General features: G+C 40.6%; 2 protein-coding genes across 2 annotated transcripts; both read right to left on the reverse strand.

The window, feature by feature from the left end:
- Window positions 1–20,149: 20,149 nt before the first annotated feature.
- Window positions 20,150–21,113, reverse strand: LOC110931543 (protein FAR1-RELATED SEQUENCE 4-like). The gene is made up of 2 exons (XM_022174929.2): window positions 20,910–21,113; window positions 20,150–20,818 (listed from the first exon to the last, which is right to left on the reverse strand). Exons 1-2 carry the CDS (start codon window positions 21,111–21,113, stop codon window positions 20,150–20,152), a joined length of 873 nt encoding a protein of 290 aa, XP_022030621.2.
- Window positions 20,910–35,238, reverse strand: LOC118479400. The gene is made up of 10 exons (XM_035988016.1): window positions 35,017–35,238; window positions 34,789–34,947; window positions 33,894–34,251; window positions 33,679–33,781; window positions 33,184–33,319; window positions 23,048–23,134; window positions 22,861–22,962; window positions 21,967–22,756; window positions 21,594–21,852; window positions 20,910–21,481 (listed from the first exon to the last, which is right to left on the reverse strand). Exons 1-10 carry the CDS (start codon window positions 35,207–35,209, stop codon window positions 21,185–21,187), a joined length of 2,484 nt encoding a protein of 827 aa, XP_035843909.1. The 5' UTR covers window positions 35,210–35,238; the 3' UTR covers window positions 20,910–21,184.
- Window positions 35,239–72,089: the final 36,851 nt, after the last annotated feature.

Raw genomic sequence — 72,089 nt, forward strand, 5'->3', positions numbered from 1 at the left:
ACTTGAATGATTTTGTCAGTTGTTTCTTGTACTATCTCAGGTCCAGATAATTGTTTTTCCCCAATTTCTGCCCAACAGACTGGGGTTCTGCACTTTCGTCCATAAAGTGCTTCGAATGGTGCAGCATTGATACTTGTGTGATAACTGTTATTATAAGAAAATTCTATTAAAGGTAAGTGTTCGTCCCAATTACCTCCGAAATCAATTACACAAGCTCTAAGCATGTCTTCCATTGTCTGGATTGTCCTTTCACTTTGCCCGTCTGTTTGAGGATGATAAGCTGTGCTTAGATTTAACCTGGTTCCCATTGCTTTTTGGAAACTTGACCAAAAATGAGAGGTAAATCGGCTATCTCTATCAGAAACAATTGATAAAGGAATGCCATGTAAAGAAACGATTTCTTTTACATACAATTCGGCTAATCGTTCCATACTAAAGGTTTCCTTCATTGGTAAGAAATGAGCTGATTTGGTTAGCCTATCTACAACCACCCAGATTGTATCATTACCTTTTCTTGTTTTGGGTAATTTGGTAACAAAATCCATTGTTATCAATTCCCATTTCCAAACTGGCATTTCTAATTGTTGTAACAATCCTGAGGTTTTCTGATGTTCAGCTTTAACTTGTGAGCAAGTTAAACATTTAGAAACATAGGCTGCTACATCCTTTTTCATTCCTATCCACCAGAAATTTTTCCTTAAATCCTGGTACATTTTATCACTTCCTGGATGCATTGTATATTTAGACTTATGGGCTTCTTCTAATATCCGGTGACGTAAATTTCCTAATTTAGGCATCCACATTCTCTTTTTATGGAACCTCCAAATTCCATCTGTTCCTTGTTCTAATTCTTTAATGATTCCTTTTAATTTTTCAGTATCTTCCTTGATTACTGATTCTTGAACTTTCCTAATCTGATCATTTAAATCTACTTGAAGATTTAATTTAAGAGAACGTACCCTTTTTGGCTTTTCATGATACTTTCGACTTAAAGCATCTGCCACTACATTTGCTTTTCCTGCATGATACTGGATATCACAATCATAATCACTAAGTAATTCCATCCAGCGTCTTTGTCTCATATTCAACTCTTTTTGCCCAAAAACATACCTTAAACTCTTATGATCTGTGAATATGGTAAACTTACTACCATAAAGATAATGTCTCCAAATTTTAAGGGCAAAAATTATAGCTCCTAATTCCAAATCATGGGTTGAATAATTTTCTTCATGACTCTTAAGTTGTCTGGAGGCATAAGCTATAACCTTTTGACGTTGCATTAATACACATCCATATCCTAACTTAGAAGCGTCACAAAAGACTACAAAGTCTTCAGTTCCTTCTGGTAACGCTAGTATGGGTGTATGGGTTAATCTTTGCTTAAGAATTCTAAAGACTTCTTCTTGTTTTGGTCCCCATTCAAACTTAACAGATTTACAGGTTAACTTAGTTAAAGGAATGACTATTCTAGAAAAATCTCGAATAAATCTTCTATAATAACCGGCCAATCCTAAGAAACTTCTAACCTCAGTTGGTGACTCTGGGGTTTTCCATTGGGTAATTGCCTTGATCTTTGTTGGATCTACATGAATTCCTTCATGGTTAACTAAATGTCCGAGGAATTGCACCTGTTCTAACCAAAATTCGCACTTTGAAAACTTAGCATAAAGCTTTTCTTTTCTCAATAAACTTAAAAGTAATTGCAAATGCTTTGCATGCTCCTCTTTACTTTTAGAGTAAATTAGAATATCATCTATGAAGACAATTATGAATTTATCCAAATATGGCTTACATATTCGGTTCATCATGTCCATAAATGCGGCTGGGGCATTGGTTAAACCAAATGGCATGACAGTAAATTCATAATGACCATACCTCGTTCTGAATGCGGTTTTAGGAATGTCCTCTTCCTATACCTTTAATTGATGATACCCTGATCTTAACTCAATTTTAGAGAAAAATCAAGCTCCGTGAAGTTGATCGAACAAATCATCGATCCTCGGTAATGGATACCGATTCTTAATCGTGACTTTGTTTAATTCACGGTAGTCAATGCACATACGCATTGATCCGTCCTTCTTTTTAACGAATAAAATCGGCGCTCCCCATGTCGTTGAGCTTGGCTGTATGAATCCTTTCTCCAACAATTCATCTAGCTGTTTCTTCAGTTCTTGCATTTCCGCGGGTGCCAAACGGTACGGTGCTTTGGCAATCGGTGCTGTCCCTGGTAACAGGTGAATTCTGAATTCAACTTCCCTGTCTGGCGGTAGTCCTGGCAATTCTTCAGGAAAGACATCTGAAAACTGGGACACTACTGGAATGTCTTGTAACTCTTTTCTTTTAGTGTTAGTGATTATAGAAATCATATATACTATAGATCCTTTCCTTATATAACTTGCAGTTTTCATCACAGAGATGAATTTAGTGGATCTAGATGGTTTATCTCCTTTAATTGTGATATTTTCACCTCTTGGTGATTTTACTTGAATTGACTTTTGATCACATAAGATATTGGCTTTATTGGCTATTAACCAATCCATTCCTAACACGACATCAAATCCTACCAGATTCATTGGGTAAAGGTTTGCAATAAATTTTTGATTAAAAATTTCTATTCTTGCTCCTTGCAAGATTTCAGAAATCTTAACGGTTTCTCCATTTGCTGTCTCTACTAGACATTCTTGTGGTAGTTTAGTTAATGATTGATTTAGGAGTTTGCAAAGTGAAGTACTAATAAAACTTTGGTTTGCACGAGAGTCAAATAATACTTTAGCAAATATATCATTAACTAAAAATGTACCAGCAATGACGTCCGGAATTAGTCTAGCTTCGTCTGCAGTTAGAACGAATGCTCTAGCATTTTTAGTGTTCTTGTTGTTTGCAGCTGGGGCTAACTTTGGACAGTTTTTCTTAATATGACCTTTTTCTCCACAGTTGTAGCAGAATCCATTACTGGATTTCTTCTTGCAATTCTCTTCCTTGTGTCCTGGGGCCTTGCAAAAATTACAATAAATAGAGCATCTTCCAGAATGCTTTTTCTTGCAGTTTCTGCGGTATGGTGCAGAGGTAGAACCTATATTCCTACGGTTGGAATTCCCCGAACGGAATTCTTGAGTAAGCCTTTGGGTTAGGTTTCTCCTCTGGTCTTCTTCTCTAGTTCTCACTAGTTCATCAGTCAAGGTATTGGCTAGTTCTACAGCTTCCTCTATGGTTTGGGGTCTAGCTGCCTTGACTACATGTCTAATCTCTCTAATTAATCCCCAGATTTAACGGGAGATTAACACTGGTTCAGGTGATGCAAGGGTTGGTACTATCCTAGCATATTCAAAGAATGTGGTAGTGTAACCCTTACTATCTACCCCGACCATTCTAAGATTCAGAAATTTATTTGCTATTTGTTCCTTTTCATTAGGAGGGCATAATTTCCTTTCTACCATGTTCTTAAATTCCTCCCATTCCATGTTATAAATCTTATCACTTCCTCTTGACTGGAGGATAGTGTTCCACCATTCTAAGGCTGCGTTTTTAAATAGATTTGAAGCAAACATTATCTTATCTTCTTCAGCACATTTGCTTATTTTCAGAACAGCCTCAGTTTTCTCTATCCAGCGTTAGGCTGCAATGGGTCCTTCATTGCCCGAGAATTCTATTGGTTTACAGGACCAGAATTCTTTGTAAGAACAACCATATGGCATGGTTCTTCTTCTTTTGGGAATGGGCGCTTGAAGTATGGGTCCATTGTTCACGCTGTTTTCCAGTTCACTTGGTCGTTTACTGCTATGCTTACTTTTATTATTCGCTTCTTGAACTGTTTGAATAATAAATGGCATTGCATCTATAATTCCTTGTGCCACAATGTGTTGAACGGCACTATTATCCATTTGGTTTCCATTGTTATTGTTGTCCGGATTCTCATTAACCACGTTAATGTTACTCTGGTTATCGTTATTCAGATTATCCTGATTTTCCTCGTCGGCCATCTGAATTTTACACAATTACCAAATATTAATATCACAAATAATATTTGAATATAGCCAATCACATGACACGCACTTTTAACCAAAAGCGTCGAGCATTGCGACTTTTACTCTATTTATATAGTATGCATCATTACACACTAGTACTGAAATTTAAATTACAATATCGACTGAAATGTAAAGCTACAATACTAATAGTAGGCATCCGTAGTTTTTTTTTAACACATACACACATATATATTATTATATTATATTATTATTACTACTACCGTTCCTGCCATCGCATTCACTGATATGGATTCATCCAAAAATCCATATTACGCTCATCGTATTTCCATACGAGGCGTTCTCCCACCTGTCGCATTCTCTCACTGCTTTCTAAAATTTCCTCCCCAAAAGTCCTAAGTTCTTGGACATTTTCTACACTCATTGGGGGTGCAGGTTCTAGGACTGGGTTTGGAAACTGGGGTACGGGTTCCTGATACGGAGGCATAGGGGCCTGGTACGGGTATGGATTCTCTAAAATTTCCCTAGCATATGCATCACTAATGTTGTAGGGATCTTGAGGATCTAACCCTGGGTAAGCTCCTAAGTTGGGCATTGGCACATTTTCCTGTATTGGGTTCTGTTGCACGTAGTCCCTAACATCGTCCCACCAGGGGTCATAGTTGTTTGGGTCTAGGGGATCTGGTGCAGGTACCTTAGGTATCTCCTCCGGGTTGTAATCAGGCATTTCTATCTGATTTTCTACTTCCATTGGGTGGTCAGGATTTTGTAGTTGGGGTGCTAGCATTTGTTCCAGGTTTGGGTCAGCAGCAGTGGTTGCTAAAATATGGATATTAGCGATACCCCTATTGAGCATATCCTGATTATAAGCATCAGTCTCTCTTTTTGCTGCGGCTAACACTCGCTGCTCCTGCAACTTTTTCTTTCTTTTCCTACGCTCGTGCGCTCCCCTACTGAACCGTCCCCTCTTTTTCTGAGGAAATGGCTCTTCAGACTGAGCCTTAAACACAAAGACTCCTTCTTCCGTGTCAGCAGAATACCCTGAGAGGGCAGGCTGAGAAGAGGAGGTGCCTTCGCTCCTAGGTGAACCAGACAGTTGACGATAGGCGTCAGAAGGTCCTTGGTCGCTCATACTGTAAACAAACAAATAGTCAGATAACACATAGCAAGAAATACAATTATACACGTATTTCCATAATTTATTTCCTAACACTTTGAATTTTGATGTCAGCAGAACACTTCTGTGGCTGAATCAGTGGCATAGCTCTGATACCACCTTCTGTCACAACCCCGATCCCTAGTTCCCGGGAACGGGCGGCCGTGAGCCAGTTTTGGTGGTATCACGTTTATTTATTCAATTTGGCAGCGAAAATTTTCATCAGGACCGTAGTTAGGAAATGTTAAATCAGAGTAAACCACCTCGTTTGATAATATTAAACATATGGGTAAAACCCAAGTTTCCAGTACACACATTTTATAGGAATAAATCCTATTTATTTAATAAAAACATCCATTTTATTCTTAGGTACTTTATTGCCACTTTTCCAAGCCTTCAGTGCTGTCCAGCTGGCTTCTATTTGGCTTTCACATTTTGTTACCTGAAACGCGTTTTAAAAACATTTTGTAAGTGGGAAATACTGGTGAGTGAATCCCATTTTAATGAAATTTAAATAAAACCATTTTCACAGTGTACAGTTTTGAGGGCGCATCCGCAATTACATTTGTTTACAGGTAATACCAATTAACATCCATGGTACTGTCATCTGACTTATGGTCATGTTACTCCTCTCCCCAGGTGGTAACAAATTTTGTATACAAAACCCCAAATATACCATCATAATTGTACCCTTACAAATACTCAATAACTGTCTTTCACATGAAGAAATATTTAAGGTTTTGTAAAAACAGTTTCCAAAAAGGAGATTACTCACTTTGCTGTCTTAGGTTATTCTTTAGGGTTTCCTGGTGAATATCTATAATTTACACAAATGCACGGGTGTTAGTATAATAACCCATTTTAACATTAGTAATACCCTCCCCGAGACGGCATTCCAACGACTACGTCCGGCAGAACCACGATAGCCGTTACGGAACCCTAGATCAATCGGGCAGCCTATCTAATACGTCTCCAGGGGTTACAATACTTACATCGTAGCAGAACCTCGCTATTTTAGGGGTATAATGCCCGGGTATAATAACGCTACTACAGAAAATTTGAGAAAGAAAGAAAGAAATGAGCGAGACGGACTGAAGGCTGATGGCCTCTATTTATAGGGCTGTAATCGCGTCTTCACGCGGCCCGCGTTAAGTAAGGCTAACCCTTACGCGGCCCGCGTCAATCTCCGGTCAACGTATAGCTTGGCCCGGTCACCCTCTAGACTTGACACGGTGATGACACGTGTCATCACCGGGCTGCGCCACATTCTAGGTCGCTCGCGGCCCGCATGGACTTAAGCGAGATCATACGCGGCCCGCATGAACTTAAGGTTTTGGCGAAGTCTGGTTATATCCTGATGCGGCCCGCGTTAAGTTGAGGTGAGGTCTATGCGGCCCGCCTCAACTTAATAATTATTGTTTTTTTTTAATTTATTTTATATGTTATATTGTATATTGGGCTCGGTTTTCACATACGGGGTGCATATAAAGACATGTTGAGACATTTAAAGATATATTAGGGTGTCAGAACTATTATGAGGGTGTCGGTTTTACCAAGGGTTGTTATATCCTCCCCACCTTGTTTTAGAGCTCGTCCTCGAGATCTACTGGAACAAGTGTGGATATTTCTTTTGCATTTCTGATTCAAGCTCCCATGTGTATTCAGGTCGTCTTTTGGAGTCCCACTTCACTTTGACTAGAACTAATCTCTTATGCTTGAGATTCTTAATCTTCCTATCTTCAATCTGTAGAGGCCTCTCTACAAATTTGAGTTGTTCATTAACCTCTATATCCTTGAGAGGTACTACGAGTGATTCATCAGCTAGACACTTTTTGAGATTAGATACATGAAATACATCATATATTCCTGCCATTTCCTCTGGCAGTTGTAGCTGATAGGCTACAGGTCCTATTCTTTTAAGAATTTTGAAAGGTCCAATATACCTGGGACTAAGCTTTCCTCTCTTGATGAATCTTACCACTCCTTTCCAAGGAGAGACTTTTAATAATACTCTATCTCCTGCTTGAAATTCTAATGGTTTGCGTCTGTTATCAGCGTAGCTCTTTTGTCGATCACGTGCTGCTTTCAGTCGTTCCTTGACTTGAATGATTTTTTCAGTTGTTTCTTGTACTATCTCAGGTCCTGATAATTGTTTTTCCCCAATTTCTGCCCAACAGACTGGGGTTCTGCACTTTCGTCCATAAAGTGCTTCGAATGGTGCAGCATTGATACTTGTGTGATAACTGTTATTATAAGAAAATTCTATTAAAGGTAAGTGTTCGTCCCAATTACCTCCGAAATCAATTACACAAGCTCTAAGCATGTCTTCCATTGTCTGGATTGTCCTTTCACTTTGCCCGTCTATTTGAGGATGATAAGCTGTGCTTAGATTTAACCTGGTTCCCATTGCTTTTTGGAAACTTGACCAAAAATGAGAGGTAAATCGGCTATCTCTATCAGAAACAATTGATAAAGGAATGCCATGTAAAGAAACGATTTCTTTTACATACAATTTGGCTAATCGTTCCATACTAAAGGTTTCCTTCATTGGTAAGAAATGAGCTGATTTGGTTAGCCTATCTACAACCACCCAGATTGTATCATTACCTTTTCTTGTTTTGGGTAATTTGGTAACAAAATCCATTGTTATCAATTCCCATTTCCAAACTGGCATTTCTAATTGTTGTAACAATCCTGAGGGTTTCTGATGTTCAGCTTTAACTTGTGAGCAAGTTAAACATTTAGAAACATAGGCTGCTACATCCTTTTTCATTCCTATCCACCAGAAATTTTTCCTTAAATCCTGGTACATTTTATCACTTTCTGGATGCATTGTATATTTAGACTTATGGGCTTCTTCTAATATCCGGTGACGTAAATTTCCTAATTTAGGTATCCACATTCTCTTTTTATGGAACCTCCACATTCTCTTTTTGGCTTTTCATGATACTTTCGACTTAAAGCATCTGCCACTACATTTGCTTTTCCTGCATGATACTGGATATCATAATCATAATCACTAAGTAATTCCATCCAACGTCTTTGTCTCATATTCAACTCTTTTTGCCCAAAAACATACCTTAAACTCTTAGGATATGTGAATATGGTAAACTTACTACCATAAAGATAATGTCTCCAAATTTTAAGGGCAAAAATTATAGCTCCTAATTCCAAATCATGGGTTGAATAATTTTCTTCATGACTCTTAAGTTGTCTGGAGGCATAAGCTATAACCTTTTGACGTTGCATTAATACACATCCATATCCTAACTTAGAAGCGTCACAAAAGACTACAAAGTCTTCAGTTCCTTCTGGTAACGCTAGTATGGGTGTATGGGTTAATCTTTGCTTAAGAATTCTAAAGGCTTCTTCTTGTTTTGGTCCCCATTCAAACTTAACAGATTTACAGGTTAACTTAGTTAAAGGAATGGCTATTCTAGAAAAATCTCGAATAAATCTTCTATAATAACCGGCCAATCCTAAGAAACTTCTAACCTCAGTTGGTGACTCTGGGGTTTTCCATTGGGTAATTCCCTTGATCTTTGTTGGATCTACATGAATTCCTTCATGGTTAACTAAATGTCCGAGGAATTGCACCTGTTCTAACCAAAATTCGCACTTTGAAAACTTAGCATAAAGCTTTTCTTTTCTCAATAAACTTAAAAGTAATTGCAAATGCTTTGCATGCTCCTCTTTACTTTTAGAGTAAGTTAGAATATCATCTATGAAGACAATTATGAATTTATCCAAATATGGCTTACATATTCGGTTCATCATGTCCATAAATGCGGCTGGGGCATTGGTTAAACCAAATGGCATGACAGTAAATTCATAATGACCATACCTCGTTCTGAATGCGGTTTTAGGAATGTCCTCTTCCTGTACCTTTAATTGATGATACCCTGATCTTAAATCGATTTTAGAGAAAAATCGAGCTCCGTGAAGTTGATCGAACAAATCATCGATCCTCGGTAATGGATACCGATTCTTAATCGTGACTTTGTTTAATTCACGGTAGTCAATGCACATACGCATTGATCCGTCCTTCTTTTTAACGAATAAAATCGGCGCTCCCCATGGCGATGAGCTTGGCTGTATGAATCCTTTCTCCAACAATTCATCTAGCTGGTTCTTCAGTTCTTGCATTTCCGCGGGTGCCAAACGGTACGGTGCTTTGGCAATCGGTGCTGTCCCTGGTAACAGGTGAATTCTGAATTCAACTTCCCTGTCTGGCGGTAGTCCTGGCAATTCTTCAGGAAAGACATCTGAAAACTGGGACACTACTGGAATGTCTTGTAACTCTTTTCTTTTAGTGTTAGTGATTATAGAAATCATATATACTATAGATCCTTTCCTTATATAACTTGCAGTTTTCATCACAGAGATGAATTTAGTGGATCTAGATGGTTTATCTCCTTTAATTGTGATATTTTCACCTCTTGGTGATTTTACTTGAATTGACTTTTGATCACATAAGATATTGGCTTTATTGGCTATTAACCAATCCATTCCTAACACGACATCAAATCCTACCAGATTCATTGGGTAAAGGTTTGCAATAAATTTTTGATTAAAAATTTCTATTCTTGCTCCTTGCAAGATTTCAGAAATCTTAACAGTTTCTCCATTTGCGTTCTCTACTAGACATTCTTGTGGTAGTTTAGTTAATGATTGATTTAGGAGTTTGCAAAGTGAAGTATTAATAAAACTTTGGTTTGCACCAGAGTCAAATAATACTTTAGCAAATATATCATTAACTAAAAATGTACCAGCAATGACGTCCGGAATTAGTCTAGCTTCGTCTGCAGTTAGAACGAATGCTCTAGCATTTTTAGTGTTCTTGTTGTTTGCAGCTGGGGCTAACTTTGGACAGTTTGTCTTAATATGACCTTTTTCTCCACAGTTGTAACAGAATCCATTACTGGATTTCTTCTTGCAATTCTCTTCCTTGTGTCCTGGGGCCTTGCAAAAATTACAATAAATAGATCATCTTCCAGAATGCTTTTTCTTGCAGTTTCTGCAGTATGGTGCAGAGGTAGAACCTATATTCCTACGGTTGGAATTCCCCGAACGGAATTCTTGAGTAAGCCTTTGGGTTAGGTTTCTCCTCTGGTCTTCTTCTCTAGTTCTCACTAGTTCATTAGTTAAGGTATTGGCTAGTTCTACTGCTTCCTCTATGGTTTGGGGTCTAGCTGCCTTGACTACATGTCTAATCTCTCCAATTAATCCCTAGATGTAACGGGAGATTAACACTGGTTCAGGTGATGCAAGGGTTGGTACTATCCTAGCATATTCAAAGAATGTGGTAGTGTAACCCTTACTATCTACCCCGACCATTCTAAGATTCAGTACCTGGAATTAAATGAATTCTAAACTCTATTTCCCTATTAGGTGGTAAACCAGGTAATTCTTCTAGAAAAACATCTGGGTATTCTGAAACTATAGGGATGTCCTGGAGTGCCTTACTTTTAGTGTTAATGATTACAGAAATCATATACACCATTTTTTTTTCCTTGAATAACTAGCCAATTTCATTACGGAAATGAATTTCAGTGGCTTTCGAGGTCTATCTCCTGAAATTAGAATTACTTCTCCTGTGGAGGTACGGATTTCTACGGAATTCTTATCACACAGGATTCGAGCATGGTTGGCTATTAACCAATCCATTCCTAACACTACATCGAATCCGGCTAAATTCATAGGTAACAGGTTTGCGGAAAACTTATGACCTAACAATTCTATTTTTACTTCTTGCAAAACCTTGTCTATGTTAACAGAATTTCCATCTGCCGTTTCAACAGTAAAGATCTGCCTAAGGGTATTTAGAGGTAAGTTAAGAGCTTGACAGAATGCAGTATTAATGAAACTTTGGTTTGCACCAGAATCAAATAATACTTTTGCATAGACGTTATGTACTAAGAACGTACCCGCTATCACGTCTGGAATGAGTTCGGCTTCTTGAGTGGTCAGTTGGAATGCGCGAGCATTTTTCTTAGTAGTTCCTTCAGTCGTTTTAGCTCTACTGTCTGCTGGTTTAGCTAACTTAGGACATTCAGACTGGAAATGTCCGGTTTCTCTGCATTTATAACAAACTCTTGTTTTCCTTCTGCAGTCTTCTTCCCGATGTCCTTTTGCCTTGCAGAAGTTGCAAAATATATTGCACTGTCCATAGTGTTTCTTTTTGCAATTTCTGCAGAAAGGAGGTGACGAGTATTGCCCGGTTCCTCTTTTCTTGAATTTATTGCTATTATTACCCATGCGAAATCCTTGGGTAATCTTCTGAGCCAATTCCTTCTTGCGATCTTCTTCTCTGGTGCGGACTAGTTCATCGGTTAAGGTATTAGCTAATTCCACAGCATCGTTAATCGTGCGTGGTCTCGCAGCTTTAACGATGTTACGGATTTCTCCAGTTAATCCCCAAATATAACGGGAAATAAGTACCGGTTCTGGCGAAGCCAGGGAAGGTACCACTCTCGCATATTCGAAGAATGTCGAAGTATATCCTCGACAGTCTACACCTAGCATACGATGACTCAGGAACTTGTTTGCCATTTGTTCCTTCTCGTATTCGGGACAGAATTTTATTTCGACAAGACGCTTAAATTCTTCCCAATTCATTGCATAGGCCACCCTTCTTCCTTTTGCTTGTAGCACCGTGTTCCACCATTCTAGCGCCCCTTCTTTGAACAATTTTGATGCATACATCACTTGATCTTCTTCAGCACATTTACTTATTGCAATTACTGCCTCGGTTTTTTTCTAACCAACGCAGTGTTGCAGTTGCCCCCTCATTACCTGCAAATTCTGCGGGTTTACAGGCAAGAAATTCTTTATAAGTGCAACCAGGCGTTGCAGCTTTCATTCTTTTAGGGAGTGGGGCCTGTTGCGGATCATGATCGTCATGATTGCCGCCTCCATTTTTGATGTTACTGCCGTTATCTTCCGGAATACGTTTACTAGGAATTAATTATGGTTCGGCAGGTTTTTGAACAGCAGCCACAATTTCTGGAATAACATTGGCTATCCCTTGAGCAATAAAGTGCTCAATATCTTGTCTAGTTATATATTGATCTTCCTGATTTTGCTCAGACTGATTTACTTCATTAACTGGTTCACTATTAGCGTTTTCCATCTGCTAATTAGTATTAATAGAAATTATTAGTGCCTAATTATTGATAACAGAATCACAGATACATACACAGATAAACACATAGATCAGCATAACATGCAAACATAGTCAAAATTGTCGATGCCTCGACTTCTGTTTTGTTTTATATATTATACCTGCTTCACTACACACTTTTTATCTTACAGTGTTTTATTGCCCATTTTACAGAATTAGTTTTACTATTTTAGTTATAATACAAACAAACTTCTCCAAACCCTTCCTATCTTTTGGTCCACTGGCAGTTTCAGTAACGATGCTCCCTCTCTTCGTACTTCCAAGAGATTTGCTCCCCCATTTCCCGAATCCTATTCCCGGTGCCTATCAGTTCTTCACGAAACTGACGTAGCTCAGCTAAATTTTCATAGCTCATTGGCGGATTAGGGACAGGTTCTGGATCAAACTGTGGGAGAAAACTATAGGGACTATTAACTATATTTTGGAATTGCCTGTCATTGGTCCACCATTCCTCCATTTGGCCTAATGGTCGGGTGTGAACTAGTGGGTCTGGAATAGCTGGTCCTAGGTTTATTGGGAATTGGGCTGTAGCAGGATAAGAGAAGAGATTATCGTTGATAGGCTCTAGAACATCACAATTATCCAGTAGGCGGTCTATTTCGTCCTGGAATGTGATTTCCTCAGACTGTTTAGAGCTTTCTCCGATCTCTATTCCCTTTTGCTTTAGGTCTATCCCTATTTCTGCTGGCTTGGAACTTTCTCCGGTTTCTATTTCTTTTCCCTTGCTCACACTCACAGGGTTTTCTGTTTTAGGGATTCTCCTAGGTTTCCTTCTGCGCACTTTTCGCCACCCTACATATCTTCTCTTCTTTTTAGGTTTTGCTTTTTCCAGCGGTGGAGCTTGGAATTCTAGCGGTTCCTCTCTGTCAGCAATGTAACCAGTGAAGTTGTAGGAGACTTCAATTGGCACAGGATAGAGGTTGAGGTTCTGAAATGCTTCCGACATCTCATTAATGCTGTACGACATATATGCAAAATACACAAAATGTTAAGTTAAAACTTTGGAGCAAAGCTTAACAAATAAACATTTTTATTGCACACCAATTTGTACAACATAACAGCAAACAGAACACACTCAGATCTATTTATTTGTTTACTAGGAAGTAACTATTTCTAGATTTAAAGCTTTAAAGATTTGCATTTTCTGCTACAGTAGCGAGCATATACAGATTTGCCCATTTTTCATCTAAGTTAATTTCCCCTGGTGGATTATTATTAATTTCCTGAATTTCTGGGTTAAACCTCACTCTCTTGGTTCGGGGTTTCTTTTTCTCTTGACCTTTTCTAAGGATTGAATTCCTTTTCTCCGGTGTAAGTGGGTTTTCATAATTTGCCTTACGGACAAAGATTCCCTCTTCTAAATTGGTGGGAGATTTGGAGGAAGAGGTTCCCTGTTCTTTAGGTGTACTATCTAATTTGCGATAGATAGCAGAAATCTTTTGTTTACCCATACTGTAATTTTAACAATTAATCAGTTAATAAGCATATATTCACAGAATAACAAATAAAATTTTCCTAATTAACATAGTGAGCTTAATCAGTAAGCTTAAAACAGTGGCTCTGATACCACCTTTTCCTGTCACGGCCCCCGACCCGGTTTGACCCGTTTCAGGAGCCGCGGGACAGGAAATCCCGTGGTATTTAATTTAGGCGACAGCGGAAGTCTTTTTAAAACAGGATCTTTTAATAATTCAAACTGCTCGTTTCATAACTTAGTGATAAATTCCCGAAATTTACAATACTGTGATTTCTCAGGGAAATCTTTATTTTCAAAACATATTCATTTATTTATTTACATTGAGCCACTTTTCTAAGCTGGGAGTGCTCCACGGCACTTTTCTTTGCTCATACCATATCACCTGAAACATGTTTGAAAAAGGTTTTGTCAGCGGGGAAATACTGAGTGAATCATTCAGTTTACTGAAAACGACACATTTGTTATAATCTACAGTATTAAGGGGAATTACAATGTTTCTGATATCAAACCAACTACCCACAGTATTTGTCACTCGACCATCCATTGGCTAGCCCATTTGTCCAATGGTGTCTGACTGTGGTCAGATCACCCCTTGGCCACCCGTTTGTCCAAGTGTGACGGGAAATAAGTAATGTATACAAAACCCCACATACCGGCTGTAATTTGGTGATTACATAGACTTAATCCCTGTAATTATAACTTTTAAAAATAACTTGGAGTTTTGTAAAACAATTGATAAAAAGAGAATGACTCACATTGCAGATTTACGAGCAGAGTATAAGCTTTACTGATTAGCCTTCTAACCTAATTTAAATAACAATGCACACACAAACGGGATTAGTAACTAATTCAGCAGTTACGTCAATTCACGAGATTAAACCCTCACAACTATTATCAAGTGCGATACTTAACAATCCAATGGATTTACAACGAATGACAGAGCATAGTCCGAATTCGAACAACACTCAAACATTCAAGTTGAAATCACAATGAATAACAAAGTACAAGCTCAATTTGAGCAGCACTCGGACAATCGTTGGATAGTTATAATCGATCGGACGTTGAATCGTAATAGCGATCGAGTTATTACCCTGATTGCGGCAGCAATTCGAGTTTAGTGTGTGGTTGTGTAGTATTCAGACGATATCTCTGTGTATAAACGGAATTTGGACGTCGAATTATCACAGAATTTCAAGTGCCAACATCCCCTATTTATATCTGAAAAATGCACTCCCTCGCGCCACGCGAAGGATTTCCTTGCGCGTGTCGCGTGGCGCGAGAGACCTTAGTCTAGCATAGGGTGTGTTCGTGTATAGGTAGCTTGGGTGAGTTGGTTTCGACTGAAAACTTAGCTCCCACGTAAAACTATTAAGATATTACCAACTAGGGTTTACCCCCCCCCCCCCCCCGAGTTTTAGGGGCCCTGATCCTGATTCCGATTGTTATGAAAATTTTAGGGTTTATGCGGAATTGCTTGGGTGTTTCAATTAGGGTTTTCTTATTTCCTAATTATAATCCTAATTATTGATTTTCGTGACAGTTGTTACAGTAGAACTGCAACGTGGTTTATTGTTGTATAATAATAGTGTAAACCATGAACCAAGTTCCACACTAGTTAATTGGTTATATTTTGATTTTTTCCGTAGGAGGGAACAGGGTTCGTCGTCGGTTGTTAATGTAGATAGTCCGATACACATGGCTGTGTAAGTAGGGGGGTCACCGTAGCATAAATTAGTTAAATAGAAAATAACATGTGTTAAAGTATGCAATTTAATTTATAATTTGTACATCTGAAACCAGGGAGTTGCTGTTTAGAAGCCCTACCCATGTAGAAGCGTCTCGGGCTATGTTCAAGATTTTAAACGTTGGCAATGAGGTGTTAGATGGTATTATCGACTGTTGGGCGGAGGTGCTAAACTTCCAAGAGAAACGGAAATCACGGGAGGCTTACAGTAGGCAATTCTTTGGTACTAAAGTTGTGGTGAGTGCCATGTTTATAGAGATTACAGTGTGGCGAGTTTTTGACCTAATTAATTTCTCTGTTGTGTTTAAAGTTTCCGTGGATGCTAACAACTGAGTAAGGTGGCGTCGAGGCGCGCTCGACGCGGATGCACAAGTTTCGGCTTGGAATAAAAGGTGCGACTAACAGCGGTGAAAATGTTCCTGACTTTCTGTAACGCCCTAAAACGCTTTAACCTAAGATTCGCAGCGGACACTACATAACTAGAAATTTCCTTCATGATATTCTTTCTTTCATTTAAATACATTAATCTCTTTTATAATTTAATGCAAAAACTAACATACATGACTCAATTAAGTGACTACGTATACACCCACATACAATCCGTGTCTTGACTCGATCTTCAACCGCGTACGCTTGTAGATGAAACATCCAAACATGTATAGCCTGCAGTCGCCACATTCAAACACATTATTAGCAACCGGTGACATAATACAAAAATCTTAGCATAAGCATAATAGCGCGTCAACATTTCATGCTTTTTCTTATACTAGCCCCTTCATCTATCCACTCGATTACTCGCATCAGATTGTGGAGTCAACCTTCACATCCTTTGTTACCATGCCTATACTACACATTAATTCTCAAGAGAAAAGCGATTAGTACATTAGCTTCCATTTACATGATCATGTCCTCAAATATACATAACTCATCTTATTCATTCAAGCATAATTTCATTATGTAAGTTCCCTTTCTTACCCAAACCAAATCGAATCTTTTTCTTAACCACTTCTAACCCATTCCACTAAAAACTTAACTTACTACTTGCATCAAACCATATCTTCTTACATTGCATTCAACAATAATCACATATCATAAATACATTAACAACTAAAGAGTAAGTTCGGAGTGCACTTACCTTGTGCGTCCGTATTCTCGTTCGCTTACTTGATTGAGTCCTCTTAGCCAGTTAGCCTTCAAAGCTCCCATCCATCTTGACATGATTCCTATACACTCATGTCATTACATTCACATTCTTATTAGCATATATGCTCATACATATGAACAACCATATCAAATTCACATCTAACATACGACCCACTTGAAGCATACTCCACATCATTAATTCATTTAAACAAGCATAAGGTATACTCGACATCATCCCTAGATAATCTTCACATGAATTATATCTATTTACCCATTACTTGCATACAATTTCACTTGTTATTGTCTTTTAGACATTTCATCAAACACTTGGTGTGCGTACTACCTCCTAAGCATAATGTACAAGTATTTCATGTTCTTCTTCCTAGTTATCACTTCCATTCATCAATACAAGTAAACATCATACAATTATATACCATACTCAATCTATATGCATGTACACATCACATACTACACATTTTCACAATCAATTTCATACCCTTTCATGAATTAGACATAAACCCACTTAGCTAGGTGTAGTAAATCATCAAAATACTCAATTTATAGCAATTTACTCAAAATCTTCACTTAGGGTTCGTTCCTAAGCAAGCATACATTGTCAATTTGGCCATAACCTAAACAATTCATACATAAATCACTACTTGTGATGTTCATCAAGATTTCTCAACTTCATTAAACATCAAAATTCAACATACCTTATGATCCCCTAACTTGGGTGATCGTTAATTCATGTTCCTTCTTGAATTTGAGCCTCGATTCATGCTTCAATTGGTTGATATATGATGAACTAGGGTTTGGCTCTCTAGAGCCTTCCCTGATCACGTACAGAACACACACGAAAATGTGTGTGTGTGTGTGTGTTATTTTCATTTAACATAACAACTTTCAGGTTAGCCCACTTTGGTCCCTCATGTTTCGTTTAAATCAAATAAGGCTACAACTCTCCGCTTACTACTAACGAGACCAATACTCAACTAGGTTAATTATTCCTAGCTAATCCTCATTTTTCAGGTTAACTTTTCTCATTAACGGTACGTTACCCATTTCTTAATAGTAACCGGGTCTAAATTACCAAACCCGTTTTTGGGGTGTTACACTTTCGAAATCACGACATTGTTTTATTCCCGATATTGGAGCACAAACACTTTTACTTGCTAGTGTTTGAGTTACGCGACCCCGGAATTTATGTCGTTGATAATGACAAAGCCCGCCAAGGTCAGTTGATAGAAGATAGTGTCTACTACCTCCACAAGGACATAGCGTATAAGATCGTAAGTTATTAAACTGACCATTGTTGAACAATAAGTGTGATAATATTGAGGATCTGTTTTTTTTATTGAGCATGGCTTGTATATGTGTATGCAGAAAGATATGTTTGTGCAATACCTTCGGGAGGTTGGGAATCCGCGAGCCGATGACATAGACTACTGCAACATCCAGCGTATGCCGGTTCCTTGGGCGACCACCGCAAACACAACTGATTGTGGGGTCTTCTTGATGCGACACATGGAGTGCTACATGGGGAAAAACAAAAGTTTTAACTGTGGGTTCAGCATGAGTGGGGCGAGGAAGATGGCGGAGGTGCGAAAGTTGAGAAAGAGGTATGCTGCGCACATCTTATGTTCGGAGGTGAATGTGCTGCTGCCAAAAATCAAGCAGGATTGCCGAATAGACTAACACGTGTTAGGGGAGTGAAATGGTAGTTACTGTATCACCAGTGGGCTTTAAATGCACCAGCTTTGTTTTTGGATATGTAATGTACTTTGATTTGGGGATGTTGCTTTAAACTTATTGCGGGGTTGGTGTTTTGTTGGGTATGGCATCATCACGATGTCTTTTTGGGGATAGACTATCTATATGAAATCTGATGTTTAGTAACTTGGTAATTCTATACTCTAAAGAATATTGATGTGTTGTTGGATGTGTTAGAATATTATTAATGTAGTTGATGGATGTATTTGATAATGTTTTAGATGAGGTTGTTTTAAATTATATAATGGTACGTGTAACATTATAGAAAATCAGAAAATGCTGCTTCCTGTTTCCAAGGGGACCACTATTTCTAAAAATGTAGTAGGAATATTGGAAATTGGGGAAAGTAGGTGGCAGAAGTATACAAACATAGGGGTTGGTGTCTATAAAACAACTTTATTGGAAAAGGGCCCCTTATGGTCACATCAAAGTCAAGTCACAAAGACCTATATTAAATGTACCCAGGGAAAACCTCTATAAGTAGTGTAATGAAGAACCAAAGTCATATTCTGTAATACTTCACCAGTTCAGTAAACCATAAACTGTTAACGGTTCAAAAGTGTTGTAATGTGATGGACCCTTGTAAAGGTAAGGTCACGGCTACCCAACCAGGCATGGAGAAGCGGAAGCAAAAGGGGAAGGAAGCATGTGAGGGCCGGTACGGGGTGTGCTACGAAAGAAAAGTGTCTCACAAGAAGCGAGAAGACGGGAAAACTGGAGTAGGTTCTGGTGACGATGCTTCAGATAGCGGAACCAAAAATGTAGCTGATGTAGCTGGTGTGTCGCAAGAAACGTCACGCCGTAGGGAACACGTTGTTCCAGAAGCTGAAAAGTTGAAGGGGCTACCAGATGAGTTGGTTAGGTTGCTGACGGATCCAGACCATGAATTATGTGGTTGCCCGTTGTGTCCATACTCACCTGAAACAATCCAGTCCTGGTGTTACCATGACCCATGGGAGAGTGAGCGCAACCCATCTCCTCTGTACTTTCATGATGAGGAATTTGGCACACCATGATGAAAAGCTTGTTAGAGGTGGAGTATAATAAGGGGTAGTTAGTATGTTGAAAGTGGTTGAAGATGTGTTAACCTGATGACCCTATGTTTTAACAAAACGACATACCAATGTCGTTTTGTTGGTATTTTATTATGTTTTTTTTTGGCAATCGGTTGATGTCATTTCTCGGTAGTCGATCAATTGTTTTAGACGCGGGGGTGTAACCTATTGGTAGAATGTGTGGTTAAGTTGCCTAGACGTGAATTTTAATTCTATAACCTGATGTGGTTTAATATATAAGCTGTTGGTGTGGTTAAGACGATTGTTTTGATCCTTTCCAGTTAAAAGAACCAACAATTATGGGGGCTAACATGTGTTAAGCATCTGTTTTTATGCCATGGTAAAAAATAAAAAACAAAAAACAAAAAACACAATCATCAATGCAGATAAAATTAAGATAAGCCCATTAATAGCAAACAGAGGTCCACAAAAAAGTAGGGCTACAAACACAAAAGTGGCCAAGGCCATAGAGTTTCTTAGAATCCTATTTATGATAAATGGGATCAAAATAGTTCCACCTTCTTACACACGTAACAGAGAAGAGCAGGAGGATGTCAAAAGACTGTTACATGTGTGTAAGAAGGCCAAAATGAAGAGAGTCTCCCATTACATAGTACTTTAAAACGACAATAAAGATTTTAATCAGAGGGTGAGGCACCAGTGGCGGTCTGCCTTTGTTGTTCAGCAGCTGCCTTTGCTGCTTTCATTGCAGCCACCTTAACGCAGTTGCGTGAGTCGTGGTCGTCGACGTACAGACCACAACGCTTGCATAAACGAAGCTGCTTTGGACGTTTGGGTGGTTTTGCCTTTGCCTTCTCACCGGGCCCAGAAATGCGAGTATGAGTACCACATCCTTTATTGCGTGCAACTTCTGGATTAGCAACTTCGACTGGAATGTTGATTGGCTGCCCAACTATTTCTTCCATTTCACACTCGTTTGATTCATTTTGAATTGTAGACAATGGTTGCTTGGAAAGCACATTGATCTTGAAATCCCTGAGTTGGTCAACCAATTTTGCCAACGAATCCTCATCGGTTCTGGCCACATCAACGCATTCAGTAACGAGGTCGAGGATTTCATTCCGCATAACAGACGGTGCGTGTGGGTTGACTCCGTATCGGCTGGAAATTGAAAAAACCTGTTTGGGGAGGGCATCTCGACGCCACCTATCGTTTATGTATTGGGGTGGAATCCTTTCAACATTTTTCAATCGATAGACGCAAAAGACATGGCGACACAGATATCCGATACGTGTGAAATTCCTGCATGAGCAACTGGCGGATTGGTCTACAGTGTTATACGTAACCTGTTTTGAACATAGTCAGCAAAAAAAAAGCCCTTTAGATCTAACATATGTTAGAGGATGGGTAATAATGAAATTGCCTAACATGTGTTACCTGATAGACATTTGTGATGTTGTTCCTTTTATCCAAATGAGTGACGTCTATCAAAAGACTGGAATCGCTGGACTCGGTTTGGTTTGTGATGTAGCATAAAAACTTCCCTTTAATTATCTCTTTTTGAACTTGCGCGAAAACAGCGTTTGTGTAAATGGCGAACGCGTGCTGTTCTATCGCTAAATCAGTATTGCCAGTGAACATCGTGGATGAGGTTTTGTACTCCGATACACGTTGCCGATATCGTTGGCTGTCTACCCTATTTTCAAAGCACATCATAATTGTACAAGGGTGTTTGCGCTTGTTGAGTTGACCTTGAAGGCAGCGTTAGAGCTTTCGCAACGTGAAGTGGTCTTCATTAAGCAACACATGGGCAGTTCCCTGAAGTACGCTGGTACCCAAAGATGTTTGATGTTGTACATGTCGTTCAACCAGCTGTGGTCTTGAAGTCCAAATGTTTGTAGGAGGTCATTCCAGCGGGACTCAAACGTTTCAGGTTTGATATAAACATTCCAAACCAACCGGTGAATGCAGGACCGAAGATCAGTGTTATCGAGAACGTCCGCAGAGATCTGAAAAGGTGAATAGTTACTAACACGTGTTAGATTAAAACAGTTTGAAAATACATATAAAAATTCTGTTATGTTGAATAACACATGTTAAGGGCTAACAAATTAAGCTAACCTTGGAGGGTAGTTTTTCCATTATATGCCACATGCATAGACGGTGTCGTGATTCGGTAAAGACCATAGGAACAGCTTGTAGCATGGATGGGTCTTGATCACTCAGCACGAGAGTTGGCTGAGTACCGTGTGCCTTCAAAAAAGCCTTAAGCAACCACACATAGGATTCAATGGACTCGGTTGATATCAAACCCGCCCCAAATGTAACACATTGGAAATGATGATCCACACCCGTGAATGGCACAAAAACCATCTTGTACCTATGAATAAAAAATTGATTTGATGTTAACAAAATGTAAAACTTTTTTTGGGTTAGGGTTGTATACTTGGGGATCAGGCCTAACACATGTTAATGGGGAGGGGGGGGAACTAACCTGTTAGTGCTGTAAGTTGCGTCAAACGCGAGGACATCGCCAAAAGCTTTGTAGTTTAGCTTTGAAATCTCATCAGCCCAGAATACAGAAGACAACTTTCCATTTGATACAGTGTAATCAAAATAGAAGTTGGGTAGGTTGTCAAAGCGCTCACGCAGGCGTTCAAGGAAAACTTGTGCGTCGCGTTCACCAATAAAAATTCGCAACTGGTGGCTAAAGTTTTTAAAATCCACCGGAGTCCCATTGACATTGTGATGCCCTCCTTTTAAAGCTACAAGACATCTATAAGCTCTCATGGGTCCGATACGGTTTAGACTCATATTGTGAATGAATTGTTTGGTGGAGAATGACAGCTTCCGTGATATCTTGCTAAGATCACGGTTGTAACTCTCAACAAGTTCATGATTATGAATATCATTGAAACTCAGAACTGTGTATGAATCATTCGAGATTGAGACTAGTATGCTTGCCTTACAGTCACACCATGTGAAGTTGGTCCTCCGGTGCTTAACAGAAGATTCATCTAGGGTGTCAAAAGTCCTCTTGGGTTGTGGCTTTCCATATTTTGAGCATCGAAGATACTTGTGTGTGGGAATTCCATTCCAGACTTTAGTTTGCCCTTTTTTTACAGAAAACCCTGCTTCAAACGCATAAAGTTCATACATGGAAAGAACATCCGCAAAAGTTGGATAAGATTTCCCACACACTGGTATGAACTTATCAGCGACGTTAGGAATCCAGTAACGGGTTCCCTGAGGGGTATCAAAAACAAAGTATGGATTCGATGGCACTGCATCATAAAACGAAAAAGGTTAGGAATCTGCTATACATGGCATGACAAAAGGTTAGAAATCTGTGATATGAGAATAAAGTGGGCTCCCATGTAATATATACAACCGTCTAACTGGCCGCGTGATGATTCAGCAAACATAGAAGGACCATGAGATGATCCAGAAACAGCACCAGTCATGATCTGCATATGGGAATCTTGGGATGCTACATGTGAACATTATGGAATATGTTTGAACAATGCCATATCTGGGGAAGAAAAAAACAAAACCAGTGTATAGAAAAAACAGACCTTCTTCATTATCCATAACCTCGTCATCATTAAAAGCGCTGTTCATGAAATTGTTGGAGATCACAACATCCGGGGATCTAACAGGGGCTTCAGATGATCGAGAACAATCAATAGGCATATAAGTGTATACAGAAGCTTCGAATGGAACAAGTGAACATGGCCATGCAGTATAGTTTGGATTATTAGATTATAAAGTTGTAAAAGACAAAAAAAAAACAGAACTTCGAGAACAGTTAAGTTACATAAATGGACAAACCTGGAGCATTAAATTCCTCATCATTTTGGAAGTCGCTGCAAAAGAACCGGTTGGGGAAACTATGGACCGGCGACATTAATTCTGAGGTTGGTGGATTTGTCTCCATGGATATTAATGGAGAAATGAACAGGGGAGTAGAAGATGACTATGGTACTTCTGTTGAAGAATATATAAAATGAGAAAGTGTAAAAGAAATATGGGGGTGGGTAAATTGTACAAATGAGTTGATGTGCATTAAATGATCATGTCAATTCAAATGGGGGAAAATATCTTGACTTGCCTAAATTACAAATATAACCTTGAAGCAAAAAGTAACAGGAAGTGTGGGAGGGCTACGTGGCTAAATGATGGCCACAATTATAGTTTGCTAAGTTTTCTAAGAAAATGGGGTTTCTTACTAAGCATTATCCTATATATATATATATATATATATATATATATATGATACTTTAAGACTAGTTAATATATAACTAAAATAGTTAAACGTCAAAATGAAATATAGAGATGAATAATGATGCTAGTCATAATATCATGTACTTTTGTGACTAAAATCACAAATTTAATTACCAGATTACGGAAAGTGTATAAGTATATAATGGTTTTAATATAACAAACCAAAACTAAAGAAAAAAAACAAATTAATATGGTTGTTGAGCCCGGCTTTAACATGGTTAAGTTTCATTTGCAAAATAATCAACATATTAATCCCAACAATGTGTATCAATGTACACAGGAGTTCTACCGTGATTTTTCAACTGATAATACACAATGATTAATTGATTAATCATACTTATCTCCCTAACTTCATAATTCACATAATAAAATTATTTAATGAATAGGAAAATGAAACATTATATAAAATTGTGAGCATCTCATCTAAAATTACGGGTTCAAGATAATAAAACATGATTCCTAAAACACTAATATTATGAATCCATAAATACACATATAAATTCACTTTTCAATAATTAAAGATAAAGTAAATTTAAATTATTTTTTTTATTATGTATCCATACAGGAAGAGAATAATACCAAAAATTTGTAATTTCTTATACGTGTCATGAATTTATGTAATTTGAAGAATGAATGTTTTCTTTAAAAAAATTCTTTAATAAAATCATTTAGTTTAAATAATGAGTTGGATCGATTATTTTATCATGGGTAATGTGATTAGTAACATTTGACGAATATATATATATATATGGAGAAGATTATGTGAGAACCACCTCTTATTGCGAGAACCGCGAGAACCAATGTGAACACAACCAAAAATGTCTAAAAATAGCTAAAAATCACACAAACTTTTTTTTTAATATTTTTTATATAAAAATCGCTACTTTTCGAAGCAAAAAAAAAATTAAAAAAAATACTTTTTTTTGGCCACTAAAAGTAGCGATTTGAGCATAAAAAATATTAAAAAAAATAGATTTTTTTTTATTTTTTTAAGGTTTTTTGGGGTTTAGTTTTTAGCATTTTAGCTTGGGGGGGGGTTAGGTTTTTTTTTTTTTTTTTTTTTGGGGGGGGGGGGTAGGTTTTTTTTTAGGTTTTTTGGGGGTTTTAGTTTTTAGCATTTAGCTTGGGGGGGTTAGTTTTTTTTAGGTTTTTTTAGCTATTTTAGGTTGTGTTCACATTGATTCTCGCAATAAATGGAGTTCTCGCATGAGCCCCTCCCTATATATATATATATAACCACTTGTTTTATGAACAATAGAGGGTAGTATCCATACCTGTTTTTGCAATAAAAAAGGTGCCGGTTGAAAATGAGCAAAGATATGTTAAGCATGTAGTCTGTTGCGTTAGATGTGACTCTTGCAATGCTTACAAGAAACCATGAAAGGGGATCAAATCTTTTGGTGAGAGCATTTTCAGGCTTTGAAGGGGTATGGTCCCAGATCTCGTGTCAGCATCGACCGCGAGTGACCATTACCCTTATCAAAACCCCCACTAGCTAACAACCCACTTGTGCCCATGCGGGAACGCATCGACACAAGGGTTGAATCCAATCTATTTAGTAACAAAGGAGGACTTACATGGAACAGGAGAACGGTAGAGTGATGCGACATAGCATCACATCTGGTGTACGAAAACGGAAGTATTCACAGCGACGCGGCATCGCACCGCGTCCAGTGAACACTTCTATCAATACAGGAAAGCCTTACCTTAGGCATAGAAGAAGATGAACGTAGTGGTACGGCTGACACCGCACCATACGGACATTTTCGTCACGACAAGGGATGCAGGCAAGACGACGATGCGGCTAGCACCGCATCTCGCGTATTCCTTGATCACAAGTAGGAGACGCGGTAACTTCAGAGGTTACCGCACGTAGCGATGCGGCTTGCACCGCATCCTATGTACTCAAGCAAGTGGTACTGACACCACAGTGCAAGTGGCACCAATGACAGTTACCTGTCAGAGCTACGTAAGCAATGGACTGACGTGGCGTAACCTCCATAACCGACGAGCCTGACACACCTGAAAAGGGGCAGCACGTCGTCAGTCCATCCATCATCATCCTCCTCCACTCCTCGGCTATAAATACCAACCCCAAACCAGGTTTGAGGTATCTTCTCACAACTCTCTCACTACTACTACGATCTTACTTTGCTTCCCAAGCAACTACTGATTCTCACGCCGGAGAGTGGTAACAAGGAGCACCCCCACCCCCATCCTCCTTGTTACGAGTCACGGCTTGTTTCCTTGTGCAGGAGATCAACCACCGGTGATCCAGCCAGCGATCCTCGAGAGGAAGGGATTAACCCTTCTTGACGAGACCAGTGAGTTAACCCTGCCCGGTTAACCATTGTTTCATCATTGGCGCCCACCGCTACTCTTAGCATTTTCTAATCCATCCCTTTTCTCCTCTCTCACGATCATGACTGATCACCAAAACAACACTGCGGATAACCAAAATCCTCCAATCCCAAACCCGGTAGGGGTCAATGCCTCGACCTCCCAACCCGGACACATTGGCACGTCCACACAAAGGAGCCCCTCCTTTATGTTCGGACATGACTTATCACAGTTCCCATCTGTGATCCCACCAGGCACGACCATTCATGCCTGGTACGAGCAGCAGGCAGCTACGCTGACTGCAGCATACAATCGCGCTTGTACTGAAGCGAATATACGAGCTGGGCTTCCCCCAGCACCGCACACCCCTTTTGAGCGTATTTTACAATACGACGGCAGGATCCATTCACGCCCGGCTTCAAGAAGCCGGCGTGAAGAAAGGGGATCGTCTTACTGTTCGGTCCACACCCTCAACGAGGATGATTCCTCATACGGGTCCCACACTAGAGGACCGGTACACACCCGCCTTGGCCCCCATGGCGAGGACAGGAGGCGATCAACCTCCAGACGCGGCCCCGGCATTCAGAGCCGATTGGGCCCACAACCATACACCGAAGGGTACGGTCATACCGACCCTGACGACCATAGCTACCGCGGTGACTCGCATGACACCAGTAGCAGACCGGGAGGACGCAACTATGTTCCTCCCAGTCACCCCGCAACACATACCTTAGGGCGGCAAAGCGCCCTGCAAACGAACCATACAGGCCAAAGGCAGCGGCCGAAAATTCCAAGTTCGGCACGCGGATTGCCAACGCCCATGTCACCACGACAAAGTTCCCATTCAACGTTGGGAAATACAATGGTTCGACCGACCCGGACGACCACATGAACGTCTTCATGGGCGCGGGCATCAACGGCCAGTGGGATGAACCCACTTGGTGCAATTTTTTCCCCCAGACCCTTACGGGCCTGGCCAGGGCATGGTTCGATTCTTTGCCAGTGGGATCACTGGATTCATTCGAGGACTTGCGTACCAAGTTCCTCACACATTTTTGCCAGCAGCGACGCCACGAACGAGATTCGTGTGACGTCATGAATATCTGGCGAAGGAACGACGAATCGCTCGAAGCATTCGTCGTCCGTTATAATAAAGAGTGCCTGGAGATAGGTGACGTGGCAGACCAAATGGCACGAAACCACTTCATCCGGGCCGTCAAAGACAGGGAGATGATCATGACCATCTCTGGCAAGGAGGGCTTGCCCAAAAAATGGGAAGATGTCATGACTGCGGTCAAGAAATACGCCCAGACACAGCGGTCACTCGAACCGCATGTGGCAAAGGCAAAACCCCAAGCCGAAACATCCCAACAAGGGTCCAAGCGTAACAATAAACGCAACCGGGACGTTGGAAATCGCGATATTTCCAAACCATACTTCCCGCAAACCAACACGTTCGACCCAAAGAACTACAACCCCGCCCGAGACAATCGGGCGTCCAAGAAAGAATCTCGGGACCGCAACTGGACCGAGATCACCATGTCGCCAAGTGAGGTCCTCCTTGCGGACCCACAGTTCTTGCGACCGGCCCAACCAATGAAGTCCAAGAAAAATCAGGACCTCACACTCTACTGTGAGTACCACAAGGACTCGGGCCACACCACCAACAGCTGCATCAGTCTCCGACTGGAGATTGAGCGCGCCTTAAAGGAGGGGAAACTGCAACATCTTTTGCCAGGTGGGCAAAAACCCACCAAGCGCATTACCCCTCACGGCGAAGGTACTTCCTCCGGGAAGCGAACCATGCACGTGGCTTCCACCCACATGATCCACGGAGGCAAGGGCAGGCCGCGGAAAGCGGCAAGAAGGCCGGAATGTGACTGGAAGGACGAGCAAGTCGTCTTTCCAAAAGTCCGAGGCGGACCGCGCGATAGGCGCGCCGTCGTCATTTCAGGCCAACTGGCACACTACTGCACCGAACGTCTATTCATCGACCCGGGCAGTACATCTGATATAATCTACGAACAATGCTTCAACCAGTTCGACCAGGAGGACAAAGATCGGTTGCAAGCAGTAGATTACCCATTAACCGGGTTCGCAGGGGAAACTGTCTTTCCCCTAGGCCAGATTACTTTTCCTGTGCGTCTTTCCAGCGGAAACCGCACAAGGACAGAAGAGGTAAACTTCATGGTTTTACCTCACACCTCCAGATATGACGTACTCCTCGGGAGAGAATCCCAAGGAGATTTCAATATGATTACGTCGGTCCCCCACTCTGCGGTTGGTTTCCCAACCGAATCGGGGGTCGCGATAATCTATGCCCGCAGGGACGTCATGATGTCGGACGAAGCACGTCCGACCAAGGTCGCAAGGCCCACCCCCAATGACCAGCCAGAAAAATGGGTTCTCAACGCGAGATACCCAGAACAAAAGGTCACATTGGGTCACGCCTTGTCCCCGACCACCAAAGCGCAACTGAAGCAGCTCCTCTTCAGGAACCAAGACATCTTCGCGTGGACACCCGCAGACATGACCGGGGTCCCACGTGATATTGCGCAACATCACTTGAATACCATGCCAGGTATCAAGCCAGTGATCCAAGGCCAACGCCACCTTGGGTCAGCTAAAAACCAGGCGATGCAAGAGCAGATCGAAGAACTGCTCTCCGCAGGCATCCTGCGGGAAGTTAAATACCAGACTTGGTTGTCCAACCCAGTCATGGTAGAAAAACCATCCGGGGGCTGGCGCATGTGCGTCGATTACAAAGACCTTAACAAAGCTTGCCCCAAGGATTGTTACGCACTTCCAGAAATCGACGAAAAAGTCGATAATCTCGCACCATTCAGGTGGAAGTGTTTCCTCGATTGCTACAAAGGATACCATCAAGTACAAATGGCAATCGAGGATGAAGACAAAACGGCATTCCGGACTCCCACCGGAAATTACTGCTATACAAAAATGCCGTTTGGGTTGCGCAACGCGGGCTCAACCTACCAAAAGTTGATGAACGACACTTTCCGCGGCCAAATAAGCAAAAGTGTCGAGATCTACATGGACGACCTGGTCGTTATGAGCATGGAAGAAGATACCATGCTCACAGATATCGAAAGAACATTCCAAACTCTGCGAAGCGTTAACATAAAGCTCAATCCAGGGAAATGCTCGTTTGGAATGGAAGAAGGCAAATTCCTTGGGTTCATCGTGACTAAAGATGGATTCAAGGTAAACCCGGAGAAGGTCCAGGCGATCGAGCGCATGCCATCGCCTTCATCGATGAAGGATATGCAACGGCTAGCCGGCAGGCTAGCGGCACTTAACAGATTCTTAGCCAACCACGCAGCTAAGTCTTATCCGTTCATCAAGACCCTGCGGAGCTGTTCAAAGAAAGAACAATTCCAGTGGACCGCAGAGGCTGAACAGGCCTTCCGGGAAATGAAGGAGTGTTTGATACAACTCCCAACTTTAACCGCACCACGCAAGGATGAGCCACTCATACTATACCTATCCGCCGCGGACAACGCGGTGGGTGCGGTACTAATCGTGGAGCGAAAGGGGGTTCAAACACCCATCTACTACATCAGCAAGATGCTCAACGACCCAGAGACGAGGTACTCGATAATGGAGAAATTGGTGCTAGCATTAGTGCACGCTTCAAGACGGTTGCGACACTACTTCGTAAACCACGTCATCACGGTGCTAACCAATTACAGGATCGGCCCGATCCTCTCCAAACCCGACATCTCTGGGCGATTAGCGAAATGGGCCATCGAGCTGGGCGCGCACACGATACATTATAAACCGCGCCCCGCGATTAAAGGCCAGATCTTAGCTGATTTCGCCGCCGAAGTACCGGTGAATCGCATCCAAGAATGCGAAGAAGCACAAACTCCTGCACCAACGCCACCCTCCTCAGAAACATGGGCACTCTTCACAGATGTTGCCTCCAACGACGAAGGGGCGGGTGCAGGTCTGCGACTCGTCAGCCCTGACGGCCAAGAACTTACATATGCAATCCGCCTCGAATTCAAAAGCACAAACAACGAGGCAGAATATGAGGCTCTGTTAGCGGGGCTACGTTTAGCAGTCAAAATCGGCGTGCAACATCTGGAAGCCCACGTCGACTCTTTGTTAGTTGCAGGCCAAGTACGCGGCGACTATGCCGCAAAGGGGGATATCATGATCCTCTACCTCGAACAAGTCCTGCAACTAAAATCCAAATTCGCTTCATTCAATATTCGCCATATTAATCGAAGCGAAAACAAGTCCGCAGATGCACTATCAAAACTTGCATCTACCAGCTTCCAACACTTAGCAAAGGAGATACGCATCGAAATCCTGCAAAATCCTTCGGTACCCCTGCGCCAAGTCAACGTCATCCAATACGGTTCAACATCATGGATGACACCTATTATCGCATATCTACAATCCGGTGTGACTCCCGAAAGCAAATCAGAAGCACGCAAACTACAATACAAAGCGTGCCATTATCAGATGGGAGACGGTATCTTATACCGCAAATCATACCTCGGGCCACTACTACGATGCGTCAACCCCCAGGATGCCACATACCTCATTCGAGAGATACACGAGGGCATATGTGGCATACACGCTGGACCACGCATGGTAGTGGCCAAAATCATGAATGCCGGGTATTACTGGCCCGGCATGCACCTGGATGCCGTCAAAGAGTTGCGCAAGTGCATCGACTGTCAACGTCATGCTCCAAAAACCTTGCGGCCAAAAAACAACTTAGTCCCCGTCACAACCGCATGGCCCTTCCAGAAATGGGCAATTGACGTTGTGGGACCTTTCCCTGACGCTCCAGGTGCGGTTAAATTTATCATAGTGGCGGTTGATTACTTCACCAAATGGGTAGAAGCAAAACCACTCGCCTCAACCACTGCTATGATAACCAGAAAGTTCATTTGGGAACACATCATCTGCCGTTTCGGATTACCAATGTGCATTGTCACCGATAACGGCACCAACTTCGCTGCCGACGAATTTCAAAAATGGATAGAAGAACTACACATTGAGCACATATTCTCCTCAGTCGCACACCCGCAAGGGAACGGCCAAGTCGAGAGTATCAATAAAAGCCTAGTCGAAGGGATCAAGGCACGGTTGGGAACGGCTAGGCGTGGCTGGGTCGATGAACTCCCAAGTATCTTATGGGCTCACCGCACAAGCCCAAAAACAAGCAATGGGGAAACACCCTTCAGCCTAGTCTACGGTTCAGAAGCGGTGATTCCCGCAGAAGTAGGTCTCCCCTCTCCTAGAATGTTGGCTATTGAAAAACTAGACAACAACATGGAACGCAGGATCGATTTGGACCTCTTGGAAGAAAGGCGCGAAAACGCTGCCATCAACGAGGCCAAATATAAATCCAAACTTGAAAAGTACTACAACGCGCGCGTCCGCGTTTGTACTTTCACCCCAGGAGACTACGTCCTACGCGACAATGAGGCATCTAATGCCGAGCGCCCAGGCAAACTCGCCCCCAAGTGGGAAGGACCCTACCTCATCAACGAGGTCTTAGGGAAAGGCGCGTACAGATTGCAAACACTAGAAGGCGAACCTATCGCACGCACATGGAATGCACAACAGCTTCGACGCTGTTATATGTAAGCCATGTTCTTACATTTCTCTATGTAACCTATTGGGCCGTAGGCCATTTGCAAATAAATAAATAAGCAATTTTCTACATTATTGTTTGTTATTACTATTACAAATGCGTGTTCCACTTTGCGGTATCCCAAAAACAGATTGGCAAAATCTTCATTCGTGATACCCATACAAAGTGGTAACCACACACAAATATTGTAATAGGCCAGCAAAAGGCAAAAAGACTTGCATGTTTTATCCGGCCGGATACACAAGTTTTTGTTAAACACTTAACACAATTCCTGAGCCCAAAAAGGCAAACAATGGAATTGACGCGGACTCATACGACAAAGGTATGGAGTACACTCGACCCCATTCACAAATGGGTAGAGTTCCGGTAATATAAGCTTTTACAAAGCTTAAGCAATTCTAAAACCCTCACACGGTAAATAACAGAATTGATGCATACCCATACAACAAAAGTATGGAGTATACTTGACCCCGTTCATAAATGGGTAAAGTTATGCATACATACGTTCAGACATGCAAGAATTAAAAACACTTGTACAAAATGAACAAAGAAACTTTATATTCAAAAAATTCAAGTGTCCACAGGATGCTTAGTGAATTTACATAAAGTTCCTATGCTATACAAGAGGAATACAAAAAGGAGGCACACTCGCCAACCTAAACCCTATTTTGTACCGCTGGTCCCCGCATCTTCTCCGGCACCACCAGCGGGTTCTTCCTCTTCCACATCAGGATAAAGCATCCGCAAGCGGTCAACATAGTCCGCAACCTCCAAACACTCGTCCAGCTCCCCTACACAGGCAAGGGGCGTATCATAAAAGGAGGCTACGGCCGCTTTCAGACGACCTTCGGTATCCACATCACGGAACCCGGATGCCTGATCAGTATAACCGCCTGCGGATAATACATTGATATGCCCAATGCAGCGGTTATAACCAGCCTTGAAGCCAGCATCGCGTGCACGCTCCTTAACCAGGTCCAAACCAGATGAGGTCTCAGGGGCATTCATTATAGCCTCGACAATCTGCAATAAAAGGATCGTAAGTCTTGAAATACTAATCCAAGCCAATGTAAAGGCAAAGGATACTTACACGCGCGATGCCGTGAGTCCGCAGCCACTCACGGTCAGCTTCCAGCTGGTTAAAAGAGGACACCAAGGCATCCTTAGCCTCAGCAGCAGCGTCCGCCCGGTTCTCCGCAGCAGACACGCGGGCAGTAAGGTCCGTAACCGCGACCTCCCGGACCTGAACCTCAGCCTGTTACAAAAACAGCAAACAGTTCACTCGATAAATATGTTCAAAACAATAAAGGACGAAAGCAACAAAGTTAAAGAAACGTACATGCAGGCTTTCAACAACTTTGCCTAAACGAATGCGCTCCGCATTCGCCTCTTCAAGAGCCTTAGAAGCACGGCTCTCCTTCTCTGCGGCCTCTTCAAGGGCCTTTGAGGCACGAGCCCCGGCTTCTTTGGCCTCTCCAAGCGCCTTCAGGGCATCGGCCTTCGCCTGCAATGCCTTAACAGAAATGGCCTCAGCCGCAGCTTTCTCGCTGCCCAAGGCAACATTTGCCGCCTTGACATTCGCCAACTCCTGCCGAGTATGAAACAGAACGTTATTCTGCTTAGCCCAAGATTCATTCCATTTCTTGCGCTCATTGGACAACTTTTCGTTCCAACTCTTGCGCTCATCAGCAAGGAGTTTAGCAAGGGTACGCACCTGTTTCAGCTGGGCAGTGGCAGCCCACTCAGCAGTCTGCTTCTGCTTCTCAAAAGCAGCTTTGTCTTTCTCCAGCTGCTCCGCACCCGCACGGGCAGCCTGGACCAGCTTTTCCGCTTCTGCCCGCATACGAGCAGCATCTTCCTCGCGCCGACCCAGCACTTTATAGTCTTCCAAAATGGCATTCGCCACAATGGAAGTCCCTACCAACATTGTTGAGAGCTGGTTTATACGCAACTCTCGAGGTGCGGCACGGGCGCGATCAACTTCAAAGGGGGTCCCCAGACCACCCAAAATCTCCTTACAGGCCGCAGGATCATTCGAAATATCATCCCCCTGCATAACAGTCCAGGGGGGTCGGTGATACACCATACTGCGACCCGGGGAATAAGTGCGGTAGTAATACTCCAATTCAGACTCCCCAGGCTGAATTGGAGGCCCGTCATACCCCGCACCACCGGCAGACGAGCTGGTACCCTTATCAACCGAAGACTTCTGCGGCCCAGCATCATGCTGCCGCGCTTCAGCGCCAGTTTTTTGCGGTTCAGCATCAGAATGTTGCTTCCCAGTAGCAGTGAACCGCACACTCAAATCGTCTCCCTCATTGGGAGAGATCAGATTGTTGGACGAGTCGACCGTATCAAATATCTGGGCCGCAGCATTCTCTGCGGTACCCTCCTTCTGCACGGTTGACTCAGGTACCACCTTGACGTGAGGTGTCGACGGCACCTCCGTTGCACCCGCACCCGTGGCACGCGGGGGGGACTCCGGAGCACCGAAGATAGAAAAATCTTCATCTTGAGGCTCTGCAAAAAAGTCAAATAGCTATCAAAACTAGTTACACAACAGTTAAGACTAGATAGCCTACACTTACCAACGACAACCGCAGGTTTTTTCTGCGTCGGAGCAGACCTTTTGGTTACTAGTCTCCGACGTTTGGTTTCAACACCACCAGCAGCTTTCTGCTCTGGCCTCCTCTTCTCACCAATCACAGGGGGACCCGCAGCTGTCCCTCCCGCAGCCGCCTCTTCTGCCTGCTTCTTCGCAGCACCAGAACGTGACTCCGCGGCTGTACCCAAACCCTCAAGGGTATCAGATACTATCACATAATCCTTGTGTCGACGAAAAGAGGAATGAGAGATACCTGCTGCCTGCGGCACCAGATGAGGCACAGTAGTGACCTCCTTTATCTTCTTTTGGCGAAAGCGCACGCGCTTCACAGTTTGCCTCTTTGGCACACCTTTCGCTTCAGGGTCCCCCAAGGCCCCAAGATCACCTGCATGGAATCAATACGTCAATAAACCAACATTATCAACACAAGTGACAAAGCTTGGATATTATACCTTTGCCTGACGGCAACTCAACTGCCAGTGCAGCCTCAGTAGGCACCCGGAAGTTACTACGGATGATAGTATTGTGATCCTCTTCACCATCCGCACAAACCACGGTCTCAACCGTACCCAGGAAATCCGGGGCAAACATCCTCCATGCAGGAGCATTTTCTGATAGCAAACACAAATATCAGTAACGCACACAAAAATAAGGAACGTAAACAGATAAAAAGTACGTACCACCGCTCTTCTCCCGCACCACGGGTTTCGAGTTCTTGCTCCTCCTCAGCATCATACGCAACAGCCATAGTTGCGTATTGGTCAGCTTCACGGTCTCAATGGTCTGCAACTGAGGAAACCATTCCACTGACTTCGAGCTAGGGACCGCAATGGTCTCCGCGATGATCGTCTCGGTCACATTCCGAAACGTCATATCTGCAACAATGGCAGCAGCTTTGATGTAGAAGAATTTCTTCTTCCACATCGTCATCCCCTTGGGGGGAGTCATCAGCTTGGGGGTACCGTCTCGTTGACGGAAAGAAAAGAACCCCATGGACACTGTCATCTGATAGAACCGTCGGAAATCTCCGACGGTAGGCTCTATACCAAGAGCACGGAAGGTGAACTCAAAATTTCGAATCCGAATCATACCAAACGGACTCACTTGAGAAATGTGGACCTTGTACCACTCCAAGACATCCACGACAAACACCGTCAACGGTAACCGGAGATTACAGTCACCAAAAAAGTCGGCCCACATGGTCACATAACCGGCCGGAGCGTCGGCACCAGTATCACCCTCCGATGGATATTGAGCCCCATATTCAGGGGGCATTTGGACAGTAAGCATAAGATTGTCAAAAGACTTTTTGGTCCACCTTAACGCCGGTAAACCAACACCGGCAGCCCCCTCGTCTTCTTCTTCAGCCATTACCGGCTGTTCAGGGTTTTCACCCTCCACATTGTGTGGATTCGATGGTTCAGCCATCAGAAATATTCAAGAAACAAAAGATGGTCAACGGAAACACCAGCAACCTCACCGGAATTTCAGAAAAAATAGTCGGAGAAGACAGATAACAGTTTCTCTCTCAAAACGGCAAATTTTTTGAATTTTCGAACAAGTGAGGGGAAACCACGAACGGTTTCCCCTTATATACCCATCGCAATTAATGCGGAGGGAGAAAACAAATGATCACGTTCAAAAAGAGCGAATCATAGGACACCACGTGTCGAGCGCCGTTTCCGCTGACGGTTATCACGCGCGCGTGGCCGCCCACGCGCCTGACACAAGAGACGTTTACACTCTTCGCTACAGTGCATTTAATGCCTCGGGCAGTGCAAACGTCCTTTCATTTCAGCACATGCCAGGAAGATCTCACCAACTTCCACCAACTCACATGTGCGTCCAGCCACGTATGCAACAAAAAGCGACTACATTATCCAATTATAAGCGGCATGCGGTTTCTCTGGTATACCGCACCATAACCCATACCGCATGTCGTTTTTTAACATACCCCTAAAAATAGGTAAAAACATATATCTCTACACTATAAGGGGGTATAATACCTATCCGCACTACCCACGAGCACACGTGGAATATGCGGCCTTGCCACACACGCGCCCGTTCAGGTGTGTCAGATGCTCAGAACCAGCGCTGGCCGTTGGACTGAACCGCATCTCAGACACAGGGGAACTGCATTGCCTTCATTCTCTTCAAGCTTCAAATCCCTCCTGCCCGGTTCACAACCGCAGAGGGTACATGAACACCTTCTTTAACGAAAGGAAGGAAGGGTATGCACGCGAACGCACATCAGCAACCCTGTCTCCTGAACCTTCAAGAGATACATCCGACCCACACCCACTTCGAGCAAATGTGGTAATACAAAACCACAGACACTCACGAGGAGCTACGGACATAACCATAGCTTCCGCAGAGTGGTTGCTACGGAAGAGCCAAGCTCACTCCACATCACCGAACAATGCTACTGCATGGCAAACTCGGTATTGGAGCGGGAAGGTAAGTGGCTCCAAAACGAACGCAGAACAGCACTCTAAATAAACTCTCGTCGAACAACAAGCGTCCGAACAGCGGTAACAAGTCTGCTTATGACTTTGTTAACCCGATTATGGGCCGCATAGAATAAACAATGGTGGGCATACCCTTGCCTATGACCATGTTTATTTACCCATAGTATGAATATACATTGTTCGACCAAACATGGCCAACAATGACGCAACGAGGTAACCGCAAAGAACATGCGGTTACTAGAGAGCTATGACGATAAACACGAACACCCCACAAAAAAGGGATCGTCGTCTCATAACTCCATGCTGAACATAGAGCTCGAGCAAAGCACTTGCAAGCATCAACAACTTTTGATCCCAGTCTCAAAGATTGGTCCAAAAGTTTTCTTTTCTTCTTCATGCACCAATTCAACAATTGGTATGAAGAAAAGCCCACCTTTAAAGGATGGGAAACCTCCACATAGCTTCGAAACACCATCTCAGAGGTTGGTTCGAAGTTTGTGCAGCATTACTAACAAGGTCTCCAAGAGACCTTCGGCACAACAACAGGTGGCAGACCACCTGGTGACATAAATCGGCTGAGAATCTCGCATCAGACAAGATTCCTTCACCGATACGAAAGAGGCATCAGATGACCCTTCCGGACCTCCAGCTTCATTTACATACAGAAAAGACCACACATGGTCTAGGATCTTCTCCAGACTCCAAACTACCTTCCAAACACCATAGTCCAGTACTCCTCCCACATACACCTTGTATGTGGCAGCAACACTAGACTGGGGGGACTTGAAGGGGTATGGTCCCAGATCTCGCGTCAGCATCGACCGCGAGTGACCATTACCCTTATCAAAACCCCCACTAGCTAACAACCCACTTGTGCCCATGCGGGAACGCATCGACACAAGGGTTGAATCCAATCTATCTAGTAACAAAGGAGGACTTACATGGAACAGGAGAACGGTAGAGTGATGCGACATAGCATCACATCTGGTGTACGAAAACGGAAGTATTCACAGCGACGCGGCATCGCACCGCGTCCAGTGAACACTTCTATCAATACAGGAAAGCCTTACCTTAGGCATAGAAGAAGATGAACGTAGTGGTACGGCTGACACCGCACCATACGGACATTTTCGTCACGACAAGGGATGCAGGCAAGACGACGATGCGGCTAGCACCGCATCTCGCGTATTCCTTGATCACAAGTAGGAGACGCGGTAACTTCAGAGGTTACCGCACGTAGCGATGCGGCTTGCACCGCATCCTATGTACTCAAGCAAGTGGTACTGACACCACAGTGCAAGTGGCACCAATGACAGTTACCTGTCAGAGCTACGTAAGCAATGGACTGACGTGGCGTAACCTCCATAACCGACGAGCCTGACACACCTGAAAAGGGGCAGCACGTCGTCAGTCCATCCATCATCATCCTCCTCCACTCCTCGGCTATAAATACCAACCCCAAACCAGGTTTGAGGTATCTTCTCACAACTCTCTCACTACTACTACGATCTTACTTTGCTTCCCAAGCAACTACTGATTCTCACGCCGGAGAGTGGTAACAAGGAGCACCCCCACCCCATCCTCCTTGTTACGAGTCACGGCTTGTTTCCTTGTGCAGGAGATCAACCACCGGTGATCCAGCCAGCGATCCTCGAGAGGAAGGGATTAACCCTTCTTGACGAGACCAGTGAGTTAACCCTGCTCGGTTAACCATTGTTTCATCAGGCTTATAACGTGTTGTGAAACTAGCCTATTAGCAAAAGAATAAGAGAGTATAATAGGGAGAAAGAAATTGATATTATTGATTGAGTTGTATATATTACAAGAGATACAAGAGACTATATATAATAGAGAAAAACTTGTGGAATAAGTCTAATCAATTTTAGGTAATAACCACATTAATAATAAATATATTCATAACGTAAAGTTATTTATCAGACAGGTAAATTATTATTGAAAGTTATTTATATTTATCAGGCAGGTAAATTATTATTTAATAAAAAATTTGAAATCATTGCCCTCTTCTTCTCACCATTTATACTCTTAATTAAAAACATTTTTATGCATAATTGAGTTATATCTCATGCTTTGAATTTTTTTTTTTAAAAATTGATTTTTTTTTTGTTTTACCCCAAAATTTTACATTATTTGCAATTCAACCTCACAATTTTTACTTTCAACGTTGGTTTTTTATACTTTTCATCTTTTGCAAATTTCGGTATTACAATTCGTTCTAAATTTTAAGAGTTAACAGGCGTAACATGCATGTATGATTCAACGTTTTTACGTTTTGCTTTATGTTTTGTTCAAAATTTGCGAGTTAATACGGCGCAATGTGCATGTGTGGTTCAATGTTTTTACGTCTATTTTTCCCGTTTGACAGGTTCGTTGAAACGTACGGGTCCTAGATCAACTCAGTGTTGGTGGTCGCTAGCGGTGGTGTAACATTGGTACTATTTGACACGGTTTTACGCCCCACCGCAAAACAAGAGGCTTAATTCTAGTTGATGGATTAATTAGTAATAAGTTTAATAATTGTAGGAGTTAATTACTGTTTTTGTCCCTGTGGTTTGTCAAAAATTACTATTTCAGTCCATTACTTTAAAAATTGCGATTTCAGTCCCTATGGTTTCACTTTCGTAACCATTTCAGGCCCTGTGGTTTCACTTTCGTAACCATTTCAATCCATTTATTCTGCAAGTACAGGGACTGAAATGGTTACGAGGTGGACTGAAATGGTTACGAAAGTGAAACCACAGGGACTGAAATCGCAATTTTTAAACTAATGGACTGAAATAGTGATTTTTGACAAACCACAGGGACGAAAACAGTAATTAACTCTAATTGTAATTTACCGTCTATGAATTTAACATAAAACCAAATTTAAATAGAGTTATAAAAACAACATGAGCACTTATACGTAGTACTAAGAAGATCCAACTCTTTATTTATTTAGAACAGATAACACAACTACCCTCTAATCCGAGTCCTAAATCTAAACATTTGTCCACTATAAAACTACAACTCTCAATCACTTGGGAAAAAAAACACAATTAATCCGAATCCTAAATCCACACATTTATCCAAGCCCTTTGGTGACCAGATCTAATAAGACAATATGTACACAAATTTATCTAGCTTGGGCACTTACTTAAAATTAACCCAGTGTTGAACACCCCTCTATCCCATTAAGTCAAACATGGTTCACCAAGATATACAATCTTGATACCACTAGGCTACAAATCTTTGGTTACCAGATCTAACAAGTAAAACAATATGTAAATAATTTATAAAGTTTGGGCTGCCATTTATATGTACCTTTATTCAGCACAACTGAAAAATGAAGCGGCTTTGAAAGAATCCCAGCTCAGATCGTTGGCTCTACAAGAAAGATTAAACGGCCTTTATAAACGCACTGCATCTTGTCCGCCTATCTTCTGCATGGATCAATCCCGTGCTTGAAGGAAAGTCTATTCAGAATCCAAGTAAAAAGCCTAGAATTACTATTCCAGACCACGGGAATCATCCTTGTGGTCTGAGCTCGCAATTTCTATCCATATTTTTGCGAATGGGTTAGGTTGGTTGGGTCATTTTATTTGAAATATCTTGGTAATATTTGTAATCATATTTAACAAACCATATATGTCTCTTATTTGTACTTTGCAGAGACTGATGATCCGCTCCCAAGCCAGAAACTGGATTCCTGTATAGATATCGAGAAACTTGAAAATGAGTTTGTTTTAACTTCAGCCGAATATTTGCTCTCGCTGGAAAATGTTAGATGGACACTTGAAGGTATCACCTTGAAAATGTATTCTAAAATTCATAATTTTCATTTGGAGATGCTCTATGCTAATATATTAGATATGGAAAAATGCAATGTTTTAAAAACCGGTTTATACCGGCCGGTTGAACCGGTTAAACCGGATACCGGAAGCTTGACCGGCACAAATCATACCGGTAAACTAAGAGAACTGTTGGGTTTCCGTGGTGATCGGTCAAAACTTTACGAGTAAACCTCAATTTTCGTCCCTGTGGTTTGCTGATTTTAACACTTTCAGTCCAATAGTTTATAAATTACATTTATCATCCATTAGTTTGCTGATTTTAATAGTTTCAGTCCACACTAGTGTTAAATTTTAACAGTTTCAGTCCACACCAGTGTTAGTGGTGTGGACTGAAACTGTTAAAATCAGGAAACTAATGGACTAAAACTGTTAAAATCAGCAAACTAATGGATGATAAATGCAATGTTTAAACTATTGGACTGGAAGTGTTAAAATTAGCAAACTACAGGGACGAAAATTGAAGTTTACTCAAACTTTATTTATCAAAAAAACGGTTCAATAAATAATAGTTAGTTAATTAAGCGAGTTAATTAATAAAACGCAGCGGAAATATAAACTAATGATCATCAAAACGAAACCCGACAGGATCCGGTTACATGCAAATACGAGCACAGTAAAAAAAATTTAACTGCCGATGAGAAAGATATACCTCGGTTAATGACTAACCGGTCGAGACACCGAGGTTCAACGAACAAGTGCTAGTAAATGAACCAACGAAACGCGACGAATAATGTGGCGCCAAGCGGCGGCAGGGCAGAGGCAGGATGGCGGAGACGGGGCGGCGACGGCGGCCCGCGCGGTTGGCTTGGTGGCCGGTTGTATAGGTGGGTGTTGTTGAGAGCATTTTTATGTGTTGTAACCGTCGGAGAGCATCATCCAAACTCGAGTCAATGACCTTCATGTTGTCGACCAGGTCTTCGTCTTCTACTCTTTTTCCAACTCCAAACTTCATTTCTTCGTCCCAAATCCTCAATGTTAGTGTTCCATCATTCATATCTACCACTGCTTGGGCCGTAGCTAGGAATGGCCTCCCTAGGATGAGTGGTACTTTGGCATCTTCATCCATATCTAGTATGACAAAGTCGGCTGGAAAGACAAATTCGCCGACTTTGACCAATAGATTTTCAGCAACGCCTTGTGGATATTTGACGGATCTATCGGCGAGTTGTATGCTTATTTTTGTAGGGCTTGTTTTCCTTAAGCCCTGAGATCGGCTAGTGCATTACGAACGGGGGATTCCCCAATCGAGCAAAGAATTGTGAAGCTTCTGGGGTCAAGCTTCTTTTGCGGGAGTTTGTTGAGCAGTAAAGCGGAGCATTCTTCGCCTAAATTAACTAATTGCAATGATTCAATTTTCCTTTTATAAGTGAGAAAGTCCCTCATAAATTTTGAATATTTAGGCATTTGAGTTAGGACTTTGATAAATGGAATACTAACATGCAATTGTTTTAGTAAATTTTCGAACTTTGCGAATCGCTCATCGGTATTTTGACGAATTAACCGACCTGGGTATGGGACCGGAGGAGTCTTAGTAGGCTCTTGAATTGGTGGAGAAGCCTTCTCTTGTTGCGGCGTGGGTGGAGTTCTAGATTGGCTTCTTTCAGTTGGCGGTGACGGAGCCTCTTCAGAACCCACGGTACGGTTTCTCAATGTTATGAGATGTACGGTTTCAGTTGTTTGTGTTTCAGGTACAAACGGGAGCATAAAATGGAAGGAACACGGAGAATAAATGAAAAAATCAATTTTTGGAATTGAAGAATTAAGAGGATAGCATGATAGAGGACGAAATTACGAGAACGTAGGCGAAAACGGTGAAGAAAACGGAGTTGAAACGAAAAAGTTATGCTGAAAACAAGTTTTCATGTTGAAGCCTACCGTAAGCTACGGCAAGGGCCGTAGCTTACGGCACCGACTGGCACTTTTTGTCACCGTATGACAGTTTAAAGCTACTGTAAACCATTCCAAGCCACCGTAAGCTACCGTAGCTTACGACGCTGACCTGCGTAAATGTGTAACTTCCACCTTTTAATGCGGATTTATGGTGTCTTTTCATGCCCAATCAATCCCATTCGGTTACATACACTTTGGAGACGAATTTTGGGTGTTCTGGAGAGCTTGAAACATTTTCTAAACATCTTGTTAGTGTTTACAATTCCTATGAACATTGATATGTATGTGATGATGATTGTCCAAGTCATGATTGGCTAAACTTATGGTTATCATCATTGGTTGAAGGTTATGTAAGACTTTTGTAACACCTCGAAAAATTTCGCCCAATAATGTCTTGACACGTGTCATAAGGTTCCGGTATGTGAAAACATACTTTATAGGGACTAAAAGTGACAAACAGTGAAAACTATGGAACGTAAGGGTCCAAAGTGTCAATAATGGATAAATAGACTCTAAGATAACCCAACATAATGTTTATAACCTTAAACGGATGGTTCATGGGTCATACGACGCGGAAATTGCACAAAAGTGAAGTATTGTAAACTATAGGGGCCAAAAGTGTCAACATGTTCAATTTATACCTCTGAGTGAACTTTTGGCAGACCCGAAGCTTTGTAAAGCTAAAATATACTCACTAGAATATGTGGTAAAAATTTCATGAAGTTTCGTCAACGTATGAGAGAGTTATGGCCAAAACCGTACTTAAGGGACTAAAAGCGTCAACGTCGAATTTCATGGCTTTTCGGTTGAGCGCAAAGTTATCCGAGGACATTACCATGTTGGTAAATGTCCCAAGGTTCCTAGAAACCAAGTTTGGGGGTTTACGAGTCAAGAAAAGTTGCCAAAACCTCGTAACCAAAGTGCAGGGACCAAACTGCAACATTTAACAAAGTTTTGGGGATCAGACAAAGCCAGGCGGCCCGCCTGGCACCCCCAAGCGGGCCGCGTGAGACCCCCAGTAACAGAAAAATGCGAATTTTGCACTTTGGGTCAGTTTGGTGAGTGTATAACAGCTTGCAACACCTCCTTTTGCACCAATTAAATCCCTTGCATGCCTAGGACTATAGTAAGCTCTCTATAACCTCTGAATTCCCCTCATAAAACAGATCATTCACTCATTTTTCTTGGCACTTGCATTGTATCAAGAACACCCAAACTTTGCAAAAGCTCTCAAGGCATTCTGGAGCAATTCTGAACGACAAGGCAACATCCTAGTGTTAACTAAGCTTCATTAGGACCTTTGTAAGCTTCCAATTCAATCTTTAATTCGTTCTTTCATAGATTATTAGTAAAAGTCAAACTGGTTGTTCTTACGCTTTGACTTTCTGATTAAACGAATTTCCCTCAGTCATTTCTCGAATTAAAACCACAAATATGTTGGTAATTATGTGGGGAACAAACCCTCAAAAGGGTATTATCTGATTCCCACTAAATGCATGTTAATTGTCGAGTCAAACGTGATTCTAAAAAGTCAACAGAAGTGATTTTTGCGAAAATAAGCTTTAATGTTAATATAATAGACATGCAATCTGTTTGATCATCATAAATAACTTGTAATACATATAAGAATGAGTTTTATCATCATCAACTCGACAATCTATGGTATAAATACGAATCGGAACCGAAAGTCTTATAAAACGACTATTTCGTAGACTATCGATTCGGATTCGTACATGCATGTTTGAGATCTGTATTGGAGAGTATTTTTGACCATTTTTATTTTGGTAAAACTTTCTGGAATTTTTGTTGATTGAGTCTATGCTTAGCCGATTCGAATGCATGTTTCCGATTTATGCATAAAGTTGACTATTTTGCCCTTTTTGATATAAAACGTGATTTTTTGGAAAAGTGAAAGAGTAGAAATCTTTATTTCTAATATATAAACTTGCACCGAAAATTTCGGATCAGTTGGTGGTCCAGATTGTGAGTTATGGCCATTAGCGTAAAACTACATTATAAAGTTACATAAACGGCCCTTTTCGTGTATAACCTATTTCTGGCCACGTTTTGATACAAAACTTTTTACCAACTGATGTTATATAATATTTTGGGATTTTAGATGATTTTTATTTAATTTTTGGCTGATCGTATCTTGGATCGCTTAGTTATTTCGGCTTATGTCGGTTTTGACCGTTTAAGCCATAAAATGAGTTTTATACATCCTTTTGACCCGAAACTTTTTCCTACTGATTTTATATGTTAAATAAGTTATTTTAAGTATTCTGGAAATACAAAAATCTCAGCTTTCCTTTGAAAACCCGGAAACGGCGTTAAATCGCATTTTTAAGCGTTTTTAACGCATAGTAAGCGTTATACCCATTTTAAACATATAAGACTTATACCTAGTGATGTAATTAGTATATTTTCATATAATAACAGTAAGTATGAGTATATGAACTCAGATTTCCAGTTTTGGCATTTTTAGCCCTTGTGAAATTACTAAAATACCCCTACGGTGCATAGTTTGATTTTAAATGTTAAGTTTGGTATATGGGTCATACCCTACTGTTATAACATGTTAAATTAAGTATATTTTCTGTATAAACCAGACCCGAAACTCAGATTTCTAATTTGACTCTTTTATAAACTTTTAAATGACCAAAATGCCCTTCTAAGGCATAAATTGGGTTTAAATTTATTCGGGGCATAATAGAACACAACTTACTGATATTATGTCATATTTAAAGCATACTATCTCAGGGAACTTGCATTTGACTCTTTTGGCTACCCGTAACGCCCTTTTTGCGTTCGGTTCGGTTTACGTAACTAGTTTGCGTAAATTGACCGAAACGGGTCAAACGTTATCATTTTTGTCTCAAAATCCAGAATGTATTTAGTATACCCATATTATACAAGTATTCAAGCCTGTCGGGTCTAAATCACGTTCTATCCGGTCTTCGCTTAATCGTGCGCTTGAACCGCATATTTCCTTAAAACTAACCGGTCTAAGCTTAGGCTTAAATAAAGACCCGTTAGTATTCTAATTGGTTATTTATACCATCGTTCCAGACTAGAGCCTTCCGGTAAATTGTACCTACGCTTACTTAGGAATACGGCTGAGTTATTATTCTTGCTATTTAAGACAGGAGCTAGCTCAGGTAAATACTTTTAACTTATTTTCCCTTATACGGGCTTGGGATACGGTATTATAAAAATACCGCTTGGTCGGGTGTAGAAACTGTTTAATCGGAGATGATTAAATTGCATAATCCCGTTTTAATCCGTGTTGATTGATAACAAATAACATTGGGGGTTAATGACCGTGTCCTAGATATCCTTGGCTCATTTTAAAAAGTGAATGGCCACGACGTAAGCACAAGGTGTAGGCAGAACACCTCCTGTTGCATATGTATAACGTATACTCACTCGTGAGATTATCTTCTTGTGAGATTATATTTGTGGTGTGTCGATTAATCTTGTCCGGCTTGTATTGTATAATCACCGGCCCTAAATGTTGGACAACCATGTAAATCGGATACAAGATTTTTATTAATAAAATTGTCCCAAGTATAAAGATTAATTTTGCCTCTGTGCATTTTAATCAATGTGTCAAGATATTTTGTGCCGTTTGCACTCGAATCACTTTTCAAACTCTTTTTCCAAAATGAGTCAGTTAATTGTATTTACCAGTGTAAACTGACGTATTTTTCCAAAAGGTTAAGTGACAGGTACTATGCGTAATTGGCTGGGAGCTCGGGGCGTCACTAGGGAATCTTGCAAGTCCTAGATGCCTAAAGTCTATTGAACAGTTTTCTTTTATTGATCCGCCTGTGGATCTTTTACCTTCCGTTGTAATACTTTGACATTACTTATATTCGGAATGTAATATATTTATCTTTTGCTTCCGCTGTGCATTTATATATTGTGTTGTTTGTCTATGATGAGGCCAACTACGTCACTATACTCCCCACCGGGCCCACCGGTGACACGTGGAAAATTGGGGTGTGACAGGTTGGTATCAGAGCCAACATTGAGTGAATTAAACACTATCCTAATGTGTTTAATCTCAGTGACACAATTGCACATACTTGAGTCTAGACTTAACATAGGAATACTCCCGATTCTAATCTGGAATTTACTGCTTCCGATTATTTTTATTGGATACGTCGCCAAGCGAAGAAGCCGTAATAGGAGTTCTCCACACCGGAGCCCGAGACGCTGAGTCTCGTACCGCGGCTAAAATGGAACGAACATCCAAGGAGAAAGCATTCAGAAATAGGATGAAGAAGAAACTCCTTTTACTGAAAATCGTTTTCCTTATTGGTCCTTATAAGGACATAATTATCTTTTAATGCCTACGGGCCAAACTTATTTAAAACATCCATTAGTGATGTAGTGCCTACGGGCCAAACTTATTTAACATCCATTAGTGATGTAGTGCCTACGGGCCAAACTTATTAAGCATCCATTAATGATGTAGTGCCTACGGGCCAAACTTATTAAACATCCATTAGTGATGTAGCGCCTACGGGCGATACTAATTGTCATATAAGACAAAAGGCAGTGGTGGTCTATGACTCCCTGTCAAGAAAAGGTAATGAACTTTGATTCACACCTAAATGCCTTGATCCCAGACGATCATGGCTTATAAATTAAACTTGTCCTCGTGACTAAGCCTTTTGTGCTATTACTAAATGCCTTGATCCCAGACGATCATGGCTTATAAATTAAACTTGTCCTCATGACTAAGCCTTTTGTGCTATTACTAAATGCCTTGATCCCAGACGATCATGGCTTATAAATTAAACTTGTCCTCGTGACTAAGCCTTTTGTGCTATTACTAAATGCCTCGATCCCAGACGATCATGGCTTATAAATTAACTTGTCTACGCGACTAGGCCATTTGTGCTATTATTAACTTATAAATTAGGAATTATGACAAAATCCTGAATAAAATAAATATCCTTCCTTTCCTGCCAGTAGGCATTTTTAAAAAGAATCTTAAAGGTGAAATCTAGCCTACGCGGCCAAGATGGTAAAACCTACCCAAGGGATTCAGATCCTTGTTAACGCCTAAGAACGGGTTAGCACTCCTGACAAATGTGATTCGATAAATCACAACAATCAAACTTATATTGGATTCTTCCAATTTTCTTATCTAGCCTAGTGATTTAGAAATCATGGCTTGTGTCATCCTGTAAGATGATCACATTATAAACATCCGATAGTGATGAAGTGCCTCCGGGCTAAACTGGTTGTCCGATAAGACAACGACAGTGGTGGTCTTTGACCTCCTGTCTAAAAGTGTTGGACCAGGTCCAAGCATAATAGTCGGTAGGATCCATACGATCTCGACTAATAGCATCTGAGAAGATGATCATATTATAACCATTCCTCAAGAGGGGAACGCCCACGGCCTATGCCTATTGTCCTAAAGGACAAAAGACAGTTGAAGTCTACAACTCCCTGTCAATAGAAGGTAATGAACATGATTCGAACCTTATATGCCTCAATTCTCTGAAATCATGGCTTACAAAAATTTAGAACTGTCCTTGTGACTAGGCCTTATGCGCCACTTTAATATCCTTAATGTTTTATAACTAGGATAAATTATAATGGAAAATACTAATTAAATATAACTAACAAGTTAACCAATATGGTTTATATTACCATGGTTGATAAATCGTCAAAGATGATGATTCCATAAAAATCTCTGAATAAATCATTGTTAATAATTATGTAGCAATCAAGCTACATGGCTGGATTAGATGAAGTTAACAGTCGTTTGAAGGAGAGCAATGATACTACCGGAATTAATGTAACTGGAGCAGAACTGCAGGCAATAATAGATTATGCTGTTACTCGAGCTCTTGATCGACAGAATGATGAATCAAATGATACCCACTCCAAGACCCTATCTATGGCTCGTAGTAAGCCCCCTCCTGAAACGCATGAGTCAAGGGAGGACGATGATCATGACTTGTCAAATCAAAGGAGTATTCCGTCTAGACAAGTTGTGTTTCATCAAGAGGCACCAGTTAAGACCTGTTCATATAAATATTTTATCTCCTGCAAGCCCAGAGACTTTACAGGTGAAAACGGGGCCATCGATTGCATGACATGGCTCGATGAGATGGACGCTGTTGTTGACATCAGCGGTTGTGCGGAGCAAGATGTTGTGAAATTTGTTTCACAATCATTTAAAGGAGAAGCGTTGGCATGGTGGAGATCATTGCTCCAAGCCACGGGGAAAGTTCTACTCTACAACTTATCTTGGGGTCAATTTGTTGCTTTAGTCAAGGAAAACTATTGCCCTCAGCATGAAGTAGAAAAGATAGAATCAGACTTCTTGACTTTGGTCATGGAGAATTTGAATTGTCAGGCATATGTGACAAGTTTCAACACTATGTCCCGCCTAGTTCCTTATCTAGTCACCCCTGAACCTAAACGCATAGCGCGTTTCATTGGAGGCCTAGCACCAGAGATAAAAGGAAATGTTAAAGCATCTAGGCCAACCACATATAGGTCCGCGATGGACTTATCCTTATCTCTCACATTAGATGCAATCAGACTTAAGTCTGTCAAGGCTTTTGGCGAGAGAAGAAGAGAAAGAGAGGAGGAAAACTCTCATCAAACGAACAAGAAGAAGAAGGGAAGCTCGGAGCATGGGAAAGATTCCGAGTTGAGGAAGAACTCGAGTCAGTCTGATAACAGACCCAAATGCAATAACTGCAAAAAGCAGCATTTTGGAAAATGTACAATAGACCCACGCGCTAAATTGTGTGGAATTTGCAAGACCAAGGGCCACAAAACCCTAGAATGCAAGGGGTTAAAGAACGCCACATGCTACAACTGTAATGAGAAAGGCCACATCAAGACTACGTGCCCTAAATATGTCAAGGGAAATGCGGCGGAGGAAGTAAAGCCAAAAATTGAAAGCGCTTAAGATGCCTAAGCTGGCCATAAATAATGACATCAGGTACAATTCCTTGTCGTTTTATCAACAATTTAAATGCTAAGAGTTTTATTTTGGTTCGGATACCAGTAAATCCTTCATAAACCATAAGCTTAGTAAACTTTATATTAGCCAAGGTATAAATTACCAAGGAAATCTTAGTAACCGATTCTCCTCGTATCGGCAAGGGATCCTTCCGAAAGATCTAAGGGTACTCTTTCTTCACATAGAATACAACAATATATGTTATTTTAATTATTATTTTTCCTTTTTTTTTCTCATTGTTTTATATCGCCTGCGAATGCCAACTATGTTTGATAAAAGTGCCATATGGGGATTTGCGTATCCTAGTGTGTCCCATAGATTGCTTCCATGCCTGATCAGTATGGAGGTTTAATGCATGGGATCCCCGAAGATATCCCAATAGTCATATAGTACTAAAGTCGACTAGTAGTATTCAAAGAAGATATCCAATATAAAAATGTCCTTATAAGTATCTCTACTTAGGGCATCTTTGCAATGGTAAAAGGAATGTGTCATTATCTGACACCGACAGCGACAGATGAGCCAAAGCCTGAGAGTACGGAAATCTCTGACATCTTTATGTGTCATAATTAGCTTCCTTATAAGAATTACCATGTTCACCTCTTGAGAGACAAGTAGAGTTAAGATCTATATCCCATTTCGGGTTATTCTATTATGAAACCTTCAAGGTAGCTAGTACCATCATTTGAAGAATCGAAACCCCGAATAAGTAAGTTTTAAAGTAAAGGATTCATATAGCCTAACTCGATATCCTGAAGAAATCGGTATTGTTAATTAAGAAAGAAGGTTCATTCTGCTGATGCATTGAATACCACAACCCAAATTAGGCAACAATTAAGAATTTCCATCAGCTGCCCAGGATCGTCGATTGTTCGACTAACTGTGAGAATTAACTATCCCTTAAGATTAGTTTTAAGTAATGGTTGGAAGAACCATCTCACATTAAGATAAGCATTTCTATAATAGTGATGTGTAAGTATCAAGGCTACTCCTTTGGGGACCTTGCTTAGATGGAATGTTAATTATCTATTGATAAATAGAAGATTGGTAAGTCCAGTCATCCGGTCTGATAGTTGCCTTGGAAACAACGAATAAGATCAGGCAAATCCCTGATCATCAGTAAGATTGCCGGTTTTGGCAGAAAAATCAAAGAGTTGTGAAAATAGCAACCCTCCTAAGTCCTTGTTAGGAAATAAGGTTCATCAAAGACATCACTCTGGAAGGGTGTGCCAAATCAATAAGTATCAGGCTAGTTAAACTCTGATTATATATAAAAATCATTCGGAGGAATCGAATGCATCATAGATCATATAATCTATGAGCTAAAAGCCTATTTAAGGAGCTTAGAGGAGCTCGCGATGTATTGCACCCTAAGGATTAAGGGATATGTTTCGCCAATAAGTCAAAAAGCACTATCACATAACGGTTGGAAGACTTGTGATATAATGATAAACCCGTATTGAATACGGATCCATGGCGCAAAGATTTTCACGTCAAAGTAGGTGAAAAAGTGTTACTTAAGGTATCACCTTGGAAAGGTGTGATGCGAATTGGAAAGAAAGGCAAGCTAAGCCCGAGGTACATAGGGCCTTTCGAGATAATCGAACGTGTCAGGGCAGTTGCTTACAAGTTAAACTTTCCTGAAGAACTTAGCGCTATTCGTAATATGTTCCACATCTGTAATTTGAAGAAGTGTTTCGCTGACGAATCACTGGTTATACCGCATACAGATATACACATAGACGAGAGTCTAAAGTTTGTGGAAAAATCTTTGTCGATTGAGGATCGACAGGTGAAGAAGCTTCGAAGGAAGCACGTGCCTATTGTTAAGGTCAAATGGGATGCCCGTAAAGGTCCCGAATATCCGTGGGAAGTGGAATCCACGATGAAAGAGAAATATCCTCATTTATTTCAGTAAATCTCGAGGTCGAGATTTCTTTTAAGGGGGTGAGGATGTAACACCTCGAAAAATTTCGCCCAATAATGTCTTGACACGTGTCATAAGGTTCCGGTATGTGAAAACATACTTTATAGGGACTAAAAGTGACAAACAGTGAAAACTATGGAACGTAAGGGTCCAAAGTGTCAATAATGGATAAATAGACTCTAAGATAACCCAACATAATGTTTATAACCTTAAACGGATGGTTCATGGGTCATACGACGCGGAAATTGCACAAAAGTGAAGTATTGTAAACTATAGGGGCCAAAAGTGTCAACATGTTCAATTTATACCTCTGAGTGAACTTTTGGCAGACCCGAAGCTTTGTAAAGCTAAAATATACTCACTAGAATATGTGGTAAAAATTTCATGAAGTTTTGTCAACGTATGAGAGAGTTATGGCCAAAACCGTACTTAAGGGACTAAAAGCGTCAACGTCGAATTTCATGGCTTTTCGGTTGAGCGCAAAGTTATCCGAGGACATTACCATGTTGGTAAATGTCCCAAGGTTCCTAGAAACCAAGTTTGGGGGTTTACGAGTCAAGAAAAGTTGCCAAAACCTCGTAACCAAAGTGCAGGGACCAAACTGCAACATTTAACAAAGTTTTGGGGATCAGACAAAGCCAGGCGGCCCGCCTGGCACCCCCAAGCGGGCCGCGTGAGACCCCCAGTAACAGAAAAATGCGAATTTTGCACTTTGGGTCAGTTTGGTGAGTGTATAACAGCTTGCAACACCTCCTTTTGCACCAATTAAATCCCTTGCATGCCTAGGACTATAGTAAGCTCTCTATAACCTCTGAATTCCCCTCATAAAACAGATCATTCACTCATTTTTCTTGGCACTTGCATTGTATCAAGAACACCCAAACTTTGCAAAAGCTCTCAAGGCATTCTGGAGCAATTCTGAACGACAAGGCAACATCCTAGTGTTAACTAAGCTTCATTAGGACCTTTGTAAGCTTCCAATTCAATCTTTAATTCGTTCTTTCATAGATTATTAGTAAAAGTCAAACTGGTTGTTCTTACGCTTTGACTTTCTGATTAAACGAATTTCCCTCAGTCATTTCTCGAATTAAAACCACAAATATGTTGGTAATTATGTGGGGAACAAACCCTCAAAAGGGTATTATCTGATTCCCACTAAATGCATGTTAATTGTCGAGTCAAACGTGATTCTAAAAAGTCAACAGAAGTGATTTTTGCGAAAATAAGCTTTAATGTTAATATAATAGACATGCAATCTGTTTGATCATCATAAATAACTTGTAATACATATAAGAATGAGTTTTATCATCATCAACTCGACAATCTATGGTATAAATACGAATCGGAACCGAAAGTCTTATAAAACGACTATTTCGTAGACTATCGATTCGGATTCGTACATGCATGTTTGAGATCTGTATTGGAGAGTATTTTTGACCATTTTTATTTTGGTAAAACTTTCTGGAATTTTTGTTGATTGAGTCTATGCTTAGCCGATTCGAATGCATGTTTCCGATTTATGCATAAAGTTGACTATTTTGCCCTTTTTGATATAAAACGTGATTTTTTGGAAAAGTGAAAGAGTAGAAATCTTTATTTCTAATATATAAACTTGCACCGAAAATTTCGGATCAGTTGGTGGTCCAGATTGTGAGTTATGGCCATTAGCGTAAAACTACATTATAAAGTTACATAAACGGCCCTTTTCGTGTATAACCTATTTCTGGCCACGTTTTGATACAAAACTTTTTACCAACTGATGTTATATAATATTTTGGGATTTTAGATGATTTTTATTTAATTTTTGGCTGATCGTATCTTGGATCGCTTAGTTATTTCGGCTTATGTCGGTTTTGACCGTTTAAGCCATAAAATGAGTTTTATACATCCTTTTGACCCGAAACTTTTTCCTACTGATTTTATATGTTAAATAAGTTATTTTAAGTATTCTGGAAATACAAAAATCTCAGCTTTCCTTTGAAAACCCGGAAACGGCGTTAAATCGCATTTTTAAGCGTTTTTAACGCATAGTAAGCGTTATACCCATTTTAAACATATAAGACTTATACCTAGTGATGTAATTAGTATATTTTCATATAATAACAGTAAGTATGAGTATATGAACTCAGATTTCCAGTTTTGGCATTTTTAGCCCTTGTGAAATTACTAAAATACCCCTACGGTGCATAGTTTGATTTTAAATGTTAAGTTTGGTATATGGGTCATACCCTACTGTTATAACATGTTAAATTAAGTATATTTTCTGTATAAACCAGACCCGAAACTCAGATTTCTAATTTGACTCTTTTATAAACTTTTAAATGACCAAAATGCCCTTCTAAGGCATAAATTGGGTTTAAATTTATTCGGGGCATAATAGAACACAACTTACTGATATTATGTCATATTTAAAGCATACTATCTCAGGGAACTTGCATTTGACTCTTTTGGCTACCCGTAACGCCCTTTTTGCGTTCGGTTCGGTTTACGTAACTAGTTTGCGTAAATTGACCGAAACGGGTCAAACGTTATCATTTTTGTCTCAAAATCCAGAATGTATTTAGTATACCCATATTATACAAGTATTCAAGCCTGTCGGGTCTAAATCACGTTCTATCCGGTCTTCGCTTAATCGTGCGCTTGAACCGCATATTTCCTTAAAACTAACCGGTCTAAGCTTAGGCTTAAATAAAGACCCGTTAGTATTCTAATTGGTTATTTATACCATCGTTCCAGACTAGAGCCTTCCGGTAAATTGTACCTACGCTTACTTAGGAATACGGCTGAGTTATTATTCTTGCTATTTAAGACAGGAGCTAGCTCAGGTAAATACTTTTAACTTATTTTCCCTTATACGGGCTTGGGATACGGTATTATAAAAATACCGCTTGGTCGGGTGTAGAAACTGTTTAATCGGAGATGATTAAATTGCATAATCCCGTTTTAATCCGTGTTGATTGATAACAAATAACATTGGGGGTTAATGACCGTGTCCTGGATATCCTTGGCTCATTTTAAAAAGTGAATGGCCACGACGTAAGCACAAGGTGTAGGCAGAACACCTCCTGTTGCATATGTATAACGTATACTCACTCGTGAGATTATCTTCTTGTGAGATTATATTTGTGGTGTGTCGATTAATCTTGTCCGGCTTGTATTGTATAATCACCGGCCCTAAATGTTGGACAACCATGTAAATCGGATACAAGATTTTTATTAATAAAATTGTCCCAAGTATAAAGATTAATTTTGCCTCTGTGCATTTTAATCAATGTGTCAAGATATTTTGTGCCGTTTGCACTCGAATCACTTTTCAAACTCTTTTTCCAAAATGAGTCAGTTAATTGTATTTACCAGTGTAAACTGACGTATTTTTCCAAAAGGTTAAGTGACAGGTACTATGCGTAATTGGCTGGGAGCTCGGGGCGTCACTAGGGAATCTTGCAAGTCCTAGATGCCTAAAGTCTATTGAACAGTTTTCTTTTATTGATCCGCCTGTGGATCTTTTACCTTCCGTTGTAATACTTTGACATTACTTATATTCGGAATGTAATATATTTATCTTTTGCTTCCGCTGTGCATTTATATATTGTGTTGTTTGTCTATGATGAGGCCAACTACGTCACTATACTCCCCACCGGGCCCACCGGTGACACGTGGAAAATTGGGGTGTGACAACTTTGTGCTTGAATTCCTTATTTCTAGAACAACAAACTTTGTCTTTATGATTTATTTGTTATGGTGTGTGATTGATTGTTTGTAAATTGTTGATTCTTATGTTAATCTAGTTTGAAACCATACGTTCTTGGTGCCATTGGCAATCGAGATATCATGGGTAGAATTAGGATTGGGTAAGCGTTAATTGGTCATCGGGTAACAACCTCACGTTCTAGGAATCTGAGTACTTAGTTCCCTTTTATCACAACAAGTAATCACACATGAACTATGTCTATGTAGTTCTTTCTAGTGGAATGATAGCATAAACGTCGAAGCAAATCGGAAACTAAAGATGGTCATTTGTCTCTAAATTGTTTACAAACCAAAACTTTCATTTTGCAAATTAGAATAGTAATTTAGTTTTTAAAACTCAATCAACCAAGCCAACTCTTGCATTTTAGTTTCATTACATTTAGTTTAACTTGGTTAATTTAGACACACTTTTAAATAACACATTTTCCACAAACTCCCTGTGTTCGATACCCACTTACCACTAGCTATTAGTAGTATTTGGATTAAATTTGATTGTGACCACGACATCATGTCAAATTTTGGCGCCGTTGCCGGGGAGTAGTGCGCAACGTGTGTTATCTTTGATCTTTTAAGTTTGTTATTTTTCTGGTTTACGCTGGGTGTGTTAGTGTGCAGGTATTTACAGGTGCATGCATACTAGAGGCTCTCACAAGCTATCACCATTAGCATTTGATCCAGAGATTGAATGAACTTTGAGAAGAAATCGAGTTCTATTGAGAGAACACAAAATCAGTGGTTCACCAACAACACCAGTTACACCAACCGAAGAAATGGATCAATCACAATTACCACCCACTACGGGTCAACCTACACCCTCCACGCCTTCACCAAATACTACCATTCCAAAATCCACACCCGAAATTAAACCAACCAACACCACATTACCCGAAAACACCCAACCTGAATACTCTTTTAGCTACACCACTACATCACCCGTTGTTCCATCCTTTTCATCATTTTTCCCAATTTTCGGCCAATCTTTATCATCACATCAAATTCCACCACCCAACTTATTTCAACTCGGTCCATCTATCATCCATTCCACTCCATTTCAACCACCTCTACAACCGGGAGCACAATATCAACAACCACAGTTTTTAAAAACTTTGGGCGCAAGACAAGATGGGTTTGATGATGGGTATGACGAAGAATTTGGGGGATATGAAGATGAAGGGTATATGTATGGAGGAGACAGAGAGCAAGGAGAGTACACTTATGTTCAAGGCCAAAATCAAGGGATGCAAGGTGTTGGTAGAATTCCTCAACAACAAGTGGTTCAACAAGTTATACCTCAACAATTGCCACCACAAGGTCCACCGATTCAAAGGCAAGTTCAACAACAACAATATGTGGGGCCAAGGTTTCAACCACCTCTTCAACAATTCGCGCCTCCAAGACCACAAGTGCAAAGACCAATGGGTCCACCACGTCCAAGAGTGCCTTTGGGTGTACCAAGAAGACATCACCGTGAAGTTGTACGGGGAATTGAGGCTCATTTCCGACCCGTTATCACTAATAACCCTTCTCCGGTAGTGATTCCGCATCACCCGGGTGGAGGAACGTTTGAGGTTAGGACCAATGCACTTCAAAGTTTACCTAAGTACAAGGGGTTAGCAACGGAAGAACCCTACTTTCATTTGGAGGCATATGATTCTATTTGTAACACTATTGGTGGTCAAGGGTTTTCATCCGACGATGTTAAATTGGTGTTATTTCAATTTTCTTTGGAAGATAAGGCGAAGAGATGGTTTTACACTTTGCCATCGGCTTCGATTTATACATGGGATGAAATGCAACAAAGGTTTTTGGAAGAGTTCTTCATGGCTCAAAAGACTAATGATGCACGATGTAGTTTAAGAAGCTTCCAACAACAGTCGGGTGAAATGTTTCACGAGGCGTTCGAGAGGTTTAATATGATGATTAAAAATTGTCCTCACCATGGCATTGAGCTTTGGGAATTATTAAATGCTTTTCATGAGGGTTTATGTTCTGAGGATGCTCTTGATTTGATGTCTATCACGAATGGTACATTCGGTACCAATTATGAGCAAGATGATTGGCAATTCTTGGAACAAATGGCGGTCACATCCAAAAGGAAGGCTCAATCATCAAGGAGAGCACGACCGACCATTACCCGAACTCAAGTGCATGCGGCTGAAGATGCAAATGTACAAACCACTAATTAAATCTACGATGTTTGTGCACTTTGCAATGAATTGGGGCATGCGGCTGAAAATTGCCAAGGAGTAGAAGGGCAATATGAGGAGGTGAATGCGTTGCAAGGGCAAGGAGGGGGTGGTAGAAATTATAAAATGAATTCCAATACTTACCACCCCGGTTTGAGAAACTACCCAAATTTCGATACGGGAATCCCTCAAATCAAGCTAACCCGAATTTCCAAGGAAACCAAGGATTTCAAAGGCAATATCAAATGGGTCAAAGCTTTTCGGGTGGAAACGAAGTAATGGAGATGTTGAAGGCGATGCAAATTGAGATGCAACAAAGGAATCAGCTTGATGATGCTCGCATTCAAAAAGACGAAATCCGTGATAAAGCAATTCAGTCGTTGACTACCCAAATGAATCAACTTGCGAGTGATGTGGCAATATTGAAGAAAGCAAAAGGCCAACTACAAAGTGACACGGTGACAAATCCCAAAAACATTAAAAGTGTTAATATCAATGTGGTAAGTACCGTTCCTAATAGTGAATTCAATGAAACATTTTTAACATCTTCTTGTCAAGTGAGTGCAGGTATGGGAAGGGATGCTGAGGTTGAAACGGACAAAGAGCATGGAGCACCACTCGTGCCTATTCAAGTGGGAAAATTAAAAATTCCTCAAGCATTGTTGGACTACGGGGCAAGTATGAGTGTGCTACCAGGCGATCTATACGATATGTACGACTTTGGTCCGCTTCAAGATATAGACACCATGGTGAGTTTGGCAGATGAAAGTTGGAGGCGTCCACGGGGAATGGTTAAGAATGTTATGATTCGGTTGGGAGAATTCGACTATACGGTGGATTTTCTGGTTTTAGATTATGTTTCTACCAAAACGGCATCACAACAAAGGGTAATTTTAGGTCGACCGTTTCTTTATACGGCAAGTGCTTAAATCAACTGTAGAGACGGGATCATTACTATGACCGAAAAGAACCGTAAGTTGTACTTTGATGTTCATACTAGGGAGATTAGTTATGAACCTATTGAAGAGAAGGGTAGAGAGTTTAGTAACCATATGAAAAGTGTGCATCAGAGAATAAAAACAAACAAACCACCGAGGAGTGAAAAGAAGTATGAAGGTTCAAGTAGGTATGTAGTTGACTCTCCACCGAATGGACATTTGATGGATGCATTTCAACCAATGACAAGCTACAGTGGGGGAGGTGATAGGAACCGATTCTTTGAGCCACCATAAATAGGGGTGGCATGGTCTGGCTGAAGACTCGAAACTTAGCGCTGCTCGGGAGGCAACCCGGGGTTTTATATTGATCTTGCTGTGTTTATTTTTCTATGTTTCAGGGCCATGGCAACATTCAAGTTTGGGGAAGATGTGTGGATATTTGTGTGAAGGTGGTGATAGGAAGTCGGATTGTCTACAACGTCTGTTGTGTCAAACTTCACCAGGTCATTGTACTCTTTCTTTAGTCTTGTTATGTTCTTTAGCTTCGAAATTTTGGTAGTTAGTTTGTTTATGTTTTGTTTAAAAAAAGAGTTTGAATGGGTTTTAGCGATCAATTCCTTTCAAAACCATACATTAGGGTCAATGTATCCCAAGTGTGGGGATGGGGGGGAAATTTTTGAGAATTTTAAAAAAATTGTGAAACCAAACGAAAAATTGTCGAAATCTGAACACTTGATATTGTTCCACTTGACACACCGACACCCCTTTTTAGTCATTTCTTGGCGAGTGTTTGAGCCACACATGATTATTAAAGATGCTTTCCTTGTTTTGAGTGGCGGTGTGTGTATTGTGTTAATATAACTTGTGCATGAATGCTTGTTAAATCCTAGAGTTAGCATGCTTGTGAAAATGATAGGGATTTTTAGGTAGCCTCATCCGAATGTGTGAGAGTATGGGAATTGGGGGTTGGACCTCATACGTTACATATATGAGCTTGGTATTGTGAGGGGTGGGGGTTTGGTCTTTAGAAAGCCATGTTTGAGCCTTATACTATTCGGTTGTGACCCAAACCTACTTCTTACAAAAAAAACTTTACCTATAGAGACGACCCGGTTTAGGAATTTAGTTTGTGATTGTTGATGTTCTTGTATATATTGTTGAGTTTTATGCGTTATGAAAAAAATGAAAAAAAAAGAAGAAAGAAAAGAAAAAAAGAATGAGAAAAATATGAGAAAAATACAAAAAAAAGAAGTATTTAGTTGCAATAGTAGTTGAGAATGTTGAAGAAGTTGTGTATATAGTTGATGTTTGCTTTGTTTAGTAGTAGAAATAAAAACCGGGTCAAATCAATTAGCTCCTGCATATATATCCCACCATTTTCCTACCTTTACACATAGCCCCGTTATAACCCGTAAGTCCTTTTGATTCATAAGCATGCTAAGTATTTGATAGGAGGAAACTTGATTTGTATACAAGCTTATTGTCGCACAATCACACTTGCAATGAGCGTGTTAGCATAATGTTGCTAATATTACTTGTCACCGAGAGTTGTTGTGAGGAGTGTGTCTTGTGGTATGATAAAAAGTTAGTAAAAGGACGGTACATTTTAGCTTGGTTTGCATGTTGATCGCTTGCGGTTTTGAAATGGTTAGTGAACGAGTTGCTTGGGGCAAGCAACGGTTAAGTGTGGGGATGTGACGGGTAGTCCGTAGGACAACCCTTAAGTGGTATAAATGATAATAAAATCCTACATTTAATCGGGTAGTTGTCTAGAATTAGATAACTACGGTTGTTTGTGTTTCAGGTACAAACAGGAGCTTAAAATGGAAGGAACACGGAGAATAAATGAAAAAATAAATTTTTGGAATTGAAGAATTAAGAGGATAGCATGATAGAGGATGAAATTACGAGAACGTAGGCGAAAACGGTGAAGAAAACGGAGTTGAAACGAAAAAGTTATGCTGAAAACAAGTTTTCATGTTGAAGCCTGCCGTAAGCTACGGCAAGGGCCGTAGCTTACGGCACCGACTGGCACTTTTTATCACCGTATGACAGTTTAAAGCTACCGTAAACCATTCCAAGCCACCGTAAGCTACGGTGGCCACCGTAGCTTACGACGCTGACCTGCGTAAATGTGTAACTTCCATCTTTTAATGCAGATTTATGGTGTCTTTTCATGCCCAATCAATCCCATTCGGTTACATACACTTTGGAGACGAATTTTGGGTGTTCTGGAGAGCTTGAAACAATTTCTAAACATCTTGTTAGTGTTTTTAATTCCTATGAACATTGATATGTATGTGATGATGATTATCCAAGTCATGATTGGCTAAACTTATGGTGATCATCTTTGGTTAAAGGTTATGTAAGACTTTGTGCTTGAATTCCTTATTTCTAAAATAACAAACTTTGTCTTTATGATTTATTTGTTATGGTGTGTGATTGATTGTTTGTAAATTGTTGATTCTTATGTTAATCTAGTTTGAAACCATACGTTCTTGGTGTCGTTGGCAATCGAGATATCATGGGTAGAATTAGGATTGGGTAAGGGTTAATTGGTCATCGGGTAACAACCTCACGTTCTAGGAATCTGAGTACTTAGTTCCCTTTTATCACAACAAGTAATCACATATGAACTATGTCTATGTAGTTCTTTCTAGTGGAAGGATAGCATAAACGTCGAAGCAAACCGGAAACTAAAGATGGTCATTTGTCTCTAAATTGTTTACAAACCAAAACTTTCATTTTGCAAATTAGAATAGTAATTTAGTTTTTAAAACTCAATCAACCAAACCAACTCTTGCATTTTACTTTCATTACATTTAGTTTAACTTGGTTAATTTAGACACACTTTTAAATAACACATTTTCCACAAACTCCCTGTGTTCGATACCCAATTACCACTAGCTATTAGTAGTATTTGGATTAAATTTGATTGTGACCACGACATCACATCAGTATAACATAGTTCCAAGAAATTAGTAATATGTAGATGAGGATCCTCGTCCGCAAGCCCATGGAAGGTTGCGGAGTTTTGAAGCATTTGTATCAAATGTGGCCGAAGTTCGAAGTTGTTAGCTTCGACATTCGGTGCATTGATAGCGGTGCCGAGATTACCCACGGTGGGTCGTAGGTAATCCATGAGGGTACGTTGGTCCGCCATTGGAAGTGGCTCCCCCGAAACTTTCTCTTGTTTTTTAGCTTTAAGTCTCTTTCGCAGAAAGCGTTCTGGTTCGTCTAGGGGTTCTTTTATGTCTCAACTAGAACTAGAGCTCATACACTACGCGGAAAATGCAAATGTGGCGCCTAAGTTCCAAGTCCTGCAATAAAAACAAAGAAGAACGTTGGTCAGAAGCTTCACCACGGCCCCGTGCTCAGATGAACACGGCCCGTGGTTGTAGATACAGTGATTGTTTTCCTGATCCCTGTTACTGGGGAGTTCGACACGGCCCCGTGTTGCACCGACACGGCCCCGTGCTCAACTCTCTGTAACTCGGAAAATAAAAACTGTCAGTAACAAAGCTGGGCACGACCCGTGTCCGACCAGGCACGGCCCATGCTGAGCTCTGCAGAAACTGAAAAATTTAAGAAAATCCTAAAAAAACAGAAAAATTAGAAAAAACGATTAGGCCGTTGATTCCTAACTTTCTTAAAATCCTTGTGTCCCCGGCAACGGCGCCAAAAACTTGACGTGCGTTAGGTGTAATATATTTCTGGTGTATATTTTAAGCCCTTTCATACTTTTTTAGCCAAGTTTTAAATTTATAAAACACGATATTTACTAACACTAAACACACATATGGGCAAGTGCACCCATCGTGAGCGTAGTATAGTGTTGGTAAGATACCGAGGTCGTCCAAGGACACAAGAGCTTTTAGTACCGGTTTATCCTCGATGTCTAATCAAATCAAAAGTTAGAAAAAATGTTTTTAAACTAGAAAAATAAAACTAACTAAAATGCTGAAAAATAAAATAAAAGTAAAAACATATAGACAAGATGAATCACTTGGATCCGACTCGTGTGTAGTGTAACCTTTGATTATTTCCGCACTTTTGCCCTTCTTTTGAAGGTGACGTTACCCTCAACCTAGTAGTTTGAGTCAGCAAGGATACAATCCTAAAGGGTTGGATTATTGAAAGATAATTAATTAAGTTATTAACGCATAATGTGGTAGGCCCCTCTTTTGAAGGTGACGTTACCCTTGGCTAAGTAGTCTGAGTCAGCGGGGATACAGTCCTAAATAGTCGGGTTAAAGTTTTAACAGTAGCTTACTTATGAGGGGATCAAAGAGTTGTAAGAGACTTGGGCAAACATGGCCTTTGATTGTCAAGAACTCTTACGATCAATCTTGGATCCCGAGACGACTCACACACTCTATGATGGATGATGGATGATGGTGGTGGATGATGGTGTTGTGACGGTGGTGGGTGGTGGGTGAAGTGTGAGAGAGGTGCTGTGCCAAGGGATGGTTTGCAAATGAGCCAAGCACCCCTATTTATAGCCTGAACAGTAGCTCGGGCACGGCCCCGTGTCCATCCTCCTTCTCTTTCTTCATTAATTGCAGTTTGTCTGCATTAGTTGACCACGCCCCCGTGTCCGCTGAGAACGACCCCGTGTGCAGAAGCGTATATGTACTATCAAGATTTCCTTAGATTCTGCGAATCTTAGAGTTGACCACGGCCCCGTGTCCGCTGAGCACGACCCCGTGGTGGGAGATAGAAGCTTCTACAACTTTGTCTTTTCTGCTGACACTTGGGCACGCCCCCGTGCTCATTGAGCACGGGGCGTGTTCAGCCTTCTGTTCTCTTGAAGATGCTGTCGGGGGGGGGGGGGGTCGGGCATGCCACGTTTGTTCCTTTTCTTGTATTTATGTTAGATTTAGCTGCCTTTTTGCTTCTTTTGTTCATTTGAGCTCATTTAATCATGAAAATACAAAAGGAAGACAAAAACACACTTTTTCCAACATTAGTACTAAAAAAGGGTTAGTTTTATGCTACATTTGATGTAATTTATATGTTGCATTTTGTGCACATCAGTTCACATTATGCCCCAAGTGTTACTAGTAGTAGGATGGCATAGACTATTGATTTTAATTTTTACCAAATAGGGTCGTTATAGTCGGTTTTAATTTAGATATTAAATTTGCGACATAACCAAAAAACCCTTTCACCTCTCGGGACAATTAGTTTTAGATAACCTATAAAACTAAGTTTGTCGCGACTTGGAATAACCAATTTTAAGTTAATAGAAAACTATTAAGTTAATAATTTTAGAAAATAAAAACTAGTTTAATTTGCAAAACTTAATTGATTATTATTTGTTTCAAAAACAACCTTTGTTTTATAACAAAAACTTTAACAAGTTGTAAAAAGAATTTAGAACTTGTTTTAATGTGATTGTTTTTAGTATTTTAAAACTCCTTTTAAAATCATGTTGGTACTTAGGTTTGTTACGTTATAACAATTTATAAGATAAAAACAACCACAATAGTAAGATAAACATGTAAATCCATATGGCCAAAATTGTTCGATCTTGCTAGAGCCTAATAGCAAGACCAAACGGGTCACGGGGTCACAACACACAAACAACCACAAGGATGGACTTAAGTGCATCTTGTTGTCTTGAGCAACTCCCACTAACTCCAAGACTCCTCTTGGCATTCGGTTTTGCTTCGGGTTGGATTTGGGTCTTCGTATCAACGATATTTAACAAGTAAATTCAACAAAGACAAAAGGCCTATCTATTACAACTTTGAACCACAAGACGGGCCAAAACCATAAACTAATCTATTACACCTTTGAACCATCTCGGTGCCCAAAAAATAATAATTACAAAACTGAATAAAATATACAACTACAAAAATAAGGTCGGGCCAGATTTACACATCGCACAACAATCACAAAATAAACCGGGCAATGTTTTGGTCAAGCAAAACAAATAAAATATTGACCAAAATAAAAGTGCCCTTAAAAATACTTAGATCATAAACTTTAAATAAATAAACTTTGTGTTCTAATTCCGGTTAAAAGGACCGGTACCGACTCGTATGTTGTAACCAAGGCTTTGATACCACTGTTGGGTTTCCGTGGTGATCGGTCAAAACTTTATTTATCACAAACGGTTCAATAAATAGTAGTTAGTTAATTAAGCGAGTTAATTAATAAAATGCAGCGGAAATATAAACTAATGATCATCAAAACGAAACCCGACAGGATCCGGTTATATGCAAATACGGGCACAGTAAAAAAACTTTAACTACCGATGAGAAAGATATACCTCGGTTAATGACTAACTGGTCGAGACACCGAGGTTCAACGAACAAGTGCTAGTAAACAAACCAACGAAACGCGACGAATGATGTGGCGGCAAGCGGCGGCCAACCGCAGCAAACAGCGGCGGTAGCCGCGGCATTCAGCGGCGGCAGGGCAGAGGCGGGGCGGCGACGGCGGCCCGCGCGGTTGGCTTGGTGGCCGGTTGTATAGGTGGGTGTTGTTGAGAGCATTTTTATGTGTTGTAACCTCCAACTAATTTGTTCTTCTAACAACCCTTTTAAAATGCAAGACCCACAACTTCAAAGACATGGACCTTCTTGCATGCAAGCCAAGTGGCACTCATGCAAAATTGCATGTGTTGTAATTGGCCAAAGGTTTGGTGCGCGACAGGTGGCAATGGGTGAGAATACCCGTGTCACCAGGTCCATGTACCCGTCTCTCTGTTAGTACCCGCTTATGATCATAAATATAATTATGATCAGTCTCGTATGTTGTTCGTAATTACCAGTTAAACAGGTTAAGTGGATTTTTAGTTCGTTGACCAAGGTGTAACTTTTACGGGTCAAGAGCCGGTCGGCATCGTTGACTTATCGAACTGGACATAATATCCAACAAGAACGACACAGAAGTTGTACCGCGGGTATACCGGTATCAGGCCAAAGGTTAAAAATTTGGACTTTTAATCTTTTATGGGTCCAAAATGGTGACAATTTACCTTCTTAGTAAAATCTAGCGCCCAAAAAGGTGCCAATAATGAATTTTGGATTATTTTTTTTAATATGTATTAACTTTTGGAATATTTTTTTATTATGGAATAATGTAGTTTTGGATTATTTTTTTAGTAGAAATTGTATTTTATAGATTTATAGGGTTAATTAGTCAACCCAGCTGAATCGCCCGGTTCAACTCAGTTCAACCGGTTAAACCATTTCTGAGCCTAACTCGGTACAATTTAAAAACCGGTTTTTAAAAAATTGGAAAAATGGGCGAATTAAACAAGTCTAGTAATGTTTTTTTAAATGGTTCTGGGTCAACATCCGTGAAGTTTTTATATCGTCAGGTTGTTTTGACCTGAATCACCTTCCTGTGTAAGTTTTTAAAGCTTCTTTGTTATGATTTAGTGTCATTCTGATTACAAAGGTTATGTTATGTCGACCGTAGTCTATTTATTTGAATAAAACAGTTTTAGGAATTATTTTTGGGGGACTTTCAACATGTTTTCTTTTACGCTGTTATTTTTTTTGTTTTGCATGTTTGACCCTTTAGTGAGAAAACTAACTAATGGGGTGGGGTTGTTATTTTGTTTTTATAAAGGAGTGAATTCCACAAATAAATAAATCTATTTAGTAGGTTAAGTTATTAGTAAGGGTATTTTTGTCATTTCACATCCTCTTAACCGAGAAAACTAACTGATGTTAGGCCTAATGACTATCTGGGAACAAAATTGCAAAACTTGGGGACTATAGCTGTAATTTTAAAAAGTTAGGGACTAAAGGTGAAAAAAGTGCAAACCTCAGGGACTATCCAGGCATTTAACTCTTTAAAATATTTAACTATAAATTTTAACAATTCTCTTTTTCTGAATTCAAAATATTATTAATTAATTGTTAAACGGGTTAACAGGTCAAATCACTTTTAAGGGTCGTGTACTCGTGTTCGGGTTAACCAATATTTTAAAAGGGCCGTGTTCAAGCTGACCTGTTTAAGAATACGGGTCGTATCAACCGAACCAAAACCTATTTTTTTTCGTGTGTCGGGTTTGGTCGTGTGTGCTAGAAACACCCGAATCCAAGGGGAAAACCCCAAACATTCAGCACGAGTATTTGGGCATGTGAGTAGCTATAAAATGTTTTGCAGGTTTTAGACGGATATGATATTAACTGATGCCTGCCTTGTTACCCGAAACTGATCCCAAACATGTTTACCCAGATTATATATTTATAAATCTAAAAAAATTAGTACATTGTACATGGAAGTGAGAAACTTGTAATTATATAAAATATAGTATTGTTAGTAGTGTAATTGGGTATTTGATATTTTAAGTATGTGTGTGAGTTTAAGACCGGATTTCCGGTAATGGGAACGAAAAATTTTGTAATTATATAAAATATAGAATTGTTAGAAGTGTAGTCGGGTATTTGATATTTTAAGTATGTGTGTGAGTTTAAGATCGGATTTCGGGTAATGGGAACGAAAAATTTTGTAAGTGTCAGTGTGCTCTCATTTAGAAATTCAGTTAGCGTATGCTTATCTCTGCAACTGATGGAAGTGTAAACGCAGTAAAATATAAATGCTTCCATCCTAGATCATAGTCGTTAATAGTGGCTATAGCGACCGCTATAGCGCGCTATGTAGCAAGGCGACCAAGTGTCGCTATTTGGGTCATAGCGACGAATAGCGAGAATAGCGACAGTTAGTTTTTTTATTTTTTTGTAACACACTTAAATTTTTCACTTGATTTTAATAATAAAATACACCATTTCTATTAAAATATTGGTTAAGTAACATGACAATTCATTAACGGAGTCCATAAGTACGTCAACCTTAGTCAACTAATGACTAAGTTAAAACATTTCAAAAGTAGTTTAACAAGTGTTTACAGCCCATACACAAGGACTACTAAAGATTTAAAACATTGCGTAAGCTTCAAAATGTAGTGTTCGGTTCTTCATTATTCGCTCGACCGCCATCCGTAAGATCCATTACGTCACCTATGGTCAAAACCATTAAAACATTAGTTTTGACATTATTATATAATATATAAACACGGGAACCAACTTCTGATTACGAATAATAAATTACAAGTTTGCTGGTTCCACCGTAACTTACGGTGTCACCGTAAGTTATGGTAGGTCCTGTAAGTTTTTGGTCTGCCGTAAGACAGGGGCAAACCACCGTAAGCATCTGACCTCTACCGTAAGTTACGGTACTACCGTAACTTACGGTAGTCCCTGGAAATCCATATCTTGTTTAAATTGTTCTTTATACTCAACCCCAAATTCCGGGTTTCACTTTTCTAGCATACTATTATTCTAAATTCTTGTATATCTAATATGTTATTAATCAACCAATATCAAAGATCAATCCATTATATTCCGAAGCATCAACCATGCCTTATTTTGATTATTCGACCCGTTTGGCTCGTCTAAGGAATCCTCCTTTTGTAACGACTACCAACGAGTTCTAACCAACTTTGACCTATTATTCAATGTAGCGTCATCTCCGCTTTAATTCAAACAACTCTTATTCTAAAAATTCAATTACGCATCATATGATTATCAAAATCTACTTAATGTGACGGGTCAAGTTACATACCTTCAAAGTGGACCTTTTAAACGTGGTTCGCCACTCGATTGTCCGCTTGATGCTCCTGCGCCCGTTCCTATAGAGTTCATTTATCGCATGTTTAGAACTCTCTCTTCAATCATAATTCGCATAATACACCAAACATCGTGATTATACGTTTAAACTTGAAATTTCAGTTTTTAAGCCTTCATAGAGGCATTTCAACAAACACTTCATGAGCAGATTTTTACATGGTTAAACATCACATCTTTAGTTTATCATTTAGCCCTAATTTCACATAAATCAACCATTTTACATGATTGTTAACTACTAATTTCTGAAATCATTTCAAAATTGCCAAATTACACTAGATTAACAATCTATTTCCTAGTGTTCATCCAAATACACATAACCCATTAATCACCTACAATGGTGTTCATTGATTCATCAAAATTTCATATGATTTCAACTTCTATTTGTCTAGGGTTTGTCCCTAAACACCCTAGTTGCTCCTAAATCATCATAAGGCAAACATGCAACTAGAATTTCAGATTTTTCCCAATTCATGAGAATTTCAAATTAAGAGTTTCATTAAATTTTTACATACCTTGCAATCCTCTTGCAATGAGGATCATGATTCTAAGCTCGGATTTCAATTTGGAACAGAATTTAGCCTTCAATTGATTGAATTTGTGAAGTTAGGGTGTTGGTGAGAAGCTTGGTCGCCCCCCTTGTGTTCTGATCGACCAGACCTCCAAAAATGGAGTGTTTGGTTTTTAATTTCACTAACTTAGTGATTTAAGTTTCTTATTTAACAACTTAGGCCCCTCAACTTTCAATTAGGTTTATAGTTTAGGCTTTTTACTTTATTCGTGTGTTACTACAAGACTCCTAACTAACCGTGTTGTTTATCCTAGTTAGCTTATTCCCGTTTATTTTACACTTCATAATTCTAATATAAAGTCTTACATTTTCGGGGTGTTACAAGTCCACCCCCTTAAAAGGGTTTCGTCCCCGAAACCGAAGTACGTACCAAATAATGTTGGGTAGAGACGTCGCATCTCCTCTTCGGACTCCCACGTAGTGTCCGAACCTTTCCTGTGCTCCCATTTGACCTTGACTTGATTAATCACCTTGTTCCTCAAACTTTTCTCTTTACGTTCTAAAATCGCAATTGGTTTTACTGCATAGTTGAGGTTGTTATCCACCTCGATATCATCATAGTGGATATAAGCAGTTTCGTCGGCCAAACATTTTCGAAGGTGTGACACGTGGAACGTGCTATGAATCCCACTCAACTCCTCGGGTAATTCGAGACGATAAGCTACTTTGCCAACCCGTTCAGCGATCCTGAATGGCCCAGTAAATCTCGGGCTTAGTTTCCCCCTTTTTCTGAATCTAATAATGCCCTTCCATGGGGAAACTTTTAGCATAACCATGTCTCCAACCTGAAATTCAATTGGCCTATTCCTTTTATCCGCATACGCCTTTTGCCTGTCTTGAGCCGCTTTCAAGTGTGCCCGAACTATGTCGATTTTCTTATTCGTAATCCGGATTATATCGGTAGGTGCTATCCCTCGTAGACCCACTTCTCCCCAACATACCGGAGTTCGACATTTTCTGCCATATAACAGTTCATACGGGGCCATCTTAATGCTCGCGTGATAGCTATTGTTATATGCAAATTCGACCAAGGGTAGATGGACATCCCAACTACCTCCGAAGTCAATAATATAAGCCCGCAGCATATCTTCCAACGTTTGTATTGTTCTTTCACTCTGCCCATCTGTTTGTGGATGATAAGCAGTGCTAATGAACAATTTAGCCCCCATTTGTTCTTGGAATTCCCACCAAAATTTTGAAGTAAACCGAGTATCCCTATCTGACACAATGGATATCGGTACTCCATGCCGTGCTATGATTTCATTGGTGTACACTTCCGACATCTTCTCGGATGTATAGGTCTCACGAATTGGAATGAAGTAAGCGCTTTTCGTCAATCTATCTACAACTACCCATATGGCATCAAACCCGCGGTTAGTTTTGGGCAATTTGGTCAACAAATCCATGGTGATTTGTTCCCATTTCCAAACCGGAATTTCCAAAGGTTGAAGTTTACCGTATGGTTTTTGGTGCTCCGCCTTGACTTGTAAACATGTCAAGCATTTCTCTACTTTCTTCACCACATCTCTTTTCATCCCGGGCCACCAATAGTTTTGCTTTAAATCATTGTACATTTTGGTCGCTCCCGGATGAATTGAATATCGGGATTTATGAGCTTCCTCAAGTAAAAGTGTCTTCACCCCACAAGTATTTGGAACCCATATTCTCCCGAATCGAGTCTTCAACCCGTTATTCCCATCCGTCAAATCTTTCAACTGCCCGATTATTCTTTCCTTCTTCCAATTCTCCTCTTTTACTGCTTCTAATTGCGCCTCTCGAATACGTTCAAGTATACCCGAGGTCACCACAAGTTGCATCGACCTTACCCGTATCGGGACGTAATCCGCTTTTCTGCTCAGAGCATCTGCTACCACATTTGCCTTTCCGGGGTGGTAGTGTATTTCATAGTCAAAATCCTTCACCGTTTCTAGCCATCGTCTTTGTCGCATATTTAACTCCTTTTGATCAAAAAAGTATTTCAAGCTCTTGTGGTCGGTGAATATGGTGCACTTTACCCCATATAGGTAGTGCCTCCATATTTTTAAGGCAAATACCACCGCAGCCAACTCAAGATCGTGCATGGGATATTTCTTCTCATGAAGTTTCAATTGCCTCGAGGCATAAGCTATAACTTTGCCCCGCTGCATCAAAACACATCCGAGCCCCGATAGTGAAGCATCAGAATAAACTACCAAATCTTCAACCCCGTCCGGCAATGTCAGTACCGGAGCTTGTGTTAACTTCTCTTTTAGCGTTTGAAACGCTCTTTCTTGATCGACACCCCAAATGAACTTCTCTTTCTTTTGGGTTAGCTTTGTTAGCGGTAACGCAATCTTGGAGAAATCTTGAATGAATCTCCTATAGTATCCCGCAAGCCCCAAAAAGCTTCTAATTTCCGAAGGGTTCTTCGGGGGATTCCATTTTGACACAGCCTCAATCTTGGACGGATCCACCAATACTCCGTCGGCACTTATGACGTGGCCAAGAAATTGTACCTCTCGTAACCAAAAGGCACACTTAGAGAACTTCGCATACAGCCTTTCTTGTCTAAGTGTCTCTAACACTTCTCGTAAGTGGTTTGCGTGTTCAGCTTCACTTTTTGAATACACCAAGATATCATCGATGAACACGATGACCGACTTGTCCAACATTGGCTTACAAACCCGGTTCATGAGGTCCATGAAAGCCGCGGGTGCATTTGTTAGCCCAAATGACATTACGAGGAATTCATAATGTCCATATCTTGTGCGGAAAGCCGTCTTCGGTACGTCTTCTTCTTTGACCCTTAGTTGGTGATACCCAGACCTAAGGTCAATCTTTGAAAACCAGTTCGCACCTTGTAATTGGTCGAACAAATCATCTATCCTCGGAAGCGGGTATCGGTTCTTTACCGTGAGTTTTTTTAACTCCCGGTAATCGATACACATACGCATGCTTCCGTCTTTCTTTCTTACGAACAACACCGGTGCGCCCTAAGGAGACACACTCGGCCTAATGAACCCCTTATCAAGCAAGTCTTGGATTTGGGACATCAACTCTTGTAATTCCGACGGTGCGAGTCGGTACGGAGCTTTGGCTACGGGTTTTGCGCCCGGAATCAATTCGATTCCGAACTCTACTTCCCGTTCAGGCGGTATTCCCGGTAAATCCTCCGGAAACACATCTCCAAAATCTCGTACTACAGGTACATCTTCAATCTTCCGTGATTCTCTCTCGGGCTCATTTGCGTATATCATGAACGCCTTGCATCCTCGCTTCATAAGCTTGTGAGCTTTCAACATTGAGCACACTATGGGGTTACCTCCTTTTTCGCCATAAATGGTGACGTGTTTCCCGCTCGGAGATATTAGTTTTATTTCTTTACGAAAACACACAACTTTTGCGTGGTGTTGGGCTAGCCAATCCATCCCAACGACTACTTGAAATTCCCCCATTGACATCGGAATTAGGTCTATCAAGTATTCCTCATCGTCGATGTTTAATTTGCAGCCTCGACAAACATCACAAACTATAAAGCTTTTGTTA

The sequence above is a fragment of the Helianthus annuus genome, chromosome 3 (assembly GCF_002127325.2).
Source record: "Helianthus annuus cultivar XRQ/B chromosome 3, HanXRQr2.0-SUNRISE, whole genome shotgun sequence".
Classification (NCBI taxonomy): domain Eukaryota; kingdom Viridiplantae; phylum Streptophyta; class Magnoliopsida; order Asterales; family Asteraceae; genus Helianthus; species Helianthus annuus.

Coding starts and splice junctions, on each gene's coding strand:
- LOC110931543 (XM_022174929.2), bottom strand. CDS start 21,113: ATGTTCACTGGCAATACTGATTTAGCGATAGAACAGCACGCGTTCGCC. Junction 20,819..20,909: donor ACATCACAAATGTCTATCAG/GTAACACATGTT, acceptor TGTTCAAAACAG/GTTACGTATAACACTGTAGA.
- LOC118479400 (XM_035988016.1), bottom strand. CDS start 35,209: ATGACGTTTCGGAATGTGACCGAGACGATCATCGCGGAGACCATTGCG. Junction 22,757..22,860: donor ACGCGGCCAGTTAGACGGTT/GTATATATTACA, acceptor TTTATGATGCAG/TGCCATCGAATCCATACTTT. Junction 21,853..21,966: donor GCAACTTACAGCACTAACAG/GTTAGTTCCCCC, acceptor TTTTATTCATAG/GTACAAGATGGTTTTTGTGC.